This window comes from Lolium rigidum, chromosome 3, assembly GCF_022539505.1.
Source record: "Lolium rigidum isolate FL_2022 chromosome 3, APGP_CSIRO_Lrig_0.1, whole genome shotgun sequence".
NCBI lineage: Eukaryota > Viridiplantae > Streptophyta > Magnoliopsida > Poales > Poaceae > Lolium > Lolium rigidum.
Window position 1 is genome coordinate 45,428,180 of NC_061510.1, and position 72,089 is coordinate 45,500,268.

The window sequence follows — 72,089 nt, forward strand, 5'->3', positions numbered from 1 at the left end:
AGGGACCCTATCCCAAAATAAGCCGGACAGGATGGTCATATAGGTTGCAAGACCCGCAAAACCAAAGCCAGATCCGACAACAAGTGGCCACCTTCGGAACAGAAGGCCTCAACTCCCGTCACGGCGGAAGGAATTCCTGACCTGGCCCTGCCGCAGCCCAAACCTGTGCCCACAAGCCTAGATCTAGCCGAAACCCTACGGCCCAAGCCGACGAGGTGGTTCCTCGGCAATTCCCACCATGATGAGCTTAGGGTTAGCGAAATCCTGCGCAGTTAGCACGAGACATCGGATACCATGCAAGCAAAGAGCGAGATTTACCCAGGTTCGGGGCCTCGATGAGGTAATACCCTTACTCCTGCCTATCTGATCTTGATTATAGGTGAAATCAATTACAATGGGGTAGCCGATGGACTGCGTGGTCGTGATCTCACCGAGAGGCAAGGTTTCTAGGGTTTGGTGTGTGCGTGGTTGTATGAGATTATGAGATAGGAGTCGGCATGCCCTCTCCCGGCCTTTATATAGGAGGCCAGGTCCCGAGAGTCCTGCACGGATTTGTCTACATTACATAGATATTCGATCTATCATTTCCTTATTCGAACTTCTCCTTGCCTTGTTCTTCAAGAAAACGCCTCCTTCCATCTTTCCACCGCGCAACCGACGTACTGGTCCATCTTGGGCTACGGTGCTTTAGATGGGCCCCTTATTGGGCCAAAGGAGAGGTAGGGCAATGTTGGGTACCAGAAGGGTAATGCCCACATCACAAGCCCATAGCCGTCGGCGGCCAGAGCAGCACCGCGCGGGATGCCGCCGCCCACAACAGCCACTCTGCCGTTGGACCGAGCCAGAGCAGCGCCGCCCAGAGGCGACGCCGACACGCCCCCCCCCCCACGCACACACACCGAGAGGCCGCGACCCGCCCCAACGGGCCCACTAGACACGCGGGAGGAGGGCGACCAAAGGCGCGACGCGAAGTGGGGCGACAAGGTGCCACCGCGATCGCATGACCCGCCGCCCGCGACATCATCCGGAGCCGGCGCCGCCGCGCTTCACCACGTACGTACTACGACAGGTCCGCCCGGCCGGGCCTCCTAGCGCGCGGAGAAGAGGAGCTCCGTCGCCGGCGGTGGCGACCGGGGAGGAGGGGGAGGCCGCGGGTGTTGGGTGGGGCGAGGAGGGGCGCCCCGGTCGCCTCGGGGTGGCGGCGGGAGCGGGGTGTGGAGGAACCGGATTGTGAATTTGGCTTCGATCAAGGTTTACTCCAAAAAAAAAAGGCCGTACTTGGGAAACATGTTTTCCATTTTATTATTATTATTGTACTACAAATGCCCCCACTCGTCTCAATTACGCATCCACGACATAAAATGGTGGGTCTTTATCAGTGACTCGCAGCCCGACCCGGCCAAGACGGTACCATCGTCATACGCGTTCTCATCATTGCATGTGTGCAATGCGATCATCGGCATGCATGTAGGGTCACATGGCATTTCATGCTTACAAACTGGAGTAGTAGTACTTGGCTGTATCACTCGTAGTCAAATCAATGCTACTAGTAGGAGATCAAAATTAACCTGAACTTGTTCAAACATGTGAATGTCTTTAGAAACAGGAGATCAAAATCATCACCGCAATGTTGTGCACATGTACACCTGCAGGAAGTTGTAAAGGTGAACTTCGAGGAAAAAAATTGGTGATATTGCACAAAAGTACGTATACATGTTTCTTTAGATCTTGCAACATTCTACCAGATACTGCAACCAGGCCGCCCCGTATAATATTTGCGTCTTTTAGCGAAAAAGTGGCCCGAATAGATGCGGCAAATCGGTCTCTGCCAACGCCTCTCACCGCGACCGATTTCGGCCACCAAAGTCAAGTCACCACTGATATCTCCTCTACTCCCGAACATGGCGTCGCCGAAGTTTGCAAGTTTTTGCGCGACGTGGACGCGGCGCGACACCGACGAGGTGTTTGTGGGAGACAACGCCCTAGAGGCCGGCGTGCATCTCGGAGAAAGAGCACCGCCGCGACGTACTTTACCGACGCTAACCCAACTAGCTTGCGTGGGAGGGTATCATCCCGCACGCCAACGATGGCGAGCTGGGGCCATCGCGGGTGAGGCAGCCCGCGACCCGCGGACTACCGTCAGTCGCCCTTGTAGCACCGGACATGCATTGACATCTCCGAGAACGAGGACAAAGATTACATGACGCATGAGCTCCTTCAGCTTGAAATGACGCGCCAAAATTCCCTCGCCACTGTCACCTCCGACATGTGGGACCATGCGAAACTTCACCACACAACTCTTGAGAGGAGGAGGAGCGAAACATGGCCAAGGCCCGGAGCTCCTCCATTCGGATGGAGATGGTGAGGCGGGGTTACATCATTGTGGACTACTCCTCGGGATCCAACGGCTCCGACGGCGTCGCCTACTTGGCGTGCAGCTCCGCCGCTGCCACCGTTAGTCCCAAGTCCCGGTGAAGCACGCATGCTCGCTAAAATTTAGGTTTTAGGAACCAATTTAGAGTTCGTCTTGTGACGAATTTTCAAAATCTGGCACGAATTACTACTTTTCTCTATTTGTAGTTCTTGTTTTTGTATCTGCTGCCTTGACGTTTTTCGACCCACAAAAACGTGATGCATTATATGGCAAACGTCTTTGCAGCTCGATCATTTGTGGTATTTGCTAGAGATGCTCTTATGATTTACATTTCAAGTTATGCTTTGTTTCTAAATTATATAAAGTTCATTATAAGTGGTTCGTGAAATACCATTGTTTTTAAATGCCATTTTTCGTGAATCACCTTTAGGCTAAGGAATAATCGAAGTGCCAATTTTACACGGTGTTGCTTGCTTCCGTAGTAGTATGAGTGAATTTTTCGGGATCCTGCTGCGGGGAAGGAGCAGAAATATTGATCCAGTTTAAGTTGGAAATTTGGGATCCCGCGCCACTCCAAGCCGAAATCAAAATCATACTGTAGAAAGGCACACGATAGCGAGGCGTTAAAAGTTTTGAGATCCCACCTATTATTCCCGCGCTGGACCGTCCATTAGTTTCACGCATATACAAAAAAATTCGAGATCCCACCACTATTCCCGCGTCTTGGACATGAAAATTTTTAGAACACCGAAGTAGAAAGACCGCGAATATTTGAGCCAAAATTCGAACAGTCCAAGCGGGAACTTTGGACCGAAACCCGCGAAGAGGAAATAACCCAACTCAACTATCCAACCAAATCCTATCCACCAAATTCCCCACTCATCCCTTTTCTTCCTCGTCGAAACCAACCACCGCCGCTCCGCTCCTTCTCGCCGGCCGCCGCTGCCACTAGATTACCTCGTCGACGGCCACCCCCACCACTCAATCCCTTCGCCCCCAATCCCCTCACTCCATCCCCGAAACCCTAGATGAGTCGACGACCTCCGCCCAGTGCAGGCCCTCCTCTGTTGAGTCCGTTCAACCTCGCCGCCCGTGCTCCGCCTTCCTGGCTCGATGCGCCAGCCATGGGCTTCGCCGCTCACAAGCGGCGCTCCTGGCCGTCCGCTGTCACCTCCTCCTTCAAGGCCGCCGCGCGCCTGGACGAAGGCGTTGGGTGCGGCTGCTGCTGCTGCACGACGCATCTGCGCCATCTCGCCCTCGCCCATCCTTGCCCTGCGCCACCATTAGACTTGGCGGCCGACGGTACGTCATACGCGTCCTCGCCATGCTGCTGCTCGATGCCGGCGAGTGGGAGCCCTTCTCCCCCGTACCGTCCGTGAGGCCTCTCCGCAACTGCAGGCCCGTGCAGCGCCTGGCCTCCATCCTGGCCGTCTCCTAAGACGAGCTCAGCGGGACAAGGCCGTCGCCACACAGACGGTGAGATGTACCATCTCTCCCGAATCTTGGAGTGTGCTGCGCTGGATTCTGCTGCCCTGGGTCTTAAAAAGTTTGTTCTTGCAGGGCCACTGATCTTGGCAAAGTTTGTTCGTGGGAAATCTAGACTATGACACAGGCTACTCTTAGCTCGACCTCCTCTTCCAGCGTGACGGCCGGATCAATCGCATCGACATCAAGTCAGGTTGCCCTCTACTCTCTTCCTTACGCCTCTGTGTACATGCTTATCTGATAATCATATGGAGCAGAACAGCTCAAGGTTGATTGGGTACAAGGTGGAGGGACGATTTGGTCTGGACATGTAATGTTTTTGGATATGTCCCGCGCTAGATTTTGTACTTAGGCTTTTATAGTTTGGAGAATAATCCTGGATGTAAATTGACTGCTAAGATTCTTATATGTCCGTGTATCTCACTACCTCACATCAGGCATAGTAATCTCTATAGCTGGTCATTTGTGTTAACCTGTGATGCAAACAATGCTAGTGTTTTGCACATTTGCTTGAAGCAATGCCTCAAGAGCTTGTCGTTTTTCTGGATGCTATCCACCGTCTGTGCCTAGAGTTTTTAATGAGTTTTGATTCATTGGAGAATATAATCATTGAAATAGTTTGTTTGCTTAACCTTTTTGTACGTGTATGTTTCCTGGCACACCACCAAGTATAACACCTATAGAGGATCTGATTGTATGTCGTATTAATCTGTCATGAAGTACTTGTAGTTTTTACTGTACATTTTTTTATTGCCTTATGTATTTACCCTCAAAGTTCTTTGTTGGCTTTATAGGATACAGGGATACTTGCTGTGGCAAGTGGCATTGCTGTATACAGATGCTTGTCTACTAGTATACTTGCTTTGCCTGCTGCTCTGTAGATTGATATCAACTAGTAACTGCTAGTATACTTTTGCTAGTATACATAATTGTGAACCAATTATGTAACCATAAATAGTCTTGTGGTATTGTTGATCTCCAAATAAAGATAATTCTCTCCTTGATGTTCTATTTTTTGTGTTAAAAAATGCAGTGCTTGATGCTGTGGAGGACTAGATGATAGGCACCATGCCTCCGTCTCGCCATCTACTGAGCTGCTTCTCCCTTTTTGCTGCAATGGTAAGCTTCGTGTAGCTTATGAAAGTCAATCTGAACCTCTTGAGAGACATGTGTTCTTGTTTTATGCCTGTTTCCAAGATGTTCTAGATATCATCATACTATCTGATGGAGCTTTATCTTACTAGTGTTGTGCAGTGCCTTCTGTGGCTTTGTTCCCAGGAAAAGTATGCCAGCGCAGCATGGGCGAACAACAAGCTGGAGTAGGAGGTTTTGTTCCTGAAGGTATACCTCCGCATTTGATCCAAATATACCCAGCTCCTGTTTTATTTGTACAGTATTTCATGATGAAATGTATTCCTGATCTGGAGTATATTCTGATGTTTTCTTGCAGGAGATGTGTTAAACTGTCGTTGAGAAGAACACCAAGATGGAGTAGCAGATGACTGCACATGTACTTCTTTCCTGTCGGTCTCTCTAGGTATTGACCAAATCCACCTATTGCAGGCATAACTGAGCTCTGCAATAAGCAATGTTCTTACTCATTTGACATGATCATACTGCTGGCTTGTAGTGACCTTCTAGTGCTAGCTGTACCTTGCGTTGTGATGTTCTAGCTGCTGTTTTTTGATTTAGTAGGTGTTGACACTAGTTGCTTAGTTTGTATTGCTACTTGTGGGTTGGTTGCACTTGCTGGAGTCGAGCTGGGATAGTAGATCAAAGTACTTGCTCCTTTTGCGATCCAACAAACACAATGTTTGCCTAACTGAAATATTTTTGCTATCTTATTGATGCAGATGTGATGCTGATTATTGAATGATTGAATGGTTGATTTAGTTGTTGCTGGATTATTGCCTTTGTGTAGTTGGTCAATTAGTATCCATACATTCCTATTGTGTGGCTAAATCCTCACTTCCAAATTTATTTTTGGTAATAAACTTGCATTAGAGCTGACCATCAGCTTTGTTCTTTTATTCAAGGACAACCAGGAGGAGAACTAGATGGCATCCAGGGAAGCTGGAACCTGGAGCTGCTGCCCGATGCATCGTTTGGAGGAAGGAGCCAAGGAGACATAGTCACCACGTGCCACGCCATGGTGGTTGGCACGCTTGCGGCTCCCCTCTAGTAAGCCTTTGCTTATTTGCTTCGTCTTCCTCTCCCCTTTGTTCTGTGATGATCTCGATTGGTGACCTGGCATTGAGCCATGGTGTTGATCTGTTAAGGTTTATTTATAGCTGGGATTTGGTCACCTAGCTACTGGTTTGTACTACCTGATTAACTTGTGCTCTATATAGGTGAATTTGTACTGTTACTAAGCTAAAATTCAAATTGAGTCAAAATTCAGAAGCTTTACTCCGTTTTGGTTTGAAATAAGCTCAGTTGATTTAAATGTAACTCAAGTTTGTCAGTTACAACTTAAACTGAGTAGAGTTTGAATATATGGGTTCAAATACTTCTATTTTCTACTGTCCTGGAGGATGCAGTCATATAGAGGTTTAATAATTGGATGATTTGGTTGTGGTTTGCATGATTTAGATAATTGATTTGCAAACTACTAATTTTACTGAGTTCCTTTTATGCAGCAGTACCAGCTGAGTTGGTGTGGTGGTGTATGCATGCGATTGTTTGTGAGCTTGGAGTGGGGTAGTATGTGATGCATCTCCTCTTCTCGATTGAAGGTGGTAGGAAAATTGTTTGCTTGTCGCTCTATCATACTGGCTTAATTAATAGTATGTGTCTGTTTCTCTTCATGTACTGTTAAGCTTTAATCACCTTTTGCTTGCATGCTTGATAAATGCTAGTGGTGGTAAATTGGGATTAAACCACGGCTAGGTGATATGTAGTATCTCATTATATGTACTGTATGTATGCATGTGTCTTGCTAAAACTATCTGCAGTATGTAACTATGTGATTAATTTAATTGCATGTATTAAGCTATTATCCTTTTGATTGATGTCATCTTGCACGCGCAGTTGTGCTTACTGCCTTCTCTGCATATGCATGTGCGATAGCTCTGATTCCAAATGGTAGTTGCTCTGGAGCTGGACATCATTTCGGTCGCGGTGATCTGTTGCCAGAAAATTTATTTGCTGGTAGGGTGTTTTGTGCATGTGCAGAATTCTAGACAAAATTTAATCCAGCGATGTTGCACAATCTTGTGTTGTGATTATTTTTTTAGTGCTGTTCTTAAAAGCCAGTACTACTATTAGATGCTTGCACTAAAGAGAAAAGTTATGTTGGCACAGTTACGGTTATGTTGTGTTAGAACAACAATATATGTTCCTGCTGTGTATGTGATTTGGCCATCGCACTGACAAGTGCTGATGTAGCTCATCTTGTGTTACCTATATGACTAGTTATATCGATGATGCCAACCTCTGCTTGGTTAAATTACATATTGGCATGCATGTTTGGGTCAAGTGTTTTTGCTTGCATACATAAACTCTGAAGCCAATTCTACATACAGGTAATCTAGGCAGTCGGGTTCCAAGTTGATCGTTGCATTTTTCTGTATTAGTAATGGTCTGCTGTTGTTTCTGAATGTTTCAAGATAAGCAGATGCTCTGAATATTTGCATATCCATTTATGTGATACATGACCTGCTGTTGTTTCTGAACTTCATTTTTGTGCTCTGAATAATTTAGGCAGTTGGGTTCCAATGCATAAAAAGCATGCTGCTCTGAATATATGCATATCCATTTATGTGCAACTCTATACCTGACCTGCTGTTGTTTCTGAATGTTTCTAGATAAGCAGCTGCACCTGGAACCGATGGAAGTCTGAATGATCATCTTCACCTGTGTGATGGGAGCCTCCCTGCCGAAGCCGAGAGTAAGAGACCAATGTCGGCCAGCGATGATGTTGGCATGTCCGTTGATGCGCGTGACCATGCCACTGGAAGAGGACGTCTAGGAAGCGAAGCCGAGCTACAAGGTGCTGTCTTGGGAGAGTGGCATGGACGAGAAAGAAGTAGATCTTGGGCCTTTAGCTGTTTGAGTTGAGTGTGCTGCTTTGTTTTCCAAAATCATTGGCTCAAGGATTAGGCTTCTTTGCGGGTTGTTAGGATTTCTTGTATTTTTTGTCCGGTTTGGTGTTGCGGAGTGTGTGACCTGAGCGTTGAGGAATCTTGGATGTAGACATTGTGGTTCGTCTTGCTGGTATTAGATACAGTACATTTTGTAAGAGCATCTATTTTCCAGTGCAATATGAACCGTGATGTTAGGAAAGGAGCTGATCGATCTACTAGTGCTTCAAGTCACGGTTTCAACATGCATTTACAATCATACTGATATATGATATAAGCCCACAGAGTTGGCGTATAGGCGATTAGCAACATCATCCTTCTCCCTCTTGCCCACACAATCTCACCAAAATCCAGGAAATAATCAGGAGTGATTCACGGGATTCATACCCTGGAAATACAACTGTTATTATTGCTTACATCTCGTTATATATGGTTCAGCGTGATTTACGGCACATACCAATTACTTTATCCCACATGTTACCAGAACGATTCGTCCTCCAGAGAATCTATCCATCCACCTCATCAAAGTGCGTGAGATGCCTTATTCACGACGCCTCACGAGCCTGCCCTCCCTCCACCTCAGCGATCCGCGGCACAAAGCATCTGGTCCGTTCAACGATCAAAAAGGAGATGAATGGAGAGCCGAAATCTATCCGGTGATACGTGCCTCTTCCCGCCTACCTCTCCTTCGAAATTTCGGTGCCTTGGCGGTCTGCCTATAAATATGAGGAGAGGTGAAGCTTACCGCGTGCGGGGCAGCGTGCGACTTAGACTTTGATCTTTGTCAAGGAGAGGAGAGACGCCGGTCTATGCGACTCCGCTGCCGCGGCGCTGGCCAACACGGCGGCGCATGCGTGCCAGCTTGATTCTGTCCTAGGCGACACTGAAGCTTGGTTCTGTAGGTGATTTCATTTGGAAGAGGCTCATTCGTCCCGCCTTCTTGTCTCTTTACTTGATTCTGTCCAATTTGATTTCCACGGTGCATGCGTGCCAGCTTGATCTTTGTCAAGGAGAGGAGAGGAGACGCCGTCTCTATGGGACACCGACTCAGCCGCCGCGGCGCTGGCGGCGGCGCATACGTGCCAGCTCAAGTATAGAGAAGCAAGGCATGGGGAACCGTCGCCAGCAGCGGGACGACCACGACCTGTCGCGGCTGCCGTCCGACGACGCGCTCGCGGAAGTCCTCCGCCGTCTCGAGCCACGCCGCCCGCCGCTTCCCGTTGCGTCCGCAAGGCCCGGCACGCCGTCATCGACACGCGCCACCTCCTGCGCGCTGACCTGCTCCCGCTCTCGCCGGACGGCATCGTCATCCAATCCAGGATGCAGTGTCTACTCGGAATTCTTCTCCCGCCCCTCGACGCCGACGTGCCCCTCGATCAGCGGCGCCTTCGAACACCTGCTCACCACCGATGCGTGGGGCAAGACCACCGATCACTGCAGTGGACTTCTCTTGCTATCAGCGTACCGGCGCCATGGCGGAAAAAAGGTGTACCAGCGCTCTGACGAATACGTGGCCAACCCCGCCAAAGGATGGGCGGCGCCATTGCCCCCATCCTCCTCCGCCGGTTCGCCGCTGACGGGGACTCTAAGTACGGCGCGGAAATCCTCCTCCGCCAAAGTATTGAGATGGAGAGGAAATCAATGAAAATTTAGAACGCTTCACGAAATGAGAAGTTAAAAATAGCAAAGTGCAGATGCGTACCGGAGGACACCGGCTGTTGATCTTGATGTCTTTCAATAGTTCCGGACCGGCTGGCCCCGTCCAATCTTCACAAGTGTTTTGATCCTCCTCTTGAGAGAATCCGCTGGCAGGTCGTGGCGGCTGACTCGGAGTTCATCATCCACCCCGGTTTATTCGCAGATTAAGCGCGAGTTATACTCGTAGCGGTTGGATCCGGCGAGAAAACCAGCTGAGTGTAAGATCATTTTCGGTTAGCCCATCATGGACTAGCCAGGAAATCCTCTGTGCAGCTTTCTCTAAGATGGGGAAGTGAGCAAGGGTGGGAACGAAGCTCCAGCTGTCGAGTTCTTCTGGAGGCTTGTTGAAGAATTTGGGAAGCCCTTCGTGGACTCCCGAAACCTTGATATTCTTCACGTAGAACCATCCGGCATTCCAATACCGGATGGACTCGTGGGAAGAGTGAGGTGGATACACCTGGCCAGGGCGGAGTCATGCTCCGCAGTTCACCATGGCTTTGTCTTTTGTTTCCTTCTTGAATTGGAAGAAAAACTGCCACAAAGGCGCACGTCGGGGCGAATTCCGAGATGCCCCTCACAGAGCGTCACGAAATTCAAGAGGAGGAGATAGGAGTTAGGACAGATATTGTGGGGCTGAAGGCCCTAGGTGGAGAGGATGGAGAGAAAAACTCCGAGCAGGGGAGCGACAGACCGCGCTCTACCCAAGCCTTCGTCAGAACGCATTCGTCTTCTTTCAACTAGGGAGAGATGGAGTCCGCCATGAAACTCCAGTTCGGAGAAATCATTCCCTCACTCATGATTCACAAGGCTAACTCTAGACACCATTCACATTTCTTCAGGCACGTGCCACATGCATTCAGAATTCACAGGCCTGCTGCTCATCTTTCGGAACATGAATCACAAAGTTTATCACAAGATAACAGAAGACCATCAGCAGCATATTTATGCTCACTGCACAGCTAAAAGGTTTCTCTAGTCACCAGTAGTTCAAAAGAAGGGTACATTGCACAATTCACCTGCATCTTTCTTCTTCAACAAAGATGAGGCAGCCCAACACGTAAGCAAAACAACGCATCAAATCTTCTGCCTTTACTCTCCCTGCACTCCATCCCAGGACCAACCTTAATTACCCAGTTGGCCGCTCTGAACAATTCATGGAGATGCAGTAGAGCACGAATCCTAATCTGAAACGAAATGCTAGAAATGACCCTCTAATCCTCCAGCCACATCTACGGTGAAATTGGCACTTTACAATTGAACTCTCATCGCACCGCTTCAATTTGTGCTTGCTTCATCACGCACAAGACCACCCATTTTTCGACGCCATCTTTAAATTAGTCTTAGTCGACGGAGCTGCCTATGTACCAGGAGAACATACCGCCTCAACCGCCACCCTTTTCATCATGTTAGGGCAGGGATCTCCACCGAAGTTGTCGGGGAGATGGTGACGGCACACCTTTGTTTCCCAATGCATTTCTGTTTCAGAAATGAACACAAGAAAAATCAGTGAGCACCATAACACTGTGAACATGCGAATTTTGAATGGTTCTGGCAGAGAGTTTATAATGTTTCCTGCAAAGTTAATTGTTCAAAGCACAGCAGGGTCATGCGAGACAAAAATTCAAGTACAAAGTTACCAAAAGGATGAACTAACCTCAAGAACTGTGTGTGACTTAGTTGCATGGCACTCCCCTTGCTCGAAATTTCCACAAGTCCCAAGAGGTGTACCGAAGCTTGCAAATTTGATGGCAGAAATGGACTGCCCAACTGCACATCTTAAATGCACCTTTGCCTTGTGGAACTCAGGGGCAGGCTCCCCTGCGTTCTCAATCTGCCAGTTCTTGATATCCGGATGAAACCCTGGTGAATTCGGATGTAACTTTTTCCCAGGATTTTTTGATATATTATACGTATTTTTTCGACGTCGTATGCAAAAGTTATTGCGGTTTTACCATTTTTCAAAACTTTTTTGCAAAAAAAGTGAAAATTCGAATTTCTTAATTTTTCCTAATAGTAGGTTGCATAACATAGAAGAATGTGAAAACATTTTATTTTTTGAATTTTCTATCATTTTCTTTTCTATTTTACGAGTGTCAAAAAAGGCGATCCACGGGGGGGGGGTGGAGCTGCGTGGGGAGCAGAAAAACCTTTAGTACCGGTTCGTGACACGAACCGGTACTAAAGGTCTACCTTTAGTATCAGTTCGTGTCACGAACCGGTACTAAAGGTTTTTCAGCCGACGCAAACCCTTTAGTACCGGTTCGTGTCACGAACCGGTATTAAAGGTCCTTACGAACCGGTACTAAAGGTCTGAGCAGTGCAACCGGTACTAATACACCCTTTAGTACCGGTTCGTAAGGGAACCGGTATTTATGGCTTAGATGGATGAGAGGTTTTCTACTAGTGCAGTAATCAACATGTTCGCGGACCATGGATCTTGCAGGATATTAACTACCATTCTGGTGCTACACTCCGTTATCATCTTGCAGATGACAACGAGGAATCGTTGTCTAGACACAAGTTTAAATGGAACTCTACACTAGCTGACGAGAAATTTGAGTGGAATTCTGACGGTGATGATGCCCTCGAAGACAAAGATATGACCAAAGTATGTGGTCCGGGATATTTGGATATACTTGGATTTCATCCATACAAGGAGATAGTTTTCTTAAGTGAGTCGATGCAGATCGGTTTGGCCTATCATTTGAATACCTCGAAGTTCCAAGTCTTGGGAAATCTATATCCAACAAGATATCATGATTCTGTCGACTTGCCTTACGAAATGGAAATCATTGCCTCTTTTCCGTACACACCTTGTTTGATCGAGATGTGCCCAAGAAATAGTTAATCTTTAAGTTCGTGCTCATGAATGGAAATAAATCGCATACACATGATGTGTTTTTTGGAAGAGCATACACATGATGATGATCGTCTTTCATATAGACAAGTTCCTATTGGAAATACCTTTCATCTTCATTATTCTAATGTGATTGGTGATATTAATCTTAAGGGCTTCTTTGCTTCACATGGTTTATAAAACATGTGATTGCAATGTCACATGAAAAAATGATTAGGTCCAAGCGGTTTTAACAGATCATTTTTCCGTGAAATATAGTGCAAAATAATTCTTTGTAAAAATTTCTATAGTGTTCAATCATAATGTTGATCAATGGTTCAATATTACAAAATATCATGGTCAAACAATAAATTCCATGTAATTGAACCACCAGTAGGTCTTGGAGGAGATCTCAGGATAGGGTATTGTTCACAGCTTTATCTAGGAAGACCTGAAAAGGAGGTATTGCACCACTTGTTGATCGATGGCTTTACGTTTGGATCCTTGACGAATCATGTGGTCATATGAAGTGGGCTCGAAAGCACGGCAACAACCTTGATCCCGTGCTACCCCGTCGTGTCAATAATAACCATGTTCACAAACCACGGATCTTACAAGATATTAACTACCGTTCTGGCATCCTCGGTCAATATATTTTAGATGACAAATGAGGAATCAATGGCCAGTAGTTTAAATGGAACTCTAAACCACCCGACGAGAAACTTGAGTGGGAATTTTGAATGTGATAATGCCCTTGACGATAAAGAAATGACCAAAGCACGTGGTTTGGGATATTTGGATATACTTGATTTTCATCCACATAATGAGATAATTTTCTTCAGTGGGTCGATGGAGATAGGGTTGGCCTATCATTTAAACACCTCAAAGTTCCAAGTCTTGGAAAATCTATATTCAGCAAGATATCATGATTTTGTCAGCTTGCTTGATGAAATGGAAATCATTGCCTCTTTTCCGTACACACCTTGTTTGGTCTAGATTATCATGGTGGGGCCAGGTAGTCTGTGACTTATCACGGTGGGGCCAGGTAGTCTGCGATTTATCAGATTATATGCTACGGTAATAGTTAAAACGCACACAACACATTGACCGAGGCAATGTAAGGAAGAAGGGAGTTTTCTCACCGAACTCGCAAATCGCAATGGTGCGGCTGCCTGACCTCTTTTTTTTTTTTGAGATGGCTGCCTGACCTTCTCTGTACTCATAATAGTGCTATTGGGCCTCTTTTCTGTTGGGCCTGCTTTCTCGGCTCTCTCCTCGTGTTGTCTGCACTCTGGTTTGAGGAGGGCCAACGAACGGCTCGGTCTTTTCCAAGGTCGGTTCTTTTCCGGCCTCTCATGAACCGCGTCTGATACAAAAACTTCCAATCCGGATGCGATCTCATGCAATAACAAATAGAAGTTCCGATCAGAAGTCCAAGAATCGAAGGACCAGAGCAGGTCGCAGCGCCCGCCGCCCGCCGCCTGCCGCCGAGTACAGGGCAAGGTCAAGCCTGATGACAAGCAACGGGGAGGCGGAAGCGGAACAGCCGGGGGGCGACCACGACCTGGTGCGGCTGCTGCCGGACGACGTGCTCGCGCACGTCCTCGGCCGTCTCGAGCCGCGCTGGCTCGCCGCGTGCCGCTGCGTCTGCAAGGCCTGGCACTCCGTCACTGACATGCGCGGCCTCCTGCGCGCTGATCTGCTCCCGTTCTCGCTCGGCGGCATCATCATCCACTTCAACGGGCATTTGTACCCGGAATTCTTCTCTCGCCCCTCGACGCTGACTGCCCCCTCGATCAGCAGCAACTTCGAACGCTTGCTCGCCACCGACGCCTGGCAGCCCATCGATCACTGCAACGGGCTTATCTTGCTCCGAGACGAGACTCGGGAGGGGGGGACGGCGGCCCAATACGTGGCCAACCCCGCCAAGGGATGGGCGGCGCCCCTGCCGCCATGCCCTCCCCCACGCTTGGCGACGGAGGGAGACTACTACGGCAACTACCTCCGTGTCGGCGCACTATCAAGTGTTGTCGGTCCCTCTTCATCTTTTTTCTCAGTCGAAGGCAGTTGAAGTCAAAATTGAAGTCAGTTGGATCAGGGTAATTGAATTAGCAGCAGCTAGCGGGACGTTCATCCGCGCGCGTGGATGAAATATGGATACACGGAATCGCCAAACAGTGAAAACCACCCGCGCGCGCCAGGCTGTCTCGACTGGCCGGCCGGCCGGGGTCCCAACAAACACCCGCGCGGCAGCCATTCATCTGCGCTCCGCCCGCCCGCCCGCCAATGGATGGTACTCTACTAGTACTATATATACTCGGCGGGTCGCGGGTGAAGAGCCACTCCTACTCGATCGGGTTCATGCATGCGCGCGGGGAACGTTTCATTTCGTCGCTCCAAAAGAAAATATAATTAAGAAGAGCAAAACTGCTTAATTACCGGCCGGGGGCCGACGACGCGCGCGTACGTTTGCTCCCTCCGGCCGGCAGGCCTGCTCCTTTTGCATGCGAATCGACGCGCCACACACACACACAATTATTCCTTAATCCATTGATCCAGTCCCTCCCAATTAATCCACCCATACGCTCCTCTCGTGCACACGCACACGTCCCTCACTCATCACTTTGCTAATGCATACTCATCGTTCGCACCATAACTCTTCCAACTAAAATTTAAAATAATCCAAAGCTAGCCGGCCCATCGCATCCATCTACGTACTGTACGAGTGAGTGCACGTGAATTCATTCATTCCTGCGCGCGCGATTTCGCTAAACACGCCACGTACTACTCATTTTACAAAAGAATGCCGTCAGTTTGTCTACATTTTGATATATCTGTACATTCTTTTCCCTTCCGTATACATAGATACATCTCTAAATCTACACAAATCTCCGAAATCCTTTTATAAACGGTGCAAACCGATTACTTTTCAAATTCATTACCATCGTCGACACCAGGGAAGAATGACATGAAATGCTTACTCGCCCCCGCATCCGTTGGCATCCAGCTCACAATACTACCACTAGAAAATAGCTTATAGCACGCAAACAATAATAGCACCTTCGGAAGAAAACGCCGCCTCCCGTATTTCACCAAAATACCAGCGACCCGCATTAAAACGGGTGGCATGGCCCACTAGAGACTACAAAGCTGGTACGCCTCGTACCTACGTCGTATCCTTAGAGCAACTCCAACAGGTGTTATATCGTGGCGCAATAAACCCACTTCGCAGCACGATGGATACCTTTTTAGCGCGCAGCGACCGCTTGTCCTCCACCGGAGGAGCTAAAACGTGGCGTGCGGCAATGTGCAGATAACGCCCAACCAGCGGAGGCGCTAGAATGCAGCGCACGACACCGGCGCAAACATTTTTCATCACAACCAACAATGATCAAACAAGTCAAAATAAATAGACCAATTAATGCCTCTGGAATCTCCAAATCTCAACCTATATAGCATAGTTCAAATTCATGACATAGTTCAAATGCAAAAGGATAATGGCACACATCCAAGTTCAACACAAATATGGCACACAACTACATCATTTGCCACCATCTTCATAGCCATTTTGTGTTTCGTCTTATTCGGTGTCTTGGACGGTGGTGTTGGCATGAACCGACGAACCTCCGTAGGCATCAACATTGTAAGAAGGTTGTGGATCCACCAAGGAGGCCATGAATCCCCAGGCGGTGCTCCCATGCCACACATGCCTCCAAATAGACCCATCGGTGCACTCATCACTCCAAGTCCCATGCCTAAATAGCCTCCTTGTGGCGCTCCCATTCCTCGATAGCATCTAAAGCCTCCATAGCCTCCCATGCTACCAAATGCAACCGTTGGTGCTCCCATGCCTCCATGTCCACCAATGCCTCCTCATCGGTGCATTCCTCCCTTCACTTTGTCTCTTCTCAATTAGTTTTCCATCATTATTTTTTGTCCAACACCTCATCGCGAGCAGGGTTTATGTACTCTTTTTTTTGCTTTTCATCCATGTTTGAAGTGTCAATGCAAAATAGCTTCCTCTCTTCTTACACTAGGCATTGATGCTCCTCATAGGGCCACCTTCTTCTCCTGCAATGCCAACTTCCTCTCCTCGGTGGCTGCCATCCTCTCCTCCAATTCCACCCTCCACACCTCGACCTCTTCCTCCAAGCTCCTAGCCACCTTCCTATCCTCATTTGCTTGTTGCCTTGCGGTCACCATTGCCTCCATAGCTTTTGCTAGATCATCATCCCTAGCCTTCCTCCCCCTCATTTCTTTGGCCTTCTTCTTTCCAAGGAAGGGTATTCTTGTGTTGGCAACCAAGTGTGGAGTGGACTTTTATTCTTGTTCTCATCACTTGATGCATCGTCATCATCTATGATAGTAGCGGCTTCGACGGTTGCATTCATCCCTTTGGCGTGCACGTCCATCGGTTCTTCCACTTTTCCTCATTCCCTAGTTCTTCATAGCAATGGTGCAACACAAATGACTTGCCTATAATTTTCCTGGCCTTCTTATTTCTCTTCCCCTCATCTTTGAACAAATTTTGAGCAATGGTCATATACATTGTGAGCATAAGAGAAGAATGAGTCATCATAGATAACAACATGTGCATCAACTTACCCTATCCACTTCACCCATGCCACTTGGGTTGAGTGTATCAACCGCCGCCATAGCACCCGCTTATTTTTGACAATCGGTGTTGATGATCCTCCACAGGGATCGAAGAGAACAATCGGTGCGCTCATTGCCACTTGGGTTGTGTGCATCAAAGTAGTCCTTCATTCATCTATCATTGTCTACATTCATCTATCTTGAACAACAACAAAAAAGAGAGGATATTTTAACCTTGTTTTCACTTAGTCGAGCAGGTTGTGCGCATTGAAAGCCGGTCGGTGTCGACTCCTGGCTGTTGTGGTGCGCTCGGTGCAGGAGGGCTTATTGGACATCTTCTTGGCTTGAAATTGGGCGCTCGCCGCCGCAGCCGCTGCCGGGCACTTGGAAGCTCCGGCCTTTCCTTTCGGCGGGATCAGAGGAGCAGAAGGCGCTGCGCTGCCGGTCTGTGAATTCGGCCACGACGGGTCGAATTGGACACGGGCGGAGGCGATGGTGTTAGGGTTTGTCGTGGGCAACGACAAAAATGCTGTGTCGGCGTCGACGCCGGCGGGGATCGAGTAGGGGGTTCATCGAAGTGTTTGACGAACCGTCCATCTCCGGAATGTCGCCGGCGTCCGCTCGGAGGAGAAGGGGAAGTTTCTTGGCGGCGGTTGGCTGTTCGCAAAATAAAAAAAACCTACAACACCTTACTTCCGCGCACGCCGCCATAAGTTCACCCCCGTCTCCGGCCACGCCATCCGCCCTCGCATCCATCCGAGCCACCGCTTGGGGGATGACATGAAATGTTAACTCGACTAGCGGCATGCTTTGCCATCTGCAACCGCAATGACAAGATGAAGGGTGAATTAAAATCAACTAAAACGTCACCGGCCGGCTACGAGTGGGCTAGGCCACACTTCCCATTCGGTCGATGCATACTTCAATCGGGTTGGGTCAACCCATGTACATGGACGACCCATTTGGGTTGCTAAAAAAATGCCGGTACTTGATAAGCATGTTTTCTTCCCTAAAAAACATGTTTTCCATTTATTTTTATTATTTTACTACAATTGCCCCCAATTGTCTCAATTACGCATGCACGACATAAAATGGTGGGACTTTGTCAGTTACTCATAGCCTGATCCGGCCAAGACCATCGCCATTGGCGTTCTCTCATCATTGCATGTGTGCGATATATGCGATCGTCGGCATGCATGTAGGTCACTTAGCATTTCATGCTTACAAACTGGAGTAGTACTTGGCTGGATCAATGCTACTAACAGGAGATGAAAATTAATCTGAACTTGTTCAAACATGTGAATGTCTCTGTGATACGTCTCCAACGTATCGATAATTTCTTATGTTCCATGCTACTTTATTGATGATACCTACATGTTTTATGCACATTATATGTCATATTTATGCATTTTCTGGAACTAACCTATTAACAAGATGCCGAAGAGCCGATTGTCTGTTTTCGCTGTTTTTGGTTTCAGAAATCCTAGTAAAGAAATATTCTCGAATTGGACGAAACTTTCGCCCAGGGTCCTATTTTTGCACGAAGCTTCCGAAGACCGAAGACCTAACGAAGTGGGGCCACGAGGAGGCCAGGGGTGGCCGGCGCGGCCCGGGCCCCGGCCGCGCCGACCTATCCCCCGGGCCCCTCGTGTGGCCCCTCGCGTTGACCCTCCGCCTACTTAAAGCTTCCGTCGCGAAACCCCCAGCACCGAGAGCCACGATACGGAAAACCTTACGCAGACGCCGCCGCCGCGAATCCCATCTCGGGGGATTCAGGAGATCGCCTCCGGCACCCTGCCGGAGAGGGGATTCATCTCCCGGAGGACTCTTCATCGCCATGATCGCCTCCGGAGTGATGAGTGAGTAGTTTACCCCTGGACCATGGGTCCATAGCAGTAGCTAGATGGTCGTCTTCTCCTTGTTGTGCTTCATTGTTAGATCTTGTGAGCTGCCTAACATGATCAAGATCATCTATATGTAATTCTATATGTTGTGTTTGTCGGGATCCGATGGATAGTGAGTACTATGATTATGGTGATTATCAATCTATTGTTCATGTGTTGTTTATGATCTTGCATGCTCTCCGTTACTAGTAGAGGCTCAGCCAAGTTTTTACTCTTAACTCCAAGAGGGAGTATTTATGCTCGATAGTGGGTTCATGCCTCGCATTTACACCGGGACAAAGTGACAGAAAGTTCTAAGGTTGTGTTGTGCTGTTGCCACTAGGGATAAAACATTGATGCTATGTCTAAGGATGTAGTTATTGATTACATTACGCACCATACTTAATGCAATTGTCTGTTGCTTTGCAACTTAATACTGGAGGGGGTTCGGACGATAACCTGAAGGTGGACTTTTTAGGCATAGATGCAGTTGGATGGCGGTCTATGTACTTTGTCGTAATGCCCAATTAAATCTCACTATATTTACCATGTCATGTATATGCATTGTTATGCCTTTCTCTATTTGTTAATTGCCCGACTGTAATTTGTTCACCCAACATGCTTTTATCTTATGGGAGAGACACCTCTAGTGAACTGTGGACCCCGGTCCTATTCTTTACATAGCATACAATCTACTTGTTTTACTGTTTTCTTTGCAAACATCTTCCACTCGATACGTTTAATCCTTTGTTACAGCAAGCCGGTGAGATTGACAACCTCATTGTTTCGTTGGGGCAAAGTACTTTGGTTGTGTTGTGCAGGTTCCTAGTTGGCGCCGGAATCCCTGGTGTTGCGCCGCATCACATTTCGCGACCATCAACCTTCAACGTGCTTCTTGGCTCCTACCGGTTCGATTAAACCTTGGTTTCTTTCTGAGGGAAAACTTGCTACTGTGCGCATCATACCTTCCTCTTGGGGTTTCCCAACGAACGTGTGAGTTACACGCCATCAAGCATAATTTTCTGGCGCCGTTGCCGGGGACCTGAAGAAAAGTTACACCACAAAGATTTCTATCTCCCACGTCAACTGCACGCCATCAAATAATTTTCTGGCGCCGTTGCCGGGGAGATCAAGACACGCTGCAAGGGGAGTCTCCACTTCTCAATCTCTTTACTTTGTTTTTGTCTTGCTTTATTTTATTTACTACTTTGTTTGCTGCACTAAATCAAAATACAAAAAAATTAGTTGCTAGTTTTACTTTATTTACTGTCTTGCTCTCTATATCAAAAACACAAAAAAAAAAAAAAATTAGTTACTTGCATTTACTTTATCTAGTTTGTTTTATTTACCGTTGCTAAAATGGCCAACCATGAAAATACTAAATTGTGTGACTTCACAAATGCAAATAATAATGATTTCCTATGCACACCTATTGCTCCACCTGCTACTACAGCAGAATTCTTTGAAATTAAACCTGCTTTACTAAATCTTGTTATGAGAGAACAATTTTCCGGTGCTAGTTCCGATGATGCTCGCTGCCCATCTCAATAATTTTGTTGAACTTTGTGAAATGCAAAAGTATAAAGATGTAGATGGTGATATTATTAAATTGAAAGTGTTTCCTTTCTCATTAAGAGGAAGAGCTAAAGATTGGTTGCTATCTTTGCCTAAGAATAGTATTGATTCATGGACTAAATGCAAGGATGCTTTTATTGGTAGATATTATCCTCCCGCTAAAATTATATCTTTGAGAAGTAGCATAATGAATTTTAAACAATTAGATACTGAACATGTTGCTCAAGCTTGGGAGAGAATGAAAACTTTGGTAAAGAATTGCCCAACCCATGGACTGACTACTTGGATGATCATCCAAACCTTCTATGCAGGACTAAATTTTTCTTCGCGGAATTTATTGGATCCAGCTGCTGGAGGTACCTTTATGTCCATCACATTGGGGGCGGCTACAAAACTTCTTGATGATATGATGATAAATTACTCTGAATGGCACACGGAAAGAGCTCCACAAGGTAAGAAGGTAAATTCTGTTGAAGAAACCTCTTCCTTGAATGATAAGATTGATGTGATTATGTCTATGCTTGTGAATGGTAGATCTAATGTAGATCCAAATAATGTTCCTTTAGCTTCATTGGTTGCTCAAGAAGAAAACGTTGATGTGAATTTCATTAAAAATAATAATTTCAACAACAATGCTTATAGGAACAACTCTGGTAATAACTAGAGGCCATATCCTTCTGCTAATGTTAATGGTTATGGTAATTCTTATGGGAATTCTTACAATAATAATAGGAATGTACCCTCTGGTCTTGAAGCCATGCTTAAAGAATTTATTAGTACACAAACCGCTTTTAACAAATCTGTTGAGGAAAAGCTTGATAAAATTGATACTATCGCTTCTAGAGTTGATAGACTTGCCTCTGATGTAAATCTTTTAAAATTGAAAGTTATGCCTAATAATGATATTGATAATAAGATTACTACTACAGCAAATGCCATCCAAGTTAGAATTAATGAGAATATAAGATTAATGGCTGAGTTGCGAGCTAGGTGGGATAGAGAAGAAAATGAAAAACTAGCTAAAGAGAATAATGTAGCTAAAGTTTGGACTATTACCACCACTAGTAATGCTAATTCTTCACATGTTGCTGCACCTCCTACTATCAATGGTAAAATAATTGGTGTTGGCAATGTTTCTACTCCTAGTGCAAAGCGAACAAAACTGCTCGAAATTGCTAAAACTGCTGAAACTGCTTGTGATAAAACTGCTGAAATTTTTCCAACCTTGGGAACAATGATCCCATTGCTGTAGCTCATAATGATTTAGATTTTGATGATTGCCACATCTCTGAAGTTATAAAGTTCTTACAAAAACTTGCTAAAAGTCCTAATGCTAGTGCTATAAATTTAGCCTTTACAAAACATATTACAAACGCTCTCATAAAAGCTAGAGAAGAGAAACTAAAACTTGAAACTTCTATTCCTAGAAAGTTAGAGGATGGTTGGGAGCCCATCATTAAAATGAAATTCAATGACTTTGAATGTAATGCTTTATGTGATCTTGGTGCAAGTATTTCGTTATGCCTAAAAAGATTTATGATATGCTTGACTTGCCACCATTGAAGAATTGTTATTTGGATGTTAATCTTGCCGATAATGTTAAAAAGAAACCTTTGGGGAGGATTGATAATGTGCATATTACGGTTAACAATAACCTTGTCCCCGTTGATTTTGTTGTCTTGGATATCGAATGCAATGCATCTTGTCCAATTGTGTTGGGAAGACCTTTTCTTCGAACTCGTTGGTGCTGTTATTGATATGAGGGAAGGTAATATTAAATATCAATTTCCTCTCAAGAAAGGTATGGAACACTTCCCTAGAAAGAGAATGAAGTTGCCTTTTGATTCTATTATTAGAACAAGCTATGATGTTGATGCTTCTACTCTCGATGTTACTTGATTTGCACTTTCTGCGCCTAGCTGAAAGGCGTTAAAGAAAAGCGCTTATGGGAGACAACCCATGTTTTTACCTACAGCAATTTTTTGTTTTGTTGAGTCTTGGAAGTTGTTTACTACTGTAGCAACCTCTCCTTATCATGTTTTTGTGCCAAGTAAAGTTTCTATGCCAAAGTTGATGTTATATTTGGGATCGCTGCGCAGAAACAGCATTGCTGTCTGTCACGAATCTGGGCACAGTCCTCTGTAGAAAATTCGAAAAATCTGCCAATTTACGAGCGTGATCCTCAGATATGTACGCAACTTTCATTAGTTTTGAGTTTTTCCATTTGAGCAAGTCTGGTGCCATCTTAAAATTCGTCTTTACGGACTGTTCTGTTTTTGACAGATTTTGCCTTTTATTTCGCATTGCCTCTTTTGCTATGTTGGATTTATTTCTTTGATCCATTAATGTCCAGTAGCATTATGCAATGTCCAGAAGTGAAAATAATGATTGTGTCACCTCTGAATGTGTGAATTATTAATTGTGCACTAACCCTCTAATGAGTTTGCTTGAAGTTTGGTGTGAAGGAAGTTTTCAAGGGTCAAGAGAGGAGAATGATATACTATGATCAAGAGGAGTGAAAGCTCTAAGCTTGGGGATGCCCCGTGGTTCACCCCTGCATATTTTAAGAAGACTCAAGCTGTCTAAGCTTGGGGATGCCCAAGGCATCCCCTTTTTCATCGACAACATCATCAGGTTCCTCCCCGAAACTATATTTTTATTCAATCACATCTTGTATTCTTTGCTTGGAGCGTCGGTTTGTTTTCGTTTTTGTTTTTGTTTGAATAAGATGGATCCTAGCATTCACTTTGTGGGAGAGAGACACGCTCCGCTGTTGCGTATGGACACATGTGTCCTTAGGCTTTACTCATAATGTTCAAGGCGAAGTTTCTTCTTCGTTAAATTGTTATATGGTTGGAATTGGAAAATGCTACATGTAGTAATTGGTAAAATGTCTTGGATAATGTGATACTTGGTAATTGTTGTGCTCATGATTAAGCTCTTGCATCATATACTTTGCACCCATTAATGAAGAAATACATAGAGCTTGTTAAAATTTGATTTGCATATTTGGTTTCTCTAAGGTCTAGATAATATCTAGTATTGAGTTTTGAACAACAAGGAAGACAGTGTAGAGTCTTATAATGTTTACAATATGTCTTTTATGTGAGTCTTGCTGCACTTGTTCATCCTTGAGTTTGCTTCAAATAACCTTGCTAGCCTAAACCTTGTATCGAGAGGGAATACTTCTCATGCATCCAAAATCCTTGAGCCAACTACTATGCCATTTGTGTCCACCATACCTACCTACTACATGGTATTTCTCCGCCATTCCAAAGTAAATTGCTTGAGTGCTACCTTTAAAATTCCATCATTCACCTTTGCAATATATAGCTCATGGGACAAAATAGCCTTAAAAACTATCGTAGTATTGAATATGTACTTATGCACTTTATATTTTATTAAGTTGCTTGTTGCGCGATAACCATGCTTCGGGGAACGCCATCAACTATTGTTGAATATCATGTGAGTTGCTATGCATGTCCGTCTTGTCCGAAGGTCTATCATTTTAGTGGTTGGAGCATGCAAAATTGTTAGAGAAGAACATTGGGCCGCTAACTAAAGCCATGAACCATGGTGGAAGTTTCAGTTTTGGACATATATCCTCAATCTCATATGAGAATAATAACTTTGCTACATGCTTATGCATTTAAGAGGAGTCCATTATCTCGTTGTCCATGTTGTCCCGGTATGGATGTCTAAGTTGAGAATAATCAAAAGCGAGAAATCCGAAATGCGAGCTTTCTCCTTAGACCTTTGTACAGGCGGCATGGAGGTACCCCTTTGTGACACTTGGTTGAAACATGGCATGCGAAGATCCGGTAGTCCAAGTTAAGTAGGACGAGGTGCGGGCACTATTAGTATACTATGCATGAGGCTTGCAATTTGTAAGATATAATTTTCATAACTCATATGCTTTATTACTACCGTTGACAAAATTGTTTCATGTTTTCAAAATAAAAGCTCTAGCACAAATACAGCAATCGATGCTTTCCTCTTGAAGGACCTTTCTTTTACTTTTATTGTTGAGTCAGTTTACCTATCTCCTTCCACCTTAAGAAGCAAACACTTGTGTGAACTGTGCATTGATTCCTACATATTTGCATATTGCACTTGTTATATTACTTTATGTTGACAATATCCATGAGATATACATGTTATAAGTTGAAAGCAACCGCTGAAACTTAATCTTCCTATGTGTTGCTTCAACACCTTTACTTTGATTTATTGCTTTATGAGTTAACTCTTATGCAAGACTTATTGATGCTTGTCTTGAAGTACTATTCATGAAAAGTCTTTGTCATATGATTCACTTGTTTACTCATGTCATTACCTTTGCTTTGATCGCTGCATTCATTACATATGTTTACAAATAGTATGATCAAGATTATGATGGCATGTCACTTCAGAAATTATCTTTGTTATCGTTTTACACTCGCTCGGGACGAGCAGTAACTAAGCTTGGGGATGCTGATACGTCTCCAACGTATCGATAATTTCTTATGTTCCATGCTACTTTATTGATGATACCTACATGTTTTATGCACATTATATGTCATATTTATGCATTTTCCGGAACTAACCTATTAACAAGATGCCGAAGAGCCGCTTGTCGTTTTCTGCTGTTTTTGGTTTCGAAATCCTAGTAAAGAAATATTCTCGGAATTGGACGAAACTTTCGCCTGTGGTCCTATTTTTGCACGAAGCTTCCGAAGACCGAAGACCTAACGAAGTGGGGCCACGAGGAGGCCGGGGGGTGGCCGGCGCGGCCCAGTGCCCTGGCCGCGCCGACCTATCCCCCGGGCCCCTCGTGTGGCCCCTCGCGTTGACCCTCCGCCTACTTAAAGCTTCCGTCGCGAAACCCCCAGCATCGAGAGCCACGATACGGAAAACCTTACGAGACGCCGCCGCCGCGAATCCCATCTCGGGGGATTCAGAGATCGCCTCCGGCACCCTCGCCGGAGAGGGGATTCATCTCCCGGAGGACTCTTCATCGCCATGATCGCCTCCGGAGTGATGAGTGAGTAGTTTACCCTCGGACCATGGGTCCATAGCAGTAGCTAGATGGTCGTCTTCTCCTTGTTGTGCTTCATTGTTAGATCTTGTGAGCTGCCTAACATGATCAAGATCATCTATATGTAATTCTATATGTTGTGTTTGTCGGGATCCGATGGATAGTGAGTACTATGATTATGGTGATTATCAATCTATTGTTCATGTGTTGTTTATGATCTTGCATGCTCTCCGTTACTAGTAGAGGCTCTGGCCAAGTTTTTACTCTTAACTCCAAGAGGGAGTATTTATGCTCGATAGTGGGTTCATGCCTCGCATTTACACCTGGGACAGTGACAGAAAGTTCTAAGGTTGTGTTGTGCTGTTGCCACTAGGGATAAAACATTGATGCTATGTCTAAGGATGTAGTTATTGATTACATTACGCACCATACTTAATGCAATTGTCTGTTGCTTTGCAACTTAATACCGGAGGGGGTTCGGATGATAACCTGAAGGTGGACTTTTTAGGCATAGATGCAGCTTGGATGGCGGTCTATGTACTTTGTCGTAATGCCCAATTAAATCTCACTATATTTACCATGTCATGTATATGCATTGTTATGCCTTTCTCTATTTGTTAATTGCCCGACTCGTAATTTGTTCACCCAACATGCTTTTATCTTATGGGAGAGACACCTCTAGTGAACCGTGGACCCCGGTCCTATTCTTTACATAGCATACAATCTACTTGTTTTACTGTTTTCTTTGCAAACATCTTCCACTCGATACGTTTAATCCTTTGTTACAGCAAGCCGGTGAGATTGACAACCTCATTGTTTCGTTGGGGCAAAGTACTTTGGTTGTGTTGTGCAGGTTCCTAGTTGGCGCCGGAATCCCTGGTGTTGCGCCGCATCACATTTCGCGACCATCAACCTTCAACGTGCTTCTTGGCTCCTACTGGTTCGATTAAACCTTGGTTTCTTTCTGAGGGAAAACTTGCTACTGTGCACATCATACCTTCCTCTTGGGGTTTCCCAACGAACGTGTGAGTTACACGCCATCACTCTGCTAATGTAAAGCGGTAGTTTCGTCCTCCACACGGAAAACAACCGCATCCTCCCGGCCACCTAGCTGACATTATCACTCCGGCTTTACCCATATGAGCGTTTGTTTGGAAAAGGCAATGAAAAACAGAAGTCTTTAAACGCCTCCGTTAATTACTTCACCAGCTGCACACATCGCACTGTGACATCACCGCAATGTTGTGCACATGTACACCTGCACACGAAATTGTAAAGGCGAACTTCGAGGAAAAAAGGATGGTAATGTTGCACAAAAATATATATGTTTCTTTAGATCTTACAACATTCTACCAGATACCGCAAACAGACAGGCTACTATAATATTTGCGGTTTTTGGCGAAAAAGTAGCCCGAATATATACGACAAATCAGCCTGGTCCATATTTCTCCCCGATAACCCTAAATCCCCCGTGTGAATTTTTGCGTGACGCGGCGCGTCACCGGCGAGGTGTGTGCGTGGGAGACAATGCCCCATAGGTTGGCATGCATCTCGCAGAAAGAGCGCCGCCGCGACGTACTTTCCCGGCGCAACCCAACTCGCTTGTGTGGGAGGGTATCATCCCGTGTGCCAACGACGATGAGCCAGGGCCGTTGCGGGAGGGGCAGCATGCGACCCAGCGGTCTACCACCGCTGCCGCCAACCGCCCTTCCAGCGCCCGACACTGATATCTCCGAGGACGAGGACAAAGATGACACGGCGCAGGGGCTCCTTCAGCTTGAAATGGCGCGCCAAAACTCGCTCGCCACTATCACATCCAACATGTGGGACCGCGTGAAACGCCACCGCGATGCTTGAGAGGAGGAGGAGCGGAACGTGGCCAAGTCCGGAGGTCCTCCATCCGGATGGAGATGGCTAGTCGGGGCTACATCATCATAGTCTATTCCTCGGGAACCAACGGCTTCGACGGTGTCGCCTACTTGGCGTGAAGCTCCGCCGCCGCCACTGTTAGTCGCAAGTCCCGGTGAAGCACGCATGCTCGCTAAAATTTAGGTTTTAGGAACTAATTTAGAGTTCCTCTTATGACGAGTTTTCAAAATCTGGCACGAATTAGTACTTCTCTCGATTTGTAGTTTTTGTTTTTCTTTTAGTTCAAGGCAGTCGATAACTGCCGCCCGATTAGATAGCAAGAGTGTTATACACAGAATGATCCAGTTTATAAGGAAATCGGGTCCAAAAACCATACAATATTGCCCGGTTTATAAGGAAAATCGAGACGAAAAACCGCACAAATGAGGGGTCCGTCATCCACACAACACGACCACCAACACAAGAAAACACACCTCTAGCTTTGGGGCCGCCGCCCCGACTTCCAAGCCACAACGACCTCGCATTGCCCGGAGACGAAGTCGACATCCTCGCTGTACACATAGATCTCCAAGTCGCCACCCAAGCACCATGCCTTCGGGGCCGCCGCCCCGACGTAATAGCCAGATCGACCATCGCATTGCCGGAAGTCGATCCAGCCAGGTCTACAAACTCACTACCCGCACAACTCCAAGCTGCCACCAAACCAATCGCAAGGCCACGGTCAAGCCCCATATGACCGTCGCTGCAAAGAGGCCCGAGGCCACACCGCCTCGGCACACCACCGCCGTCCGGGGCCGCCGCCCCAGCTTCCACCTCCCTAGCCACAGGGACCTCTCACCCACCCGCCATGAAACAACCGCACCGCGAGGGCTAGAAGGCTCCCCTCGCGTCGGTCGGAATCGAGAGACTTAACAACGACGCCAACAAGAAGGAGAACAATGCCCAGAGACGCCACCGTCGTCGGCACGTACCGAAGTCGCGTGCAGAGCTTTCGCCCGGAGGTCGACCCGATCGTGAAGCAAGATGGAGCAGCAGGCCAGGCGCCGATGCACTGTGGCCGACCACCAAAACTCCGCAGCACGCCCTCACCGCCAAGACCAACTCCAGGCCCGGCCGCTCCTGCCCCGAGCAGCCCGGCCGCTCCTGCCCCGAGCAGCCGAAGCCTCCGCCCCACGTCGCGGCCGCCAATTGCACAGCAAACCACGCCGCCGCCGTGCCCGCCCGCTGCGGCCCTGATCGGGCCCGGAACGGCCCGCCCCGACCACCACCTTTTTGCAGCGCCACGCCCGCGCCACCGCAAGCCGCAACACCCCGCCTCGCATCATCTCCGCCGTCGCAGCAAGCGGAGCCCAGGGCCGCCACCCTGGCTCCCTCTTCCCTTCCGGCGACGCCCCACACGGGCTGACCTCTCGCAGCCAAGAGAACACGGGATCCCCTCTCCCCCTTTGGAGATGATGCCCGCCGCCACCGCGGCAGTGGCCAGCGGCAGAGGGGCGACGCTATACCAGGCCATGGGCAGCCCGACCCGATCGGCCAGGCCCGGCCCGACCCGAAATTCCCGGGCCAAGCCCGACCCGACCATGCCTCCGGGCCGGGTCTGGGCCTGATTTTTTGGCCCGATGGTCAGCATGGGCCGGGCCTAGGCTATCATTTTGTGCAATTTAGTGAAGCGGCCCGGCCCGAGTCCCGACGGGCTTTCTATGTGATGGGCCGGGCCTGGGCCCATTTTTTGGCCCGACAGTCGGGCCAGGCCGGGCCTGGGCTGAGATTTTCCGGTCGGGCCTTGGTCGGCCCGGCCCGAGAAATGCTCAACTATAGGTGGCGCAGGCTAGCCTCTGGCGGTGGAGGCGCTAGGGTCTGCTCGAGCGTCACCAGGGGCGCGACGCGAGGAGCGTGGGGTTTTGTAGTTCTTGTTTTTGTATATGTTGCCGTGACGTTTTTCGACCCGCAAAAACGTGATGCATTATACTGCAGATGCCTTTGCAGCTGGGCTGTTTGTGGTATCTGCTAGAGATGCTCTTATGATTTACATTTCAAGTTATGTTTCGTTTCTAAATTATATTAAGTTTATTATAAGTGGTTCATGAAATACCATTGTTTTTAAATGCCATTTTCCGTAAATCACCTTTAGGCAAAGGAATAATCGAAGTGCCAATTTTACACGGTGTTGTTTGCTTCCGTAGTATGAGTGAATTTTCTGGGATCCTGTTTGGGGAAGGAGCAGAAATATTGATGCAGTTTCTCCTCTCAGCCGCCGTCCTAACCCTAGCCGCCTCCAGTTCATCCTCCTCCATAGATTGGTTCCCCCTCCTCCGGTCGGCTTCGCCGGCGTCAGGAGGAGCGGGAAACCCGATCTATGCGTGGAGTTTTGAATAAAAGTATTGTTTTCATTAGATTATGTTAGGATTTTGGTAGCCGTCTTCTTGTTGGTTTCCCCTCAATGGAGATGGCATCGTATGCAATAAGTGATCTTCGGACTTTCGTTCGGCGACGAGATCTTCTTCCCGGCGTCAATGGTGGTGTTGAACAATCACAATTTTCTAGGTATGGGTCTTCGGATCTTGCTTCGCCGCATCGATTTTGGATCTTTTGTCGTTGTTGCCGCGAGGAGGATTATCCTCGCAGCTTTTGTCCCTACTGCTACGTCCTCGACAATGGTGATTCGTACTCTCGGCTCTCCATCGACGACGACAAAGCTAGTTGGTTATTATTCCCCGATATACCGGTGTTGGTACTCTTGCCGATGTTGTATGACTCGCTTTAATGGTTGCGTGCGTGCACGCAGTATTGGCATTGCGGCTCAAAAAATTATGGGAGAACTTTCGTCGGTATCTACAGTGCCTATGGTTCGTTATGTATCTTTGGCCGCCTTCACAAGAAGTACAAGATTGTGCTCTCGGAAGAAGAAAGAAATTGAAGACCTCGAAGATTTGTTACTATCTTTTAGACTTTATTTTGTAATCGTTGGAGTCAGTTCATGTATCTCTACCATGTACTATTTGTTACTATGAATATATGTGGTATTGATTGTCAAAAAAAAAAAAAGTTGAAAATTTGGTATTTGGCGCCACTCCCAGCCGAAATCAAAATCAGAGAAAGGCACACGATAGCGAGGCGTTAAAAGTTTCTAGATCCCACCCACTATTCCCGCGCTAGACCGTCCATTAGTTTCACGCATATACAGTAGTACAAAAATTTCGAGATCCCACCACTATTCCCGCGTCTTGGACATGAAAATTTTGAAAACACCAAACTAGAAAGACCGCGAATATTTGAGCGAAAATTCGAACAGTCCAAGCGGGAAGTTTGGACCGAAACCCGCGAAGACGAAATAACCCAACTCAACAATCCAACCAAATCCTATCCACCAAATTCCCCACTCATCCCTTTTCTTCCTCGTCGAAACCAACCACCGCCGCTCCGCTCCTTCTCGCCGGCCGCCGCTGCCACTAGATTACCTCGTCGACGGCCACCCCCACCACTCAATCCCTTCGCCCCCAATCCCCTCACTCCATCCCCGAAACCCTAGATGAGTCGACGACCTCCGCCCAGTGCAGGCCCTCCTCTGTTGAGTCCGTTCAACCTCGCCGCCCGTGCTCCGCCTTCCTGGCTCGATGCGCCAGCCATGGGCTTCGCCGCTCACAAGCGGCGCTCCTGGCCGTCCGCTGTCACCTCCTCCTTCAAGGCCGCCGCGCGCCTGGACGAAGGCGTTGGGTGCGGCTGCTGCTGCTGCACGACGCATCTGCGCCATCTCGCCCTCGCCCATCCTTGCCCTGCGCCACCATTAGACTTGGCGGCCGACGGTACGTCATACGCGTCCTCGCCATGCTGCTGCTCGATGCCGGCGAGTGGGAGCCCTTCTCCCCCGTACCGTCCGTGAGGCCTCTCCGCAACTGCAGGCCCGTGCAGCGCCTGGCCTCCATCCTGGCCGTCTCCTAAGACGAGCTCAGCGGGACAAGGCCGTCGCCACACAGACGGTGAGATGTACCATCTCTCCCGAATCTTGGAGTGTGCTGCGCTGGATTCTGCTGCCCTGGGTCTTAAAAAGTTTGTTCTTGCAGGGCCACTGATCTTGGCAAAGTTTGTTCGTGGGAAATCTAGACTATGACACAGGCTACTCTTAGCTCGACCTCCTCTTCCAGCGTGACGGCCGGATCAATCGCATCGACATCAAGTCAGGTTGCCCTCTACTCTCTTCCTTACGCCTCTGTGTACATGCTTATCTGATAATCATATGGAGCAGAACAGCTCAAGGTTGATTGGGTACAAGGTGGAGGGACGATTTGGTCTGGACATGTAATGTTTTTGGATATGTCCCGCGCTAGATTTTGTACTTAGGCTTTTATAGTTTGGAGAATAATCCTGGATGTAAATTGACTGCTAAGATTCTTATATGTCCGTGTATCTCACTACCTCACATCAGGCATAGTAATCTCTATAGCTGGTCATTTGTGTTAACCTGTGATGCAAACAATGCTAGTGTTTTGCACATTTGCTTGAAGCAATGCCTCAAGAGCTTGTCGTTTTTCTGGATGCTATCCACCGTCTGTGCCTAGAGTTTTTAATGAGTTTTGATTCATTGGAGAATATAATCATTGAAATAGTTTGTTTGCTTAACCTTTTTGTACGTGTATGTTTCCTGGCACACCACCAAGTATAACACCTATAGAGGATCTGATTGTATGTCGTATTAATCTGTCATGAAGTACTTGTAGTTTTTACTGTACATTTTTTTATTGCCTTATGTATTTACCCTCAAAGTTCTTTGTTGGCTTTATAGGATACAGGGATACTTGCTGTGGCAAGTGGCATTGCTGTATACAGATGCTTGTCTACTAGTATACTTGCTTTGCCTGCTGCTCTGTAGATTGATATCAACTAGTAACTGCTAGTATACTTTTGCTAGTATACATAATTGTGAACCAATTATGTAACCATAAATAGTCTTGTGGTATTGTTGATCTCCAAATAAAGATAATTCTCTCCTTGATGTTCTATTTTTTGTGTTAAAAAATGCAGTGCTTGATGCTGTGGAGGACTAGATGATAGGCACCATGCCTCCGTCTCGCCATCTACTGAGCTGCTTCTCCCTTTTGCTGCAATGGTAAGCTTCGTGTAGCTTATGAAAGTCAATCTGAACCTCTTGAGAGACATGTGTTCTTGTTTTATGCCTGTTTCCAAGATGTTCTAGATATCATCATACTATCTGATGGAGCTTTATCTTACTAGTGTTGTGCAGTGCCTTCTGTGGCTTTGTTCCCAGGAAAAGTATGCCAGCGCAGCATGGGCGAACAACAAGCTGGAGTAGGAGGTTTTGTTCCTGAAGGTATACCTCCGCATTTGATCCAAATATACCCAGCTCCTGTTTTATTTGTACAGTATTTCATGATGAAATGTATTCCTGATCTGGAGTATATTCTGATGTTTTCTTGCAGGAGATGTGTTAAACTGTCGTTGAGAAGAACACCAAGATGGAGTAGCAGATGACTGCACATGTACTTCTTTCCTGTCGGTCTCTCTAGGTATTGACCAAATCCACCTATTGCAGGCATAACTGAGCTCTGCAATAAGCAATGTTCTTACTCATTTGACATGATCATACTGCTGGCTTGTAGTGACCTTCTAGTGCTAGCTGTACCTTGCGTTGTGATGTTCTAGCTGCTGTTTTTTGATTTAGTAGGTGTTGACACTAGTTGCTTAGTTTGTATTGCTACTTGTGGGTTGGTTGCACTTGCTGGAGTCGAGCTGGGATAGTAGATCAAAGTACTTGCTCCTTTTGCGATCCAACAAACACAATGTTTGCCTAACTGAAATATTTTTGCTATCTTATTGATGCAGATGTGATGCTGATTATTGAATGATTGAATGGTTGATTTAGTTGTTGCTGGATTATTGCCTTTGTGTAGTTGGTCAATTAGTATCCATACATTCCTATTGTGTGGCTAAATCCTCACTTCCAAATTTATTTTTGGTAATAAACTTGCATTAGAGCTGACCATCAGCTTTGTTCTTTTATTCAAGGACAACCAGGAGGAGAACTAGATGGCATCCAGGGAAGCTGGAACCTGGAGCTGCTGCCCGATGCATCGTTTGGAGGAAGGAGCCAAGGAGACATAGTCACCACGTGCCACGCCATGGTGGTTGGCACGCTTGCGGCTCCCCTCTAGTAAGCCTTTGCTTATTTGCTTCGTCTTCCTCTCCCCCTTTGTTCTGTGATGATCTCGATTGGTGACCTGGCATTGAGCCATGGTGTTGATCTGTTAAGGTTTATTTATAGCTGGGATTTGGTCACCTAGCTACTGGTTTGTACTACCTGATTAACTTGTGCTCTATATAGGTGAATTTGTACTGTTACTAAGCTAAAATTCAAATTGAGTCAAAATTCAGAAGCTTTACTCCGTTTTGGTTTGAAATAAGCTCAGTTGATTTAAATGTAACTCAAGTTTGTCAGTTACAACTTAAACTGAGTAGAGTTTGAATATATGGGTTCAAATACTTCTATTTTCTACTGTCCTGGAGGATGCAGTCATATAGAGGTTTAATAATTGGATGATTTGGTTGTGGTTTGCATGATTTAGATAATTGATTTGCAAACTACTAATTTTACTGAGTTCCTTTTATGCAGCAGTACCAGCTGAGTTGGTGTGGTGGTGTATGCATGCGATTGTTTGTGAGCTTGGAGTGGGGTAGTATGTGATGCATCTCCTCTTCTCGATTGAAGGTGGTAGGAAAATTGTTTGCTTGTCGCTCTATCATACTGGCTTAATTAATAGTATGTGTCTGTTTCTCTTCATGTACTGTTAAGCTTTAATCACCTTTTGCTTGCATGCTTGATAAATGCTAGTGGTGGTAAATTGGGATTAAACCACGGCTAGGTGATATGTAGTATCTCATTATATGTACTGTATGTATGCATGTGTCTTGCTAAAACTATCTGCAGTATGTAACTATGTGATTAATTTAATTGCATGTATTAAGCTATTATCCTTTTGATTGATGTCATCTTGCACGCGCAGTTGTGCTTACTGCCTTCTCTGCATATGCATGTGCGATAGCTCTGATTCCAAATGGTAGTTGCTCTGGAGCTGGACATCATTTCGGTCGCGGTGATCTGTTGCCAGAAAATTTATTTGCTGGTAGGGTGTTTTGTGCATGTGCAGAATTCTAGACAAAATTTAATCCAGCGATGTTGCACAATCTTGTGTTGTGATTATTTTTTTAGTGCTGTTCTTAAAAGCCAGTACTACTATTAGATGCTTGCACTAAAGAGAAAAGTTATGTTGGCACAGTTACGGTTATGTTGTGTTAGAACAACAATATATGTTCCTGCTGTGTATGTGATTTGGCCATCGCACTGACAAGTGCTGATGTAGCTCATCTTGTGTTACCTATATGACTAGTTATATCGATGATGCCAACCTCTGCTTGGTTAAATTACATATTGGCATGCATGTTTGGGTCAAGTGTTTTTGCTTGCATACATAAACTCTGAAGCCAATTCTACATACAGGTAATCTAGGCAGTCGGGTTCCAAGTTGATCGTTGCATTTTTCTGTATTAGTAATGGTCTGCTGTTGTTTCTGAATGTTTCAAGATAAGCAGATGCTCTGAATATTTGCATATCCATTTATGTGATACATGACCTGCTGTTGTTTCTGAACTTCATTTTTGTGCTCTGAATAATTTAGGCAGTTGGGTTCCAATGCATAAAAAGCATGCTGCTCTGAATATATGCATATCCATTTATGTGCAACTCTATACCTGACCTGCTGTTGTTTCTGAATGTTTCTAGATAAGCAGCTGCACCTGGAACCGATGGAAGTCTGAATGATCATCTTCACCTGTGTGATGGGAGCCTCCCTGCCGAAGCCGAGAGTAAGAGACCAATGTCGGCCAGCGATGATGTTGGCATGTCCGTTGATGCGCGTGACCATGCCACTGGAAGAGGACGTCTAGGAAGCGAAGCCGAGCTACAAGGTGCTGTCTTGGGAGAGTGGCATGGACGAGAAAGAAGTAGATCTTGGGCCTTTAGCTGTTTGAGTTGAGTGTGCTGCTTTGTTTTCCAAAATCATTGGCTCAAGGATTAGGCTTCTTTGCGGGTTGTTAGGATTTCTTGTATTTTTTGTCCGGTTTGGTGTTGCGGAGTGTGTGACCTGAGCGTTGAGGAATCTTGGATGTAGACATTGTGGTTCGTCTTGCTGGTATTAGATACAGTACATTTTGTAAGAGCATCTATTTTCCAGTGCAATATGAACCGTGATGTTAGGAAAGGAGCTGATCGATCTACTAGTGCTTCAAGTCACGGTTTCAACATGCATTTACAATCATACTGATATATGATATAAGCCCACAGAGTTGGCGTATAGGCGATTAGCAACATCATCCTTCTCCCTCTTGCCCACACAATCTCACCAAAATCCAGGAAATAATCAGGAGTGATTCACGGGATTCATACCCTGGAAATACAACTGTTATTATTGCTTACATCTCGTTATATATGGTTCAGCGTGATTTACGGCACATACCAATTACTTTATCCCACATGTTACCAGAACGATTCGTCCTCCAGAGAATCTATCCATCCACCTCATCAAAGTGCGTGAGATGCCTTATTCACGACGCCTCACGAGCCTGCCCTCCCTCCACCTCAGCGATCCGCGGCACAAAGCATCTGGTCCGTTCAACGATCAAAAAGGAGATGAATGGAGAGCCGAAATCTATCCGGTGATACGTGCCCCTTCCCGCCTACCTCTCCTTCGAAATTTCGGTGCCTTGGCGGTCTGCCTATAAATATGAGGAGAGGTGAAGCTTACCGCGTGCGGGGGCGCGTGCGACTTAGACTTTGATCTTTGTCAAGGAGAGGAGAGACGCCGGTCTATGCGACTCCGCGGCCGCGGCGCTGGCCAACACGGCGGCGCATGCGTGCCAGCTTGATTCTGTCCTAGGCGACACTGAAGCTTGGTTCTGTAGGTGATTTCATTTGGAAGAGGCTCATTCGTCCCGCCTTCTTGTCTCTTTACTTGATTCTGTCCAATTTGATTTCCACGGTGCATGCGTGCCAGCTTGATCTTTGTCAAGGAGAGGAGAGGAGACGCCGTCTCTATGGGACACCGACTCAGCCGCCGCGGCGCTGGCGGCGGCGCATACGTGCCAGCTCAAGTATAGAGAAGCAAGGCATGGGGAACCGTCGCCAGCAGCGGGACGACCACGACCTGTCGCGGCTGCTGTCCGACGACGCGCTCGCGGAAGTCCTCCGCCGTCTCGAGCCACGCTCGCCCGCCGCTTCCCGTTGCGTCTGCAAGGCCTGGCACGCCGTCATCGACACGCGCCACCTCCTGCGCGCTGACCTGCTCCCGCTCTCGCTGGACGGCATCGTCATCCAATTCAGGATGCAGGTCTACTCGGAATTCTTCTCCCGCCCCTCGACGCCGACGTGCCCCTCGATCAGCGGCGCCTTCGAACACCTGCTCACCACCGATGCGTGGGGCAAGACCACCGATCACTGCAGTGGACTTCTCTTGCTATCAGCGTACCGGCGCCATGGCGGAAAAAAGGTGTACCGGCGCTCCGACGAATACGTGGCCAACCCCGCCAAAGGATGGGCGGCGCCATTGCCCCCATCCTCCTCCGCCGGTTCGCCGCTGACGGGGACTCTAAGTACGGCGCGGAAATCCTCCTCCGCCAAAGTATTGAGATGGAGAGGAAATCAATGAAAATTTAGAACGCTTCACGAAATGAGAAGTTAAAAATAGCAAAGTGCAGATGCGTACCGGAGGACACTGGCTGTTGATCTTGATGTCTTTCAATAGTTCCGGGACCGGCTGGCCCCGTCCAATCTTCACAAGTGTTTTGATCCTCCTCTTGAGAGAATCCGCTGGCAGGTCGTGGCGGCTGACTCGGAGTTCATCATCCACCCCGGTTTATTCGCAGATTAAGCGCGAGTTATACTGTAGCGGTTGGATCCGGCGAGAAAACCAGCTGAGTGTAAGATCATTTTCGGTTAGCCCATCATGGACTAGCCAGGAAATCCTCTGTGCAGCTTTCTCTAAGATGGGGAAGTGAGCAAGGGTGGGAACGAAGCTCCAGCTGTCGAGTTCTTCTGGAGGCTTGTTGAAGAATTTGGGAAGCCCTTCGTGGACTCCCGAAACCTTGATATTCTTCACGTAGAACCATCCGGCATTCCAATACCGGATGGACTCGTGGGAAGAGTGAGGTGGATACACCTGGCCAGGGCGGAGTCATGCTCCGCAGTTCACCATGGCTTTGTCTTTTGTTTCCTTCTTGAATTGGAAGAAAAACTGCCACAGGCGCACGTCGGGGCGAATTCCGAGATGCCCCTCACAGAGCGTCACGAAATTCAAGAGGAGGAGATAGGAGTTAGGACAGATATTGTGGGGCTGAAGGCCCTAGGTGGAGAGGATGGAGAGAAAAAACTCCGAGCAGGGGAGCGACAGACCGCGCTCTACCCAAGCCTTCGTCAGAACGCATTCGTCTTCTTTCAACTAGGGAGAGATGGAGTCCGCCATGAAACTCCAGTTCGGAGAAATCATTCCCTCACTCATGATTCACAAGGCTAACTCTAGACACCATTCACATTTCTTCAGGCACGTGCCACATGCATTCAGAATTCACAGGCCTGCTGCTCATCTTTCGGAACATGAATCACAAAGTTTATCACAAGATAACAGAAGACCATCAGCAGCATATTTATGCTCACTGCACAGCTAAAAGGTTTCTCTAGTCACCAGTAGTTCAAAAGAAGGGTACATTGCACAATTCACCTGCATCTTTCTTCTTCAACAAAGATGAGGCAGCCCAACACGTAAGCAAAACAACGCATCAAATCTTCTGCCTTTACTCTCCCTGCACTCCATCCCAGGACCAACCTTAATTACCCAGTTGGCCGCTCTGAACAATTCATGGAGATGCAGTAGAGCACGAATCCTAATCTGAAACGAAATGCTAGAAATGACCCTCTAATCCTCCAGCCACATCTACGGTGAAATTGGCACTTTACAATTGAACTCTCATCGCACCGCTTCAATTTGTGCTTGCTTCATCACGCACAAGACCACCCATTTTTCGACGCCATCTTTAAATTAGTCTTAGTCGACGGAGCTGCCTATGTACCAGGAGAACATACCGCCTCAACCGCCACCCTTTTCATCATGTTAGGGCAGGGATCTCCACCGAAGTTGTCGGGGGAGATGGTGACGGCACACCTTTGTTTCCCAATGCATTTCTGTTTCAGAAATGAACACAAGAAAAATCAGTGAGCACCATAACACTGTGAACATGCGAATTTTGAATGGTTCTGGCAGAGAGTTTATAATGTTTCCTGCAAAGTTAATTGTTCAAAGCACAGCAGGGTCATGCGAGACAAAAATTCAAGTACAAAGTTACCAAAAGGATGAACTAACCTCAAGAACTGTGTGTGACTTAGTTGCATGGCACTCCCCTTGCTCGAAATTTCCACAAGTCCCAAGAGGTGTACCGAAGCTTGCAAATTTGATGGCAGAAATGGACTGCCCAACTGCACATCTTAAATGCACCTTTGCCTTGTGGAACTCAGGGGCAGGCTCCCCTGCGTTCTCAATCTGCCAGTTCTTGATATCCGGATGAAACCCTGGTGAATTCGGATGTAACTTTTTCCCAGGATTTTTTTGATATATTATACGTATTTTTTCGACGTCGTATGCAAAAGTTATTGCGGTTTTACCATTTTTCAAAACTTTTTTGCAAAAAAAGTGAAAATTCGAATTTCTTAATTTTTCCTAATAGTAGGTTGCATAACATAGAAGAATGTGAAAACATTTTATTTTTTGAATTTTCTATCATTTTCTTTTCTATTTTACAGTGTCAAAAAAGGCGATCCACGGGGGGGGGGTGGAGCTGCGTGGGGAGCAGAAAAACCTTTAGTACCGGTTCGTGACACGAACCGGTACTAAATGTCTACCCTTTAGTATCGGTTCGTGTCACGAACCGGTACTAAAGGTTTTTCAGCTGACGCGAACCCTTTAGTACCGGTTCGTGTCACGAACCGGTATTAAAGGTCCTTACGAACCGGCACTAAAGGTCTGAGCAGTGCAACCGGTACTAATACACCCTTTAGTACCGGTTCGTAAGGGAACCGGTATTTATGGCTTAGATGGATGAGAGGTTTTCTACTAGTGCAGTAATCAACATGTTCGCGGACCATGGATCTTGCATGATATTAACTACTGTTCTGGTGCTACACTCTGTTATTATCTTGCAGATGACAACGAGGACTCGTTGTCTAGACACAAGTTCAAATGGAACTCTACACCAGCTGACGAGAAATTTGAGTGGAATTCTAACGGTGATGATGCCCTCGAAGACAAAGATATGACCAACGTATGTGGTCCAGGATTTCTAAATATACTTGGATTTCATCCATACAAGGAGATAATTTTCGTAAGTGAGTCGATGAAGATCGGTTTGGCCTATCATTTAAATACCTCAAAGTTCCAAGTCTTAGGAAATCTATATCCAACAAGATATCATGATTCTGTCAACTTGCCTGACGAAATGGAAATCATTGCCTCTTTTCCGTACACACCTTGTTTGATCGAGATGTGCCCAAGAAATAGTTAATCTTGAAGTTCGTGTTCATGAATGGAAATAAATCGCATACACATGCTGTGTTTTTTTGGAAGAGCATACACATGATAATGATCGTCTTTCATATAGATAAGTTCCTATTGGAAATACCTTTCATCTTCATTATTCTAATGTGATTGGTGATACTAATCTTAAGGGCTTCTTTGATTCACATAATTTAAAAAACATGTGATTGCAATGTCACATGAAAAAATGATTAGGTCCAAGCGGTTTTAACGGATCATTTTTACGTTAAATATAGTGCAAAATAATCCTTTGTAAAAATTTCTATAGTGTTCAATCATAATGTTGATCAATGGTTCAATATTACAAAATATCATCGCCAAACAATAAATTCCAAGTAATTGAACCACCATTAGGTCTTGGAGGAGATCTCGGGCTAGGTATTGTTCACAACTTTATCTAGGAAGACCTGAAAAGGGGGTATACTTTGCACCACTTGTTGATCGATGGCTTCAAGTTTAGATCCTTGACGAATCATGTGGTCATATGTAGTGGGCTCGAAAGCACGACAACAACCTTTAGCCCGTGCTACCCCGTCGTGTCAATAATAACCATGCTCACAGACCACGGATCTTACAAGATATTAACTACCGTTCTGGGGTCATCGATCAATATATTTTAGATGGCAAATGAGGAATCAATGACCAGTAGTTTAAATGGAACTCTAAACCACCCGACAAGAAACTTGAGTGGGAATTTTGAGTGTGATAATGCCCTTGACGATAAAGAAATGACCAAAACACGTGGTCCGGGATATTTGGATATACTTGATTTTCATCCACATATGGAGATAGTTTTCTTCAGTGGGTCGATGGAGATAGGGTTGGCCTATCATTTAAACACCTCAAAGTTCCAAGTCTTGGAAAATCTATATCCAGCAATATATCATGATTTTGTCAGCTTGCTTGACGAAAAGGAAATCATTGCCTCTTTTCCGTACACACCTTGTTTGGTCTAGATTTATCATGGTGGGGTTGATTTATCATGGTGGGGCCATGTAGTCGTCGATTTATCAGATTATATGCTACGATAGAAATTAAAACGCACACAACACATCGACCAAGGTTGGACCGTATGTGTCATCTCAAAACCTGAAAACATGAACCCGAGGCAATGTAAGGAAGAAGGGAGTTAGGGAGTTTTCTCACCGAACTCGCAAATCGCAATGGTGCAGCTGCCTAACCTTCTCTGTACACATAATAGTGCGATTGGGCCTCTTTTCTGCTGGGCTGCTTTTCTCGGCTCTCTCCTCGTGTTGTCTGCACTCTGGTTTGAGGGAGGGCCAACGAACGGCTCGATCCTTTCTTCTAAGGTCGGTTCTTTCCGGCCTCTCATGAACCGCGTCTGATACAAAAACTTCCAACCCTGATGCGATCTCATGCAATAACAAACAGAAATTCCGATCAGCAGTCCAAGATCAAGAAAGAACCAGAGCAGGTCGCTGCGCCTGCAGCCGAGTACAGGGCAAGGTCAGGCCTGATGACAAGCAACGGGGAGGCGGAAGCGGAACAGCCGGGGGGCGACCACGACCTGGTGCGGCTGCTGCCGGACGACGTGCTCGCGCACGTCCTCGGCCGTCTCGAGCCGCGCTGGCTCGCCGCGGGCCGCTGCGTCTGCAAGGCCTGGCACTCCGTCATTGACATGCGCCGCCTCCTGCGCGCTGATCTGCTCCCGTTCTCGCTCGGCCTCGGCGGCATCATCATCCACTTCAACGGGCACTTGTACCCGGAATTCTTCTCTCGCCCCTCGACGCCGACTGCCCCCTCGATCAGCAGCAACTTCGAATACTTGCTCGCCGCCGACGCCTGGCAGCCCATCGATCACTGCAACGGGCTTATCTTGCTCCGAGACGAGACTCAGGAGGGGGGGACGGCGGCCAAATACGTGGCCAACCCCGCCAAGGGATGGGCGGCGCCCTTGCCGCCATGCCCTCCCCCACGCTTGGCGACGGAGGGAGACTACTACAGCTACTACCTCGTGTTTGATCCCTCCGTGTCGGCGCACTATCAAGTGTTCTCGGTCCCTCATCTTTTTCTCAGTCGAAGCCAGTTGAAGTCAGAATGGCCACCATCTACGCTCGTCATACGTGTCTTCTCGTCAGTGTCACAAAAATGGGAGGAGAGAACTTTTAGTCGAGAAGGCGAGCCCTCCGGGCGCACGGCTGTCGATCGATCTTTCAAGGGGCAACCCTGCGCCACCTACTGGCGAGGGTCACTCTATGTACGTTGCGAAACTGATCGTGTTATGAGGTACCTCTCACATCGTTTGATTTACCCTTGTTATAGGATTACTCCATGCTCTTAACTTTGTAACCAATTTGGTTTGATTTCGCAGAATATCATCGTCAAAAAGTGAGTTCAGCATAACTGAACCACCAGCAGGTATTAGAGAGGGGAGATATGAAAAACTTCATCTAGGAAGATCAAAAGAGGGGGTGTACTTTGCACAACTTCGTTACTGGCGGCTTTGTGTTTGGATCCTTGACGAAGTATGTGGTAAGATGGAGTGGGTGCTAAGGCATGACAACAACCTTCGGTCCATGCTACCCGGTCGTGACAATAATCAGCATGCCCATGGGCCCTGGATCCTACAAGATATTAACTATCGTTCGGTTGTTCTCGATGATCTTGTACTAGACGCCGATGAGGAATCACTATCTAGACAGAAGACTGCACCATCGGACGAGAAATTTAACTGGAATTCTGATGGCGATGATGAACTTGACAACAAAGACATGTTCAAAGTGGGTTACCCGGGACATATTGATATACTTGGATTTCATCCATACAAGGAGATAGTTTTCTTTAGTCAGTCGATGAAGATCGGGTTGGCCTACTATTTAGATACCTCCCGGGTTCAAGTCTTGGGAAATCTATATCCAACGAATTATGATGATTTTGTTGACTCGCACGAAGAAAAGGAAATCATGAGGTCTTTTCCGTACACGCCTTGTTTGATCTAGATTTTCCCTATACATAACTAATCTCAAGGCAGACATTCGTGATTATGGAGTCCTCTTTAGTTTTGTATACTTATATAGACAGGTTACTGAGGCGCTCATTATAGAAAAAATATAGACAGGTTACTGGTGGCAGCATTTTACATTTCCTAGTTTATTGTGATTCATCACTTTTTCTGTAGATGACTGTAAGTCATCACTAATGATAATCTTAATGGCTTCTTTGATTTGCATGATTGGGCAATGCAGGATTTCAATCTCATCAAATAAATTATTTTGCAAGAGGTTTGAATGGATGGAAAATGTCTATGAAATGTTGTGCAAGGAATTCCTTGGAAAAAATCAAATAGAGTTCAATCCTCCGAGTGAACAAAATCATGTAGGAAAAAGTTTCTAAGGAATCTATAATCCTCTACAATTTCTATGGCAATTGTTTCAGTCATATAGTACCCCTAAGTTTTTTTTAAAAAAAAAACTTACATTCATCAACATAGGCTATAGTGCCTATATATGTTTCTTATTACAAGGTGTATTAGTTTTTTTAAAATTAATATTGACCATCTTTGATAATTATTGTAGGGAAAAACATCAACATCTGAAATCATAAAAATATAAAATATAAAAAATACATTTCATGATGAATCGAATTATACTAATTTAGTGTTGCAAATGCTAAATTTTTTTGTTAACACTTGGTCAAAGATGTCACATTTGACTTAAAATCTATTGTACCTTATAAAAAGGACTAGAGGGACTATTATTTAAAACCTTTTATCTTGGTGGGACCAAATATGTTGTGATTTTTAAATGATGAACTAAAAATAATAATTCAAGGCAGAACACACATTGATGAAGATGTACGTGCTTGAGGCAAGGTAATCTTTTTAAAAAGTCTCTATTGATCTACAATGGCGACATTACATTCCAACATCTTGTTCTAAATTTTGTTTGACATTACTTCTTTAGGTTGATTATTTCAATCTCTTTAACAACAATTGCGTGCTGCAGCTGGTCGGCAAAACATCACACACATTATCTTTTGTTAGTGAAAGTACAAATTGTTCAAGTCTTGGACTGCGAGTCGAAGCATATAATATGTTGTTAGCTTCATATTTTCATGTCTACTTCTATGTATCATGCCTCAGCATCTTGACATGTCGAAATACCGTACATGTTCACCGGAGATGGTTGCTTGCATCCATCAATGCAGAGGTGTCCCTAATTTAGAAAAGAAATGGTTATCCGGGAAACCTCACCACATTTCTTTCTGCAGTGTCACGCAGATCTGCCATTTTGGACGGTCATAAACACCTACGCAACTTTGCCCTCTCTGAAGAAGAACATACTGATATGTTGTGTGACTATCCGACACCGTGACCAGCATCCTTCGAACACCATTTTCACGTGCTGCAGTTGATACGCTACAAAGCTGCGCTAAAAATAAGCTGTAGGAGCGTGAAGTGTTGACTGTAGGACTGGAAACAATTTTATAAGGTCTCCAGCTAAACAATGCATCAGAGACTCAGAGCATGATCCAGCACCCAAAAGACGAGGGTATAAAATGATGTGCATTTGCGCGTAGGCTGGGGTAGCCGCGATCGCCGGCCAAAGCCCAAAAGGAGGAGAGGGAGCACATCGTCAAACAGACGCCCCTTTTATCATTACACCTGCACCGCTGCAGATTCGCCGCACAAACGGACGCATCCTACTGCATGCTTCAGTCTTCTGTCAGGACGTTGGTCATCGCTTGCTTCTAGGGTTTTAGAATGTACTGTACAATTCTTTGGGAAGCGCAATCACCCCCCTCGTTTGCCTTGCGTCGTCCCGGGGAATGTTGCTGCGTATATTAGGGTTGGTGATTATTTCCAATTTGCCTTTCTCTGTTCTTGGAGCTCTATTTCTGCAGGCCTATCTGTTTTGCCGGCCTACCTCCACTGTCAATAATTGCCCTGATTATTAGGTTAGGCCGAGCAAGAACATCCAATCTATCATGTCCAGGATAGTGTTTTGCTGGTCCTCGAGCTGTCTGGCACCGGTTCCTGCAAGATCGGTGGCTGAACTGGCTATGACCAGCTAGGTATCCAATGCTGACCCTAAAGTCTAAACATCTTTCACATTTATTCAGACAAGGAACTAGTTTTGTTGCTGAGTACTGCGCTTCCTGCCAGTCTAAGCACACTCATGATTCACAGGCTAACTCTAAACACCATGAACATTTCTTCAGGCACGTCACCACATGCATTCAGAATTCACAGGCCTGCTGCTCATCTTTCGGAACATGAATCACAAGGTTTATCAAAAGATAACATAAGACAGTGATCAGCGGCATATTTATGCTCACTGCACAGCTAAAAGGTTTCTCTAGTCACCAGAAGTTAAAAAGAAGGGTACATTGCACAGTTCACCTGCATCTTTCTTCTTCAACAAAGATGAGCCCAACACATAAGCAAAACAACGCATCAAATCTTCTGCCTTTACTCTCCCTGCACTCCATCCCAGGACCAACCTTAATTACCCAGTTGGCCGCTCTGAACAATTCATGGAGATGCAGTAGAGCACGAATCCTAATCTGAAACGAAATGCTAGAAATGGCCCTCTAATCCTCCAGCCACATCTACGGTGAAATTGGCACTTCACAATTGAACTCTCATCGCACCGCTTCAATTTGTGCTTGCTTGATCACGCACAAGACCACCCGTTTTTCGACGCCATCTTTAAATTAGTCTTAGTCGACGGAGCTGCCTATGTACCGGGAGAACATACCGCCTCAACCGCCACCCTTTTCATCATGTTAGGGCAGGGATCTCCACCGAAGTTGTCGGGGGAGATGGTGACTGCACACCTTTGTTTCCCAATGCATTTCTGTTTCAGAAATGAACACAAGAAAAATCAGTGAGCACCATAACACTGTGAACATGCGAATTTTGAATGGTTATGGCGGAGAGTTTATAATGTTTCCTGCAAAGTTATTGTTCAAAGCACAGCAGGGTCATGCGAGACAAAAATTCAAGTACAAAGTTACCAAAAGGATGAACTAACCTCAAGAACTGTGTGTGACTTAGTTGCATGGCACTCCCCTTGCTCGAAATTTCCACAAGTCCCAAGAGGTGTACCGAAGCTTGCAAATTTGATGGCAGAAATGGACTGCCCAACTGCACATCTTAAATGCACCTTTGCCTTGTGGAACTCAGGGGCAGGCTCCCCTGCGTTCTCAATCTGCCAGTTCTTGATATCCGGATGAAACTCTGATACATCAGCACAGACACTTGAGACTGACCTCTTTGCAAGGGAAATCTTCGAAGAATCCCCACCAACTTCCTCAAAAACAACTAACAGATTTCTAGTTGGTTGCAACCAGGATTTTGGCACATGATACCTGCATATAACAGTTCGAACCATTTTGTTAACAAGAGGACAGAACCACACAAAAAGTTGTAAGTGAGTACTCTAGTTATAATGAACCAAAAGGGGAGAAATATCAAGCAGTGAGACTTTTGAATACTAAGAAAGATAAGACAACAGAGTGGCCGCCTCCCGTTCAAATGTTGCTGTAAATGGTCTTACCAACGCTGTGTGGGCTGACCACAACCTGCTTGACATCTTGTTGCCCGGAATGATCCAGTGTAACTGCAATCTTTGCAGTCCCCAGTTGCATATGCTGTTGAATACCGTCCAATGCTTTGTCCATTTATCCAGATTTGTCCCTTGCCCATGCTACCCATATCCAGAGCCAGTGGTTCGTCGCCACTTGGAGTTTCAAAGTATGCCTATCAAAACAAACAGTTGTAAGAGTGGGACTAAGGATAGTAAACAACAGAATGGTTCAGGCAACATTGATTATTTTTCCTTACCCTATACCATGTCAATGGCATTTGGTTTTGTGCTACCAGTGATCCTTGCATCCATTCAACTGAACCCGCACCTTCTAAGGAGTTCAGATTCATCTGTTCACCTTTCAGACCAACCTAGCATGGATAAAGGCATATTTACCTTCTTTGTTACTTGAACATAGATTCATCGACAAAGAAGCTATTGGACGCTGCACATACCTGATAGGACCAAGTCTGCCAGGTCAGATCTCGTGAACCTTCGTCCAACCTATGAAGCACAACAGGACCGTTGACACCAGTATTCCATGTCTCATAATGGACCCCAATATTCTATATAGCATGACAAGAATTATTAGTTATAGACCAGCTTATTAGCTGTAAGACTATATAAATGTAAATACATGCAGCAACAAGGGAACGAACCGGCAGCCCACAAGCAACACTTAGCAGTGCAATTTTGTTGGTACCCGCACGAAGGTTAACATCGCCCGTGTATGAGATTCTTTTATCTTCCCTGGTTCCAGAAGCAGAACCTATACCAGAAGTTTTTAAGAAATCACTATTCTGTTTCCACAATGATAGTGTTGCATAATCAAGGGAACAGTTTCACGTGGAAAACCTTGTAGCTGTCCATTGATAAAAATATGCAACGCATGTCCAGCAGACTGCACACTGAGAGACAGGGGCTTGCCACCTTGTAGGAACGTCTCAGATGGGTTTATATCCACACTGTAACAACCATTTTGTGCATATTACGTTTCCACATGAAAGGAAGTGTCCCTCGATTTTCCATAAACAGAAAAGCGAAGCAAAGTTTACAAAAACTTAACTTCCAACAAAGTTAGATCTAGAGACCTGAAACTTATGCATGTCGCATTACCTGGTGATGTACCAAAGATAGTCACTGGTGTCTCTTGTTACGTTAAGCTGTTCCAGCAGACCAGTTGTTGTGAGGACCGGAGCAGCTGCCAGTGAACCAACCTCTTCATCATACCTCTCCCACATCATTGTAGAGGCCCCATCTGCCCACATTTGCATTTGAGATGTCTGAACACCAACCTGGGGAGATGATAATAGTTTGAACCAGCTAAGTGAACTCATCATATAGCGGATCAAAAAAAATATGACCAGAGAACGCCAATACGATACTTAAGAACAAGTGGAACTTACGGTTGCAGTGTTAAAAACAACAGTTTTGCAATCAGGAAGGATGCTGATTGACCAAGGTGGAAGACTGTAATGCTCATTGTTGAAGACAACTTTTGCATGAGAGTTGGAGTTGTAGTTGGCGAGAAAAGCTGCACAACCAGATGAAGATCGGTAGACATGGGCCTGAAGTATAGGTTGTAAATATAAGTGACACATCAAGGCATATAGGATATATATTATATACATCATTGATGGGAAAAGATAATGAAGACAGACCTCTTGCATACTTCCGAGGGAAGTCACAGCTGGATCAACAGAAACCAATGCCTGCTCACATAACTTAATAGCTTTATGAAGTTCTTTAAGATGTCCATACTTTGGTTCTCTTGCAAGTCCTGAATATTACCAAAACAGAGTTTGAGTAAAGAACGATCTAACCTATTTAATAAAGCATCACATTTATTTATGAAATGTCAGCAAATAAATAGAAATAATAGGTACAGATGATGAATATAGTGAAGGTTTTGCTCTATACCATATTCATCAAGTGGAGCATCATAATCATAGCTTGTGGTAATGAAGGGACCTCCAGCGGTGCGCCCAAAATTTGTTCCTCCATGATACTACATTCAAAAAAAAAAATGAATATCTTCCCCTCAGGAGGCTTTGAGACAGTTTACTACTAAAGTATTAAGCATATGTGTAACTTGTTTTTCTGTCATACCATGTAATAGTTGATAAATGAACCACCCTTCTGCACGAAGCGAGCAACAGCAAATGAAAGATCTTCAACCGGGCGTTTACGGATGGTCCCACCAAATTCAGTGAACCTAAATTATTGTTATTGTTTTTGTTAATGTAGTTATACAGAAAACATGAGGAATCAACAGAATCCAGGTGATAGACATGAACCACATCAATGAAAACTGCAGCTGCATGATTTTCACAATATGTAGTCTTTTCCACACACAAAAAGAGAACATACCATCCGGTCCAAGCTTCAGTCCACATTGCAGGCTTGTAAGGCTGGTTCGGAGAAAATGCATCACAGTAGAAACCATTGCATGCATTTATCTGTACAAAGGACAAGATAAATGTAATTTCAACAGTTTGTTCAACAAAAGAGAAAAGATGCAGTATACTCCCTCATAGGACATTTCACATTCAAAGTATCATTTCCATTAATTAATTTAATTTAGGATGATAAACCGTTTTAATAAAAGGCTGCGTGCATCAATTGATGCAGAGGCCAGGGTTTCACTCCCCTTTTAATTTATTTTAAAAAAAATTGGTTCTATAATAAGTGAAAATATGTATGAACAAGGTCTGTATCCTTGTTAGTTGTTACATTTTACACAACTAATCCACAAACATGTTTAGCAGAAAAATTAATACTCCGTCGCAAGAAGAAACTCTTAAGAATCTAAGAGGAAGTAAACATCAGTTTGCCACATTTGTGCCATTGATCCTTGCAATTCAATAAAGAAGAAGATTAGCATACCACTGGGTCCGGGGCGTCATCCTGCTTGCACATCACCCAGGGCACACCGGTGTCCAATCCCACAGCCATCTTTGCCGCCCAGTTACTGTATGACTTTCCAGCAGCCCCAAACTCTTTTTCTTCTGGCCCATACTCATTCTCGATCTGCACTCCAAACAACAATAGCCAACACCATGAGCAACATAGAAAACATGCAGACTGAAGTGAACCATGTTGACGAACATGTACCATTATGCCATAATGCACAAAATGCTGAACTGCTAATTTCAGCTTCATATCAAGTGTAAAAAAAATTAAGCAAAGCACTTGCAACAAGTAAATGAACAGTTTTACCTTTTCAGATAAAGTGCAAAATTTCGTTGGAACTTACATTCCAATGGGAAATTCTCTGTAAGTTCTTTGTACAATGCCATTATCCAACCGGAAATACCAGTTGATAAAAACAAGAAGATTTGGAAGATGAAAATACCCCTTAAAATTAAAATTTTTGGTTGGTATTTGCGTCGAGGAGTAATCCTCACCAAAGATAATCTTGCGAAACGCAATTGGCATGGGAGTACGCAGTGTGTTTTTTGTCAACACAACGAGACAATTAAGCACTTATTCTTCCAATGTCGCTTTGCCAGATCTATATGGTCATGCATCCAAGTAGCTTCTGATCTGTATCCCCCGACTAGTGTGGCCAATATCTTTGGTAATTGGCTTCATGGTATCGATCACAGATTTAGAACGTTTATTAGGGTGGGGGCGCTTGCCATTATATGGTCGCTATGGCTATGTAGAAATGACAAAGTTTTTAATGACAAAAATTGTTCTCTCTTGCAGGTTATCTACAGATGTACCGCTACTCTCCGTTCCTGGTCTGCACTGCAGAGGGTGGAGAACCGCGACCTGTTTACGGAGGTCTGTACACGGTTGGAGGACACGGCGAGGGATACTTTTTCCCTACATGGGTGGCAGCATAATCTACGGATCGGGCCTCCGCCTTCACCTTAGGCGTTTTACAATTGCTCATGTCTGATATGTAATTCGCCTTTTTTAGCACTCTAGACTTTTGAGACTTTTTGAACGGCTGTGTGCATCCTAGCTATGCAGAGGTCGGGTGTAATTGCTTCTCTATAAGTAATAAAGCGCCCATTATCAAAAAAAAAAAAGATAAAGTGCAATATATTAATATCAAGCCGATTCTGTTTTAGCATGCTGTACAGGGCTATATGCAGTAAACAACCACGCTATGTAAACCTGTTGCACTAAGCTCAAAGAGAGTGTATACACTTGCCTGAGAAAGGATAATAGGGCCACCCTGGGAAGCAAAGAGCTCCTCACTCTTCATCATCCCCACAATTTTCTCGGTAAACCCCTGCATTGCCGTCTGCAAAACAAAACGGCATTGCCACAAACTTCAGAATAAAAAAAACGTGCATCTCAGACAAGATCCAGAAATGCCGGAGGCTTCCACTGACCTTGAAAGGCTCGTTGTCCGTTCTGAAGCTGATGCCCGGAACATACTTGAGCCAAACCGGGAAGCCACTGCAGAAACCGCATGGCAGCACAAGTCAAGCGAGAGAAGTGAAACATACGCATACACCAATCTGGAAGTGCGCAACGCCAGTAAAGAATGCTGCAATTGGTGATTTTCAACAAGTGGGTAATAAGGAGTAAATACCCGAAATTCCACTCCCCGCAGATGTAGGGACCGATGCGGAGATGCACAAAGAGCCCGGCCTTGTGGGCGGTCTTAATGAACTTGACCAAATCGTACCTCCCTTCGAAGTTGTACTGCGGCAAGCGAGAGAAAACGCCATTGAAATTCCTAGCTACCATAACAGTTCACGCTGGGCCACTTGGGGGGAAATTAAAGGAAAGGTAGTGGTAAGTGTGAGTGCAATACATACATTTCCTTGAGTTGGTTCGTGCCCGTTCCAGAAGACGTAGGTCTGGATCACATCCAAGCCTCCGTCTTTCGCCTTCTGAATCAGGCCTTCCCACATCTGAGCAATGAGCGCCAGGTGACAGTGAGCAGTCAGTACATCGGCCAGAGATTAGGAAAGATGTGTGCTAGAAGAAAGTCCAACCGGCCACATTGTTCACGGTGGCGAAGGATAAAATTCCCCAAAAATGGTTGCTGGAGCCTGGAGCAAGCAAGCAGAATGGGGAGCAGCATTTCAAGAAAATCTAAGGACTCCGCAAGAATAGGGAAATGTGGATGCGGAACATTGGGCGGAAACAGGGGAGACGTAGAGTACAGCCAATCAAGAAGCATTTCGCTTTTCCCAACGACATCTCCACCGAGACACCGCGAAGAACGCCGCCATTGATTAAACCTCACCCAGGAGGAGGAGGAAACTCCCCTCCGCCGGAAAAGTGAGAAGAAAAGGATGCGCTTTCGGAAGAAGAAATGCAGTTACCTCGGGGGTGCTCCGGGGGTAATGTATGGATCCGGAGAAGAGAATCTTCCTCTCCCCGTTGATGAGCACCGCCTTCTTGTCGTAGGTCACCGCGTCTTCCACCGCCGCCGCCGCCGCCACGGCCGAGGCCAGCAGCAGCAGCGCTGCAGCAGGCCACCGCCGCGCCATCACCGCTCTCCCGAAGGGAAGGCGGCAGGAGACGAGGAAGAAGACCAGACGGCAGGACACACACAAGGCAAGTGTGCTGTGCCTTGCGTGGTCTTCACCGGTCTCTCCTGCTTCTGGCTGGGAGTGCTTCAGACTCCTCCTCCTTCCCCTGTTTGTTTGTGGTGATGGCTTTCTTGGATTCTAGGATTCCTTGGCGAGGTTCTTGGTAGGAGCGTCAGTGGGTGCTCGTAGCAAGCGGCAGGCTCGCTCGCTGGAGCTTTTGGCCTCTGCCGTTATTATAATCTCCCAGGCTCCCACACACACACTGTCACACGCGCCTCGGGAGAGAGAGAAGAAGATGAGCGGACTATTCTCGTGTGAAAGAAAAGAGGCTGTAGCCGTGTGTATGTGTGGGGAGTCGCAAGCGTACAAAGATGGCAGCTCATCATGCAAATGGTGGCCTCCCTCCATCTCTCCACTGTGCGGCGTTGATGGCCGGTCGAGAGGAGGACGGAGGCCACCTCTGACACCGGCCATCATCTTTCCGTCACAAAGCGTGCATACTCTCAGATACTCTGTTTAAAGTAAGCTCATGCATGCTTGTGACCAGTTTTGCAGCCCGTCACCGTGGATTATTTTGGCTCAAACGCGTAGATTAGCAGGCAGCGGATGCTGTTCTGCGAATGAGCATGTCCCCACGATATTTTTTAGATAAAAAGGGGTGAAACCCCCAGGTTCCATTAAAATGCAACCAAAAGTCACAAGGATCCAGAGCTGTGAACTCAACAGTTAAGGCATAGTCTAACAAACTAAAAAGAAAACTGGGAGGCACCAACTGGACATAGCCACATGATCATTACATAACTGGGGGGGAACCAAATGGCCAACACCATTAACACTAACTTCTCACAGGCTATCTCCTAATGCCAGCATGGATTGACTCTTGTGGCGGTCGAGGCTTGAATGGTCTTTGCCAGACATCCCCAAAAGCAGACATTTCATATCCAAGCTATCCGCAAGAGCTCCCCACGAAGATGATTCAATCGCATCAGGTTTGCATCCAGAAGGGACGAGTGTTTGTCCAAACACAACAGGCGCCAGCTTCGGATCAACACAGCAGTTTTTCTTAGTAGCTCTTTGACACCTGGCCAACTCAATCCCTGGAAACACATAGCATTACGAGTAGACCATAAGGTCCATAACACAGCCGAGGAAAAGATATTTAAGACAGAATTATTATCTTCACTAATCCACCATCTAGCAATAGATTCAAAACTGTCCCCAATTTTCTTGCCAAATATGTCAGAAATAATTTCCCACAAGTATCTAGCTACTACACATTCAAAGAACAAATGTGAAGATGATTCCAGCTCATTGCAAAACAAGCAGGTGGAATCATCTACATGTCTGCGTTTTCCAAGATTATCTCTTGTCAAAAGTTTGTCGTTTGCAAACAACCACAAGAAGATATGAATCCGGGGAGGAATATGAAGTTTCCAAACCGCCGGGGTATGGATCGGAATCACACCACCATTATTAACAATACCATAGAAAGATCGAACCGAGTAAGAACCAGAGGGATGGAACATCCAGATAGGGCAATCATCATAATCGGAAAAAGAAACAGTTTGCACCAAGGCAACCAACTCAAGCCACCTATCATATAAGACCTGGGATACCGTTCTTCTAAAGGTAAACTTCAGATTAGAGCCATCCCATGCATCAGCAACTGTACACTGTTGTTCATTAACTATAACATATAAATCCCAAAAAAGAATAGCAAGTGAACAATGACCAATCCATGTATCTTCCCAAAATAGAACTTTTTTACCATTACCAACATTCCACCTGTACCCAACCTTAGCTGATGAAGCAGCCCACATAACCCCTTTCCAAAAAGGGGAGCAGTGTACCGGTTTAGCATTAAAGATATTAGGAGAAAGATTATACTTATAATCCACAATCATTTTCCAAATTTTATTGTTATCAAAATGATATCTCCTAATCCAAGACGATAACAGACAGAGATTAAAATCTCTCATATTTTGAATACCAAGGCCCCCATATTCTTTTTTACGGGATATAAAATCCCAGTTCACCAGATGATATTTATGGGAATCCCCAACATTATTCCAAAAGAAATGAGCCATTTGTGAGTTAATCGCTTTAATAGCCCATTTAGGAAATTTGAGGAAAGATAACAAGTACATAGGGATGCTAGCAACACATGCTTGTAAAAGGATCAGCCTGCCTTTGTAAGAAAGCAGCTTGCCTCGCCACCCAGCAATCCGTTTAATGATCTTATCTAAAATGGGTTGTAAATCTTCTTTTTTTAGCTTTGAGAAATGCAAAGGCACACCAAGGTAGATAAAAGGGAAATCTGCTAATTTACACCCAAAGATTTGAGCAAACAATCGAGCTTCATCTTCTTCCACATTAATAGTAAGAAGATCACTTTTATGATAATTAATGCGCATGCCCGACATTTGTTCAAAACAAGTTAAAAGCCATTTTAAATTCCTAGCCATTTCCACGTCTTTTTCGAGAAAAAGAATGGTGTCATCAGCATACTGAAGGCTGATGACACCACCAGGAACAACAGAAGGCAGAAGCCCTGAGATAAGATTGTTCCTGGCTGCTTTGTAAAGAATTTTCGTGAACACATCCGCAATGTAGTTGAACAGGATGGGGGAAAGGGGATCCCCCTGTTTAAGGCCTTTACCCGCAACAAAATAAGAACTATTAGAATCATTAATACGAACACAAAAAGAACCTTTATATAAAACAGATTTAATCAACGTTCTAAATTTAGGAGAGAAATTCCTAGATTGCAACATCGAATCCAGGAACTCCCAATCAATACGATCATACGCCTTCTCATAATCCAGTTTCAAAACTAGACCTGATTGCTTCTTAGAATAAACGTCGTGGATAACCTCATGAGCCGCCACTACACTCTCAAGAATGTAGCGACCTTTGATAAAAGCAGTCTGATTATTAGCGATCATCCTATTACTAATCGGAGCAATCCTGTTAGTAATAGCTTTAGTTATAACTTTCAGACTACAATTACCAAGACTAATAGGCCTAAATTTCTTCATGTCTTTAGCATCATGCTCTTTCGGAATTAATGTAATGATGGCATAATTTAGTCTAGAGACATCAAGAGTGCCGGATTCAAAATCCCTCACAAGGGCCATGAAATCAAATTTAATCAAATCCCAAAATTTTTGGTAAAAAAGAAAGGAAAAACCATCGGGCCCAGGGGCACCAGCCGCATAAGATCCCATGATAGCATCATGTATCTCTTTTTCCGAAAAAGGGGCATCAAGCAGGGAGGCCTCCTCATCAGTGAGGAGGTCCTCCATGTCCCAAAAACCATCGTCTAAGGAAATATCTTGTCTATTTTCTTTGGCAAAAAGATTTTTGTAAAAATTCGCTGCTACATCAAGCATCTCCTCAGTAGTTTCAACAGGACCATTAGGGCCAATGAGGACACTAAGATTCTTTTTACGCCTTCTCTGGTTAGCAACCGTATGAAAATAGGAAGTATTACGGTCACCTTCGACCACTTGCCTATCCCTAGAACGTTGCCAAGCTTTAGTTTCCTCTTGGGACCAAATCTCATCAAGTTCAGCTTTAATCTCTTCCATTCTCATTTTATCGCTAGCATCAAGTTGATTTTGTTCTGAAAACACATCCAAGATATCAAACTCTTGCAAAAGAGTTTTCTTCTTTTTTTTCAAAGCAGCCTCAAAGTTAATATTCAGCCCTTTTAGTTTTTTCCTCAACAACCTAAGCTTAAACTGCCAAATGTCCCCACGATATCGCTTGATTATGTGTGGGGACGGTTACACCTTGTCTGCTCGTACGCTGTCGGCGTAGTGACGAGCAGGCGCGGAGATGTACACGAAGCCTACTTGTACACGTTGGCAAGACGATCATACACACGTCGAAACCCGACCCATTTCAGACGTTAAACATGTAATTTGAGCACAAACGAATAGTACTTACTCAAAAGTAAGATAACTCAAGTAGGTGTTGGATGAAGAAGATGTTGAAAACTAAGCAAAGCTCAAGAAGGCTGAACACAGCAGGAGTTTAAATAATTTAATTATATCAAAACTAAAGATTAATAGAAACATTTTTTTCATGAAACCTGAAATAATTCATGATGGGATGGACTAAATAAGTCTAATCAATTCTTAAAGCACCTCCACCGGCACACCTTGTATACTCGTACGCTGACGGCGTAGTGACGAGCAGATATACACGAGCCTAAGTGTACACGTACCCGGTAAGAGCATAGGAAGACATGGGCGACCCCGATCCATTCGGACATTAAATATGTTTGCTTTGGTGTTTGGCTTGACGCAGACAGAAATCGGCTATGCCCTTAGAGCAGGTCCCTTATAACCCGTCCACCCCGTAAAATTCCGGCGACATATGGGGCAGGCGCGGTTTGGGCCGTCTAGCAGGCCCCGTATTCGGGCCGCCCCGTTTCGGCGGAATACGGGGCCCAGGAAATCGGCCCCTCCGCCTACTATTTATACTGGCCGCAGGTGCGAGTGAGGGGTTAACCCCTCACTCGCTACCCTAGCTCCGCCGTGCGCCGCCGCCGCCTCCACCCTGCTCCGGCGAGCAATTTCTTCCTCCCCCGCGCCGCATTCGACCCCAGCTCCGGCATGGACGCCCGCGGCCGCAGTAGCGCCTCTCCGGCGAGCGGATCGAAGCGATCCCGCTCGCCGGACAACGTGGAGGACGCGTGGCGCTTGAAATGCAAGCGCTCCGCCGCGGGTAGCCGCCGTGCGGCCTGCAAGTACGCCGGCGCGTACTACATGCCGGAGTCGCTCCGGGACTTCGCCGCCGGTGGGCGGTGGTACCGACAGGATCCGCCGCTCAAGCCGATGAGCGGCGCCGACTTCGACGCGTGGCGCGCTGAGTGGGAGCGCGACCGCGCGGCGAAGGCGGCATGGGCGGCGGAGGAGGCGGAGGCCGCGCGGAGGAAGAGGAGGCGGCAGCGGAGGAGGAGGCCTACCGGCGTGCGGTGGCCGAATCCGAGGCGGAAGCCACCGAGAAAGCTCGGCTAGAGGCAGAGGACCAGGCGGCGGCCATCGCCGCCGTCCGGGAGTTCGAGGCGCGGAAGGCGCGGGAGGCGCAGGAGGCGCAGGAGGAGGCGGCCTCCATCGCCTTCATCCCCGTCGTCATCCTTGACGAGTAGACATAGGTTATGTAGTATGATCCGTAGTATGATCCGTAGTATGATCGGAATGTTTGTATGATCCATAGTATGATCAATGAAGATGAACTTCCCGAGGTTTTTATTTTTGAAAATACGGGGCGAAATACGGGGTCTGCTAGACGGAATGGCTCGAAATGGAGCAGTTTTTCGATACGGGGCGAAATGCGAGCGTTATACGGTGCAGCGAAATACGGGGCCTGTTAGACATGCTCTTATCTGTTTGGATCGGGAACAAACCTAGTAGGCCGGCGGACTAATTTTCCACCGTCATGGACGTCGTGTGATTAATGCCGATGGCCCCTTCCCGCGAGGTCACGTGGACTCCCGCGGGTAGGCTTTGGTGCACGCCTAATCGTTTCTCGCCTTGGTCACGGCTATAAAAGGGCGGTCGCCGCCGGGATGGGAGGGAAAACCCTATAGACAACTCATAGCATCCATGCCACACCACAACGCTACCTAAGCATAATCAGCAACTTGGCACTTGAGCGATTACTGGACGATGTCAACGCGGCGACGACCGCCATCAGGGAGGCGTTCGAGGCGGAGAAGACCGCTGCGTACACAACCGACAAGGCCCGTGAGAAGCGGTGTAGTATGTATGTCGAGGGGGTGGGGGAGGAGGTGGCACGCATGACCGTCGCAGCGGAGGCAATTCATGCCGAGTTTGTGAAAACGGCTCAGATGATCGCCAAGGCATCCGTGCTTCGGGTGTGGCCGAGGCCGACCTGGCTAATTAATACCCACGTCACGCTGGCTAGGGCGCGTTCGTCCCTAGTAGGGATCACGATGCATCGGCAGCCCATGGCAACCGTGTGGGAGCGCACCAAACTCGACGATGTGAACAAGCTCGACGACGACAACGAGCTAGACGAGAGCGACGGGCAACAGTCTTTGCTCGACTCGTTCCACTCCGCCCAATGCTATGAGTCCACTCACCAGCACATGGCTAACAATGCGACGAGTAGGCTGCGGAGGGGATGGCACATGTTGCGGAGGTGGTGACGAGGGACCAGGCTCACTACAACGAAGGCGTGGAGGCGACGCTGTTGGCGGAGGCCTAGGCGCGCTGGAGGTAGGAGGAGGGGCGTCGTGACCGAGAAAGGCAGGAGACCATGTCAGCACCTAAGTTCCAGCGCCGTCGTTATGACCGGGAGCACTGTCATCTGGCCCGTGGAGGTGCTCGCGTTAGGGTTAGGCCCCGACGGTTTAGGGCCCTCTGGCTATGCTGGCGCGAGTAGGCCACACGACTGCGAGTATCCCATGCCATGGTAGGGTGCACGGTGGCGAGTAGATTGGGGCATTGTAGTTTAGGTTAACACTCTCTATAAAGATGTGTCATTTTGACCAAATATTAATGAAAACACCCCTAATTATGTTTCCTTAGTCAATGACGGGCAGGACCTTGGCAGGAGCGGGAGGACACGCGAGCTGTCCGGGGCGTGTCCGCGATAATGCATTTCTAGCCCAAATTTGGGCTTGGAATGGGTCTCGTGGACGCCTCGGTCCGTTTACCTTGAGGTGTTGAGCTGGTATTCCCCTGTCCTCCTATCCACGTATACCAAAATAGACATCCCAATCCGTTTGTGTGTCGGGCGGCTTGAAGTGCCCTTAGGATCTAAGAGCATCCCTACTCGCTCCCCATAGCACCCCAAACGGCCTATGTGGAGGCGGAGATGAAAATTTCACCCAGTCGATCCCTATAGCCAAGTTTCAACAGGCATGACCATTTTTTCATACGAGCACCCTCAGGACGTACACAACCCACGAGGGAGGCGGCGGCGGGGGCGTCAAATGGAGCTAAAAAGAGGGTGGGCTAGCTCTGTCGGAGAGACAACGAAAAAATCCCTCCATTTCACGCCTTTCCGTACACACGACGCCCTTGTTCGCCCTACCCCCACCAGATCGCAACCGGTACCACCCCAGTTCGCCTCCACCGTTCCCATGACGATAGAAAGGCCGCATTACCACATCGACCCTCCCTTTCCACCGGCCCTGGTCCATCGTCTTTTGGAATCCAACATCAGTTCAAATCCCACCGTGTGGCCATCTTGTGTGCGAGGTGTTCTACGATTTCCGTAGGCCATGGATTTAGACAACGAGCGGATGTTCGTCGCGCCGATGGAGGAGGAAACCGTTGTTGCCATCGAGGATGACAAGCATTTAAAGATTCCTCTCTTTTCTTCTAGGCTTGCACGCCCGGGATGCACATCCGCAGTGTGGAGGTAGGTTCAAAGCTGGGGAGCCGCAAGAGCAAGGCAAGGCAGAGGATGGAGGGCTATAGCACGTTGTAGGCCGAATACTTTGTTGATGATCCAATGGGCGGTGAGGTGGTATGTTAGTGCTATTTCAGGATGAACGAAAATTTGTTGATGAAAATTTTCTTGGTCCTCAAGGAGCTCGATGACTACTTCATATGCAAGAAAGATTATGCCGACATAGTAGGTTTTTCCTCAATTCAGAAGTGCACTGTTTCTTTGAGTATGCCTCCATATAAAGCTCCTGCTGATATATAGGACGACTATCTCTGCATGGCCGAGTCCACAACCATTGAATGCATATACAACTTTTGCGGGGCAGTGTTGGTGGTGTTTGGACCAACTTACTAGAAGACGTTGCCGGGATCCTGGCACAAAACACACCAACATAATTTCTGAAATGCTTAGAAGCATCGATTGCATGCATTGCACATAAAAAAACTATCCATTTGCTTGGCAAGGAATATACAAAAGAGCATAAAGGAGCCTGCACTGTGGTACTTTAGGAAGTGGCAGATCAGGATTTGTGGATTTGGCATGATTTCTTCGGCATAGCAGGATCTCAATATAACATCAACATGTTGCAGTGCTCAAATGTGTTCGTCAAGCTTCTTGGAGGCCATGTTTTTGCCGGTGAACTATGTGATCGGCCACGAGTACACCATAGGATACAACCTAACGGATGGCATCTATCCAAGATGCTCAACCTTGATAACGACAATCTCAAAGACCATGTTGTGGGGAAAAGGTCTTAGTTTGATTAGTATCAGGATGCTTTCAGGAAGAATGTTGAGCGGATATATATTTGGTGTGCTCATTTGCTATTTGCTGGTACTTAACTCTTACCTTGTCAAAATATCGGATGTGGGAGGTCAAGAATGCATGCATGTGTGATCATGCACAACATGATCATTGATAGCGAGCGGGATACCAGTGATTGACATTTATCCATATCACCGGCAGGATCCTCTTGCGGATGTTGATCACCGCGTGTCATCCACATTTTACTGCCTTCCGCGCCATGCATCAGGAAACCTGAGTCACAAATAATCATCACTAAGAGCAAGAGGATCTAGTGGAGCATTTGCGGATGCTCAAAGAAAAGGCCAAGTTTTATGTGTTTCAAATTGTGGTTCAGAACTTTTAGAATTATGAGCTTCCTTTGCTGAACTGGTTAATTTATTTATGTTAAATGCTTGATCAAAACTATGATATATTATTTTTTAATTTTTTATTTCTACCAAATTTGCTATTGGGGCCGTATGAGGGGTGCAGCTAGGCTCATTTGGCACATTGGCACAACCCACCCCATAGATCGCAAACGAGCAACCCCGTGGTGGGGAGAGGGAGCGGCTGGAGATGCTCTAACCTTGGAATGACGGTGTTATGCTCCGATCGATTTTATCATAATTTAGGCTCTTCTTATATTTTCTCTAAAACAATGGTTATCCCATAAACTTAGCTTCCTAAAAAAATGAGTTCATACAAATCAATAGCAATATATAACATACTCATACAAATCAATGGCCTAGTCTCATATCGCATAGATCATAGATCATAAAACAAATTGATTGCATAGATCATAGTTCTCTATGGAGGGACTCGGAGGAGGCCACCAGTTGGAGTTTTCGACAACAACATGGCGGCTCGATTCCTGCGCCGGCAGCCTCCAACCAGTGAGTCGGATTGGGTGGAGGTTGTGGGGTGTCGGCGAAGGCGATGCCGATGGCTTTGCGGGCATAGGAGCTTGGGTGGGGCGGAAGAGTGGAAAGATTATCGAGAAGTAAAAAATAGAAACTAAGTGGCCGCGATGAGTAAAAGTTTTACTCTCTAAACCATAGAGCGGTTCTGCTGGGTGCGATTTATGGAATAAAATCTTTATTTTACTCCACTAATTGGTCGGTCAGAGATGCTCTTACATCAAAATGATCCATTAAGACAAGATGGAGAGCATCAATACTCCAGTACACTGCTAATACTTTTGCTTCGTTCATTCAAATAGGCCTGTAGCTTAGAAAAGCGATTTGGTGCACACGGCCACCAATCTTTATTAAAAAATTAAAATAATATTTCTAAGTTTTAGAAAATTCTGAAAATAAATCATGATGTAGCCACTAATGTATCTCACAAACGAGCAAATCTTCACTTATAAACAATGTGTAGTTTGGTTATACAAAAACGACAAAATATGTCTGTTTTAGAGATTTCAGCCCAGATTACAAAACATATGAAATTGAGATTTTTCGCGTTAGTGGGATATATCATTAGCTACAGTTAGAATTTTATTTCGTAATTTTTTAAAACCTTACCTTTTCGCTTTAGCTTATTCATTGGAACGAAGTTGGCTTGCAGTAGGGTAGGCTCTCTATATTGGGAAATCTGGCAAGTTCGTTACACATTTACTAGGGCGGTACGGGTAGACCGTAGCGAGAAAGTAGGGCATCTTCCGTCATGGCAACGACTCGGGAGGAGGGGAGATCATGGGAAGATAGTGAGCACAGCGCAGCACATTTTGGGCAGCTGTGGGAGAACCCATCCAACGATCACCGCAATCCTGTGAACGTGCTAGGACTCGGAACAATGGGAATTGAGTGAGCAGAACACAGCAGAAATGCACAATATGGGTGGTAGTTGAGGAGGAAGAACCCAGCCAAGGATCACCGCAATCTGTGCGGAAACCGTTGTAGGACTTATTTGTGCTCCTCGAGAAACCCTAGAGCGGTCGTTATACATCATTCAATTTGGGCGAACCTGAAAAATTCAGGTCGAGGACAGGTTACACCGATGTAGGCTGCGTGTCTGCGTGTGTAGGAGGAGCCAGGCCAAAGCGATCGCCGGCCACGTACTGACGATAAACCCCAAAGCGGAAAAGAAAAGCGGGCGTGATACCGGATCGAGAAGAGAACATATCTAGTGATACCACTCCTCACATGATACAAAGTCAGGCGGATTCAGAGGTTGAAATGCGATCCATTTAGTGGAGGCACGCACAGGCAGCAAAGCACATTGCATCGGCAATGCTGTGCGTGTGCCCCCATGATCAGATCTAATCTGTGCCGTGGACACACCATTTTCTCTCCTATGGATCGCCCGGTATTTTTTCTTGACAACTCCGCTTTGATAAGGGGCGCAAGGCGAGGTGAAGTCCAAGATATTTGATCGGGAAGCTTCTGAGCTTGCAGCACAATGCCGCCGACACCAGTGCTTCCTCCAATTCCCCTTCTCTGATAAGAGACGGGGTAGATTTGCGGTAATTGATTTGCAACCCTGATGCCTCTCCAAACACTAAGAGTTCTCTGATGGTGACCAGATCCCGGACATCTGATGCCTTGCCCGAACTAAATGTGATTCCTACTTCCTCCGGTATTTTTTTTTAACTGACTCAAATTTAGTACAAAAGAAACCTGAGGAAGTATTTCCTAAGTTGAGCTGACGTTGTGAAGATCGACACCAAGGAAATTTGACCCCACACCCGGAGAAGCTGACCTTTCTTTAGCGCCCGAGATGTTGCGGCGTGGAGGTACATTATTTCGGCTGCATCCAAGTTGGCGCCGAACCGGGTTTGATTCGGAACTCGTTTCGCCTAGAGGCTATATTAGTTTCGATAAAGGGTTAGATTTGTAAGGGCATCTCCAGCGGCTTGACGTACTCCTTGCGTCCATTCGGGTCGAGCGACAGACACTAAATTAGTTGTTCGGCTACGAACGGTTGTTTGTGTCGGGTTAGTTTAGATGCCCGATGCATTTTCCTCCGGCCTGGGCATTTTTACATTTTTTTTCTTGACCTATTCTCTCGAAATTGGCACATAGATATATAAACAACAAATATTTCAGTGTGATGTTTAACAAACTTATTACATCCAAATAAATGATAAAGTTTACGAGGAAATGAGATGGGTGGTCAACAAGGACGGAGTGATTCAGGTAAGGGCTCTCCCCTACACCAGCACCGAGCGTGGCAGGAAGCTCGATCAACCCTGAAGAAATATGTGAAGAACAACATCTTCATTTCAGAAAAGGAATATTTTTTTCTCCTTTTTTATCTTTCCAAAGAAAACTTCTTTTCTTGCTTTTTTTTAAAGGAACACGATAGGAGAAGCCTCTACAGTGTTTTTTTTAATAATAAGAACTCAATTAGGCTTCCGTGAGGATTTGAACCTGGGTGGCTGGGTTGTACATCCACTTCCCTAACCGAATGAGCTAGGCTCACTTCTTACTTCTTTTTTTGCTTGACATGGGCTTCGGCTAGTGGTGGCACGAATAGAGTTTGGCTACCAGGGTGAGGGGGTATCGGGTGGCGGCGGGTAGCGGCGTTGCTCTAGGGGCTACAAAGATGAGGAGGGGCGCGATTTCGGTTTGCTGAATTTCGCTGTCCTGGAGGGCAAGGCTGGGTAGGTCACGCGAGCTGGCCGCGCCATGTTCGCGCGAACGCATTCACGGCCGAAATGTAGGCCAGAAATACGTCTCCGCGAATAACCTGATCTATTTATGTCGAACCGTGGGCTAGAGGTAGACCCAAATTTTAACCACGCAAACGTCCGTTTATGAATCGTGAGCACTGCCGTGCGCCGGTGCGAGGGCTCTGCTGGGTGTACAGTGCGCACGCTCGGCGCCAAAAGTATCCGGTGCTCGCGCGGTTGGAGCTTCCTCTCCTGGAAATACATGGAGGAAGACCTCCGTCTCCAAAAAAGCACAGCACGCGCCTACTGTATGACGTTAAACTTCGGCCGGTGCACGTCCAGTCATGACCAGTATCGATCTGCGTATGCATCTCGCAACGGGACGAGGCGGCGCGGGCCGAGGTGATGTTGCCTTGCTGCCTGCCCGCCTGATTGGTGCCGGTGGGTGATCACTCGTGAGCGTACGTCTGTTGGGCCATCCCTTTCCCGTCTACTCACGTGCACGCCGTATTGTTATTATAGGTATACGATCGAGTCACCTTTCAAACACAAACACCATGATAGACTTACCCATTCAGTGCGTAAAAGTGCAGTAGAAAATAAAAAGAACGAAATCTAATTCAACCTCAAAAGGGGATATCGACAAGTTTATGCAACCAGGAGTTGACTAGGAAAAGCCCAGTTGAACCTGGGTGAACCCAGATTGAAAATGCATTTTCAAAATGTGGAAAAATTCTGAAATAAAAATATCGGGGTGCGTATGCATGTTTCATGTGTGCGTAGAAAGTTTTCGCGGAGTATTTCAGAATCTAAAAAAGACAAAATACGTCACATATATACTGCTATATAGCCCCGTAAAATTTCACTTTTTTGCCGAGGCAAAATAAAATGTTTTTTCAGAACGAAACTCATGTTCAGGGCACATGTTTGAGATCATCTTTGCAATCATTTTGTGTTTCGATTTTTGAAACATGTTTTGACATCACAAGCTCACTTTTTAAAAAAGTGGGTTCACATACACCCAGGTTCACAAAAGCCGGTCTCGAGTTGACTAGGAATGATGTTGTTCAAATAGTAAACATTATGCAACTGAAAGTTGACTAGGTATAATTCTTAATATGTGCAATTGTTGTGTACAAGATTTACTCCTACATTATATTTGTTGAATAGATAAAAACATTCAGGTATTCCCTCCGATCCATATTAGTTGTTTTAATATACATGTATCTAGAGATATTTTAGTTCTATGTACATCCATACTAATGTCAACTAATATTAATCGGAGGAAGCAAAAAAAGATCCAATTTTAGAGTTTCGCACGCCCCGTTAGAGATGGCATAAGATGTCGGAAAATTTTAAACTGAGGCCGAGCTAAATACAGCCCTTTATTTTCAATCACTCGGAATTCGTATTTCAAATTTCGAAAAATCCGAATAAAAATTCTAGATATATGATGTATTCTACAATGGTGTAAATTCTCAATGTAGACTACTTTATATTCTAGGCTACACAAAAATGAAAAATTATGACAAATTTTATAGTGAATAGTACATATTTTAAGACTACGAGTTTTGTCGGATTTTGTCAATTTCATGTGGCATATAATACAAATCAGTTTGCATTGAGATTCTGCAGCATTTATATCGTACATCATTGGTTACCTATAGGATTTTGTTTCAGGTTTTTTAAAACTTTCAATACTAATTTTAAGTTATTTTTAAATAAGGCTAAATATAGCTGGGTCGTGAAAATATCACACTCATAAGATGTCCTAATAATAAGGGGCATGTAGATGGAGCAGGAAAAAAGAAACACGGTGGCCATGATCCGGTCCGTGTTCCGCGCATGTAGCACCGGCCGGGTCTACCTATGGGGCTCTTGACCACCGCCACATGGCTGTGCACAGGAGGATAGGAGCGGCAAACCGTGCACGTGCCTATTCATCAAAGAGGTAAAAAGATATCTGTATTTGTTATCCCACTACTATACTCCTGACCCCTGAACTGTATATACGGCATAAAAAACGCATCGGCGCACACCACGGATTACTAGCATATCAGACGGTCAAACAAATCTGCCACTGCTCATGCAGGGCCCCGGTGGCTATTTTATGAAGAAGAACATCACAAAATTCAGATTCAGTAACAGTTACACCCATGTTCACGTGCCGGTGGGCTGGGCACGACGGTAAACAAAACGTTGCCCGATGAGAGCATTTTTAGCACACACCGCATCCGGTATCATTTACATAATAACTATTTTTTTTTACGAATTTGGAAAGGAAAAAGATCGATCCAGACACCGCATCGAGCTTCCATCTAAATTTTTTTCCCAAGCTATCTGATACGGTTGATCTAAGCCGATCCACCTAGATTGATGCCCGATCTTTCACAGCGAGAACCTAGGGTAGAGAATCCTCCCAACAACGCGATGAACGCAGCCTGGAGAAGAGGGAACGAATCCAGCAAGCAACGGATCGATGGACGACCGCCTCAAACCAAGAGCTAGATAATCCTTGATGAACACAAGAACCTTCGCGACGGATAATAATAGATAAACGGCAGCGCCGTACTCCCGGAGGATGATACACGTGAACACACGCAATGGGGAAAACCCTAATCTTTAGTCTAAACTTGTCTATCTCTAAACCCTAGCCGCACCTCCACTTATATGAGGAGTGGGGTGGCCGGCCAGCCCTAGTGGGCCTCTCTACCTTGGTTTGGACGGGCCCAAACTTATTAAAAACCCTAATTGGCCCACATATGACCATTACCTAAACTAAGATAATTAAGCTGGTGGAGTCCTGAATCTGGGCTCCACATAGGCCTCCATGCCCGTATCATCCCCCCCCCCCCTTCAAGAAGCGTTGTCCCCAACGCGTGAGGGTCTTCTGGAAAAGGTGACGTGATATGAACATGACACGTCCTCGCCGTCTTCAAGTCTTGCTTGCCTTCCACACCACATCCTCCCTCGTGGCCTGCTTGACTTGATACAGCACTTGGCGCCTCCTTTCTTCTCCATATGAGCTTGGACTTCGGCGCCAATTCCTTCTTCTTGCGAGATTTTGATGGACCCCTGTGTCGCTGCACATGACGCTGCACAAGATGTGTAATTCCTGGGCCACATAGATGTCTCACACGTCCATCCTTGCCTCGATGCATCCGCGGTGTCGCGGAAAACTGGACAGTACTCCTAGCACGGTAGTGCCGCTGCCCACTGTCTCCACTGACGTGCTCGCCCACAGCCGGTCTAGGCATCGGTTGATCGGACGGTTGACCGGCTCGGCCGGTCCTGGAGCCGGTCGGCCGGCCCTGACACCGGGCTGAAACACCATCAGCAATGGCTTCGCTAACCTGCTCGCCTCCCACTCCTCCCACGCGCATCTGCGCCATATGCACTGAAACACCATCAGCGCACCCATCATCAGTCTGTGTAGTGACATCAACACAAACTGGAACTGTAGCACATGTTGTAACATCCACATCAACAACAAGTGTAGCTTCATCCGGCTTGTCACCAACAAGAACTTGCTTGTCATCTACAGGCTTGGCTGAAACATCACCAACATCAATGCTCGAAACATCATGCACCTTATGCTGCACATTAGGATTGTGCAACTTCTCCTTACGCACTACTAACTCCACATCGGACTTGATATGATCATCACCCAATGGCTTCAAAGTCCGCTGTTTGCCACCATGCATAAAAGAATATGTATTTGCTCGCCCAGCATGTGTCACATTACGATCATACTGCCAAGGACGCCCAAGTAGCAATCCACACACCTCCAATGGCAACACATCGCAATCTATCTCATCAACATAATCACCAGCTGTAAATGGCACACGCACCTTGTGAGTAATCTTCAGCATACCACAGCTATTCAACCACTCAAGACGTTTAGGTTCAGGAAGACGCCATGTAGACAACCCCAATGCTGCCACCATCGCCTTGCTAATAGTACAACTACCACCATCAACCATCAATTTGCAAGCCTTGCCCTTGATAAAGCACTGAGTCTGAAACAAACTCCACCACTGAACCTTGTCAACTGTCTTGCGAGCATCATCTTATACCTTCTTGAGTTGCTGATGCGCGTAGATGTACACGTCCGTTGGGAACCCCAAGAGGAAGGTATGATGCACACAGTGGCAAGTTTCCCTCAGTAAGAAACCAAGGTTTAATCGGACCAGTAGGAGTCAAGAAGCACGTTGAAGGTTGATGGTGGCGAAATGTGATGCGGCGCAACAACGGGGATTCCGGCGCCAACGTGGAATCCGCACAACAAAACCAAAGTACTTTGCCCCAACGAAACAGATGAGGTTGTCAATCTCACCGGCTTGCTCGTAACAAAGGATTAAACGTATTGAGTGGAAGATGATTGTTTGCAAGAAAACAGTAAAACACAATTGCGATAGATTGTATGCTATGTAAAGAATAGGACCGGGGTCCACAGTTCACTAGAGGTGTCTCTCCCATAAGATAAAAGCATGTTGGGTGAACAAATTACAGTCGGGCAATTGACAAATAGAGAAAGGCATAACAATGCATGTACATGATATGATAAATATAGTGAGATTTAATTGGGCATTACGACAAAGTACATAGACCGCCATCCAACCGCATCTATGCCTAAAAAGTCCACCTTCGAAGTTATCATACGAACCCCATTCAGTATTAAGTTGCTAAGCAACAGTACAATTGCATTAAGTATGGTGCGTAATGTAATCGACAACTACATCCTTAGACATAGAATCAATGTTTTATCCCTAGTGGCAACGAGCACATCACAACCTTAGAACTTTCGTCACTCTGTCCCGAGTGTCAATGAAGGCATGAACCCACTATCGAGCATAAATACTCCCTCTTGGAGTTAAGAGTACAAACTTGGCCAGAGCCTCTACTAATAACGGAGAGCATGCAAGATCTTAAACAACACATAAACAATAGATTGATAATCACCATAACATAGTATTCTCTATCCATCGGATCCCGACAAACACAACATATAGTATTACGGATAGATGATCTTGATCATGTTAGGCAGCTCACAAGATCCAACAATGAAGCACAACAAGGAGAAGACGACCATCTAGCTACTGCTATGGACCCATGGTCCAGGGGTGAACTACTCACTCATCACTCCGGAGGCGATCATGGCGATGAAGAGTCCTCCGGGAGATGAATCCCCTCTCCGGCAGGGTGCCGGAGGCGATCTCCTGAATCCCCCGAGATGGGATTCGCAGCGGCGGCGTCTCTGGAAGGTTTTCCGTATCGTGGCTCTCGGTACTGGGGGTTTCGCGACGGAGGCTATTTGTAGGCGGAAGGATAGGTCAGGGGGGCTGACGAGGGGCCCACACCATAGGGCGGCGCGGGCCCCCCTCTGGCCGCGCGGCCCTATGGTGGCGGCGCCTCGTCGCCCCACTTCGTTATCTCTTCGGTCTTCTGGAAGCTCCGTGCAAAAATAGGACCACGGGCGAAGATTTCGTCCAATTCCGAGAATATTTCCTTACTAGGATTTCTGAAACCAAAAACAGCTAGAACAAAGAATCGGCTCTTCGGCATCTCGTTAATAGGTTAGTTCCGGAAAATGCATAAATATGACATATAATGTGCATAAAACATGTAGGTATCATCAATAAAGTGGCATGGAACATAAGAAATTATCGATACGTTGGAGACGTATCTCGCATCCCCAAGCTTAGTTACGCTCGTCCCGAGCGAGGTAAAACGATAACAAAGATAATTTCGAAGTGACATGCCATCATAATCTTGATCATACTATTTGTAAACATATGTAATGAATGCAGCGATCAAAACAAAGGTAATGACATGAGTAAACAAGTGAATCATATAGCAAAGACTTTTCATGAATAGTACTTCAAGACAAGCATAAATAAGTCTTGCATAAGAGTTAACTCATAAAGCAATAAATCAAAGTAAAGGTGTTGAAGCAACACAAAGGAAGATTAAGTTTCAGCGGTTGCTTTCAACTTATAACATGTATATCTCATGGATATTGTCAACATAAAGTACTATAACAAGTGCAATATGCAAGTATGTAGGAATCAATGCACAGTTCACACAAGTGTTTGCTTCTTAAGGTGGAGGGAGATAGATAAACTGACTCAACAATAAAAGTAAAAGAATGGTCCTTCAAAGAGGAAAGCATCGATTGCTGTATTTGTGCTAGAGCTTTTATTTTGACAACATGAAACAATTTTGTCAACGGTAGTAATAAAGCATATGAGTTATGTAAATTATATCTTACAAGTTGCAAGCCTCATGCATAGTATACTAATAGTGTCCGCACCTCGTCCTACTTAGCTTGGACTACCGGATCTTTGCATGCCATGTTTCAACCAAGTGTCACAAAGGGTACCTCCATGCCGCCTGTACAAAGGTCTAAGGAGAAAGCTCGCATTTTGGATTTCTCGCTTTTGATTATTCTCAACTTAGACATCCATACCGGGACAACATGGACAACGAGATAATGGACTCCTCTTAAATGCATAAGCATGTAGCAACAATTATTATTCTCATATGAGATTGAGGATATATGTCCAAAACTGAAACTTCAACCATGATTCATGGCTTTAGTTAGCGGCCCAATGTTCTTCTCTAACAATTTTGCATGCTCCAATCACTAAAATGATAGATCCTTCAGACAAGACGGACATGCATAGAAACTCACATGATATTCAACAATAGTTGATGGCGTTCCCCAGAAGCATGGTTATCGCACAACAAGCAACTTAATAAAAGATAAAGTGCATAAGTACATATTCAATACTACGATAGTTTTTAAGGCTATCCTGTCCCATGAGCTATATATTGCAAAGGTGAATGATGGAATTTTAAAGGTAGCACTCAAGCAATTTACTTTGGAATGGCGGAGAAATACCATGTAGTAGGTAGGTATGGTGGACACAAATGGCATAGTAGTTGGCTCAAGGATTTTGGATGCATGAGAAGTATTCCCTCTCGATACAAGGTTTAGGCTAGCAAGGTTATTTGAAGCAAACTCAAGGATGAACCGGTGCAGCAAAACTCACATAAAAGACATATTGTAAACATTATAAGACTCTACACCGTCTTCCTTGTTGTTCAAAACTCAATACTAGATATTATCTAGACCTTAGAGAGACCAAATATGCAAATCAGATTTTAGCAAGCTCTATGTATTTCTTCATTAATGGGTACAAAGCATATGATGCAAGAGCTTAAACATGAGCACAACAATTGCCAAGTATCACATTATCCAAGACATTTTAGAATTACTACATATAGCATTTTCCAATTCCAACCATATAACAATTTAACGAAGAAGAAACTTCGCCTTGAACATTATGAGTAAAGCCTAAGGACATATTTGTCCATATGCAACAGCGGAGCGTGTCTCTCTCCCACAAAGTGAATGCTAGGATCCATTTTATTCAAACAAAAACAAAAACAAAAACAAACCGACGCTCCAAGCAAAGGACACAAGATGTGATCGAATAAAAATATAGTTTCAGGGGAGGAACCCGATGATGTTGTCGATGAAGAAGGGGATGCCTTGGGCATCCCCAAGCTTAGACGCTTGAGTCTTCTTAAAATATGCAGGGATGAACCACGGGGGCATCCCCAAGCTTAGAGCTTTCACTCCTCTTGATCATAGTATATCATTCTCCTCTCTTGACCCTTGAAAACTTCCTTCACACCAAACTTCAAGCAAACTCATTAGAGGGTTAGTGCACAATTAATAATTCACACATTCAGAGGTGACACAATCATTCTTTACACTTCTGGACATTGCATAAAGCTACTGGACATTAATGGATCAAAGAAATGAATCCAACATAGCAAAAGAGGCAATGCGAAATAAAAGGCAGAATCTGTCAAAAACAGAACAGTCCGTAAATACGAATTTAAAGATGGCACCAGACATGCTCAAATGGAAAAACTCAAAACTAATGGAAGTTGCGTACATATCTGAGGATCAAGCTCGTAAATTGGCAGATTTTTTCGAATTTTCTACAGAGAACTGTGCCCAGATTCGTGACAGACAGCAATGCTGTTTCTGCGCAGCGATCCCAAATATAACATCAACTATAACATAGAAACTTTACTTGGCACAAAAACATGATAAGGAGAGGTTGC

The 72,089-nt window shown here is 45.9% G+C and overlaps 1 protein-coding gene and 1 long non-coding RNA gene across 3 annotated transcripts; one reads left to right on the forward strand and one right to left on the reverse strand.

Annotated features, from left to right (window-relative positions):
* Positions 1–3,970: 3,970 nt before the first annotated feature.
* Positions 3,971–7,865, forward strand: LOC124701526. The gene is made up of 5 exons (XR_007002090.1): positions 3,971–4,052; positions 4,893–4,978; positions 5,104–5,200; positions 5,896–6,040; positions 7,666–7,865. It is a non-coding gene; the product is annotated as an uncharacterized LOC124701526 (long non-coding RNA).
* A 30,241-nt stretch (positions 7,866–38,106) lies between these two features.
* On the reverse strand, positions 38,107–52,072 carry LOC124701527 (beta-galactosidase 5). 2 transcript variants are annotated; one of them, XM_047233607.1, is made up of 20 exons: positions 51,905–52,072; positions 51,392–51,487; positions 51,163–51,275; positions 50,960–51,026; positions 50,776–50,868; positions 49,497–49,640; positions 48,981–49,069; positions 48,720–48,825; positions 48,531–48,618; positions 48,272–48,390; positions 48,017–48,178; positions 47,727–47,905; positions 47,466–47,575; positions 47,270–47,379; positions 47,066–47,176; positions 46,868–46,981; positions 46,581–46,783; positions 46,233–46,392; positions 38,833–39,009; positions 38,107–38,654 (listed from the first exon to the last, which is right to left on the reverse strand). In XM_047233607.1, exons 1-20 carry the CDS (start codon positions 52,070–52,072, stop codon positions 38,535–38,537), a joined length of 2,529 nt encoding a protein of 842 aa, XP_047089563.1. In that variant the 3' UTR covers positions 38,107–38,534. The 2 variants fall into 2 exon arrangements, with proteins under 2 accessions (XP_047089563.1, XP_047089562.1); XM_047233606.1 differs by lacking the exons at positions 38,107–38,654; positions 38,833–39,009 and adding an exon at positions 45,617–45,878 and having other exon boundaries at positions 46,056–46,392.
* Positions 52,073–72,089: the final 20,017 nt, after the last annotated feature.

Excerpts from the sequence above, each read along its gene's own strand:
- LOC124701527 (XM_047233607.1), bottom strand. The coding sequence starts at position 52,072 with ATGGCGCGGCGGTGGCCTGCTGCAGCGCTGCTGCTGCTGGCCTCGGCC. Across the intron at positions 49,070-49,496 it reads ATGACGCCCCGGACCCAGTG|ATAAATGCATGCAATGGTTT; the intron begins GTATGCTAATCT and ends TCCTTTGTACAG. Across the intron at positions 48,826-48,980 it reads ACTGAAGCTTGGACCGGATG|GTTCACTGAATTTGGTGGGA; the intron begins GTATGTTCTCTT and ends ACAATAATTTAG.